This window comes from Symphalangus syndactylus, chromosome 15, assembly GCF_028878055.3.
Source record: "Symphalangus syndactylus isolate Jambi chromosome 15, NHGRI_mSymSyn1-v2.1_pri, whole genome shotgun sequence".
In the NCBI taxonomy this organism is placed as follows: Eukaryota; Metazoa; Chordata; class Mammalia; order Primates; family Hylobatidae; genus Symphalangus; species Symphalangus syndactylus.
The window spans coordinates 64160268-64230888 of NC_072437.2; the positions used below are offsets into that span (position 1 = coordinate 64160268).

At 42.9% G+C, this 70621-nt stretch overlaps 5 protein-coding genes across 5 annotated transcripts; all 5 read right to left on the reverse strand.

Moving 5' to 3' along the window:
- Window positions 1–5832: 5832 nt before the first annotated feature.
- Window positions 5833–8070, reverse strand: LOC134732559 (proline-rich protein 20E-like). Its single transcript, XM_063618493.1, has 2 exons — window positions 8019–8070; window positions 5833–6534 (listed from the first exon to the last, which is right to left on the reverse strand). The coding sequence occupies exons 1-2, from the start codon at window positions 8068–8070 to the stop codon at window positions 5921–5923; spliced, it is 666 nt and encodes a 221-aa protein (XP_063474563.1). The 3' UTR covers window positions 5833–5920.
- Window positions 8071–16842: 8772 nt separating this feature from the next.
- On the reverse strand, window positions 16843–19080 carry LOC129463469 (proline-rich protein 20E-like). The gene is made up of 2 exons (XM_055244024.2): window positions 19029–19080; window positions 16843–17544 (listed from the first exon to the last, which is right to left on the reverse strand). Exons 1-2 carry the CDS (start codon window positions 19078–19080, stop codon window positions 16931–16933), a joined length of 666 nt encoding a protein of 221 aa, XP_055099999.2. The 3' UTR covers window positions 16843–16930.
- An 8042-nt stretch (window positions 19081–27122) lies between these two features.
- Window positions 27123–29277, reverse strand: LOC129463468 (proline-rich protein 20E-like). The gene is made up of 2 exons (XM_055244023.2): window positions 29226–29277; window positions 27123–27736 (listed from the first exon to the last, which is right to left on the reverse strand). Exons 1-2 carry the CDS (start codon window positions 29275–29277, stop codon window positions 27123–27125), a joined length of 666 nt encoding a protein of 221 aa, XP_055099998.1.
- An 8863-nt stretch (window positions 29278–38140) lies between these two features.
- Window positions 38141–40295, reverse strand: LOC134732560 (proline-rich protein 20E-like). The gene is made up of 2 exons (XM_063618494.1): window positions 40244–40295; window positions 38141–38754 (listed from the first exon to the last, which is right to left on the reverse strand). Exons 1-2 carry the CDS (start codon window positions 40293–40295, stop codon window positions 38141–38143), a joined length of 666 nt encoding a protein of 221 aa, XP_063474564.1.
- Window positions 40296–48776: 8481 nt separating this feature from the next.
- LOC129463466 (proline-rich protein 20E-like) lies at window positions 48777–50919 on the reverse strand. The gene is made up of 2 exons (XM_055244021.1): window positions 50868–50919; window positions 48777–49390 (listed from the first exon to the last, which is right to left on the reverse strand). Exons 1-2 carry the CDS (start codon window positions 50917–50919, stop codon window positions 48777–48779), a joined length of 666 nt encoding a protein of 221 aa, XP_055099996.1.
- Between the last annotated feature and the right edge of the window lie 19702 nt (window positions 50920–70621).

A 70621-nucleotide genomic window follows, 5' to 3' on the forward strand; every position in this document is an offset into this window, starting at 1 on the left:
TGGGATTTTACATTCCTTCCTGAAGCGTATTGGGGTTTTAGGTGTTCCACTCTCCCTGCCAACTCTTGGTGTTGTTGATCCTTTTTCTCTAAGCCACTCTAGTGTCTATGGAGTGGGGTCTCATTGAGGTTCTAACTTGCCTTTCCTTGATGACTAATGATGCGCTTAATAGATATTTTAAAATAAGTGTTTTCATTTTAGAATAGCTTCAGACTCACAGAAAAGTTGGAGGAAACACACAAATTTCTCCTCTGCCCTAAATTTACCCTGTTCCTAGAATCTTACAGTGGGGTACATTTGTCCTAATTATTATGGCAATAATAATTGTTGGTACGTTAATCACTCTAATACATCATTATTAACTAAAGTCTATGTTTGGTCCCGATTTCCTTGGTTTCGACCTAACATACCTTTTCTGTCCCAAGACCCCATCCAGGGTACCACATTACAATTAGTCATGGCTTCTCTTGGCTGTGACAGTTTCTCACACTTGCCTTGTTTTTGATGACCTTGACACTTTGAATACGGTTCAGATATACTGTAGGATGTCCTCTCCTGACATTTGTCTGATGTATTCCTGATGATCTGACTGGAATTACATGTTTTTGTAGGGAAGATTGCAGAGGGGAAGTGTCATTCCCATCCCATCCTGTCTAGAGTACACACCATCAACATGGCTTATCACTGCTCCTATTAGTCCTGGTCACCTGGCCGGGGCAGTGTTGATTAGGTTTGTCCTCCATAAAGTGATTTTCCCACCTCTTTCTCTACTGTACTTTTTGGAAGTCACTACCTATAGCCTATACTTTAAAAAAGGAAGGTGATAGTTTACCTCTTTGCCAGGGAATAGCTACCTAAGTTATTTGGAGTTCTCCTGCGTGGAGTGGAGGATTTGCCTATTCTTCCCCATGTGTTTATTTATTTGATCGTTTATTTATATCAGTATGGACTTACGGACATATATTGTACGCTTTGGTTTACAACCCAATACTGCAGGGGATGAATTATTTAATAATCGAGCTACTTATTTTGTTAAATATTTTACTTAAATATTTAATTATTAATTATATAGTTAATTACTTTGGTACTCAAAGTTACCAGCTTTGGCCACCAGGAGCTACTGTAGTTCCCTTCTGTGTCTTTTTGTCAACCTCCCATCACCGTGACTTCTGTTTTCATTTGGTTGTGGACTGCTCCTTTCTCCCTGGCACCACAGGATGCTCCACGCTTATTTGTATATTCTCATCCTTATTGGGGTTTCCAGTGCTCACTGGCCACACCCATAGATTCTTTCGTGAAGTTTCTGTTCAAAATTTTCATCTTTTCTGTTGGGTTGAGTTTTTCTTTTTTTTCTTTTTTTTCATTTTGAGACAATGTTTTGCTCTTATCACCCGGGCTGGAAGGCAGTAGCATGATCTTGGGTCACTGCAATGGAGCAATCTTGGCTTACTGCAACCTCCGCCTCCAGGGTTAAAAGGATCCTCCTGCCTCAGGTTTCTAAGTAGCTGGGAATGCAGGGGCCCACCACCATGCCTGGCAAGTTTTTGTATTTTTATTAAAGACGGGATTTTGCCATGTTGGCCAGGCTGGTCTCAAACTCCTGACCTCAGGCGATCCACCCACCTCGGCTTCCCAAAGTGCTGAGATTACAGACGTGAGCCACAGCGCCCGGCCCTTATTAGGTTGACTATCTATTATTGAGTTGTAAGAGTTCGCTGTGCATTATAGATACATGTCTTTGATTAAGATACGTATTGTGAATATATTTTCCTAGTCTACCGCTTGACTTTTCATTTTGTTAACAGTGTGTTTCAAAGAACAGATGTTACTTGTAATAAGGCCCAGTGTCTCAAGCTGGAATTCCCAGGAAACCAACAGTGAGATGGACATTAGAGTGCAGAAGATGTATAAGGTGTGCCTTTTAGGGATGTGGGAGGGAAGAAAACAGGACCGCACAGTCTCAATGCTGTGCCTCAGCCGACCCCATGGGGTGTTCTTATGGTAAAGTGTGCTACTAGATCTGTTCTGACTTTTGGCGACAGGGCCAGGCTTTAATATCCACACTGAACCATCCCTGGATGGAAGCTTCCTGGTGGATGGGTGTGTCTGTGGGTAAGGACGGGGGAGGGTCTTCAGCCAAGGCACTCCCTTAGAGTCCATCTCCAAGGGCTGAGGGCTGTCCAGTGGCAGTTCTCATAACTGAGATCACAAATCCTTTATTTCTGAAGAAGGATCTGGTGGCAAATCACAGTGCCCATTGCATGAAATGCATCAATGCTTTCTTGTACAATTCATGTTTTTTTATGTGCCATCGAAGGAATCTTTGCCTACTCCAAAGTGATGAGGACTTTTGCCATATTTTCTTCTAGAAGTTTTACAGTTTTTGCTTTTACCCATAGATTAACAAAGCATTTTTGTTAATTTTTGTGTAGATGTTGAAGTAAAGTTTGAGATTTGTATTTTTAATTATGGGTATCCGATTTGGTCCAACCTGATTCCTTAAAAGGAATGCTGCTCGTTTATTTCTCCCTTGAAAGTGGATGACATGTTTTAAATTTTATGGGGAGAATGAAGCTTTAGGGGAAAAAAGCCATAAAAAAGAAGAACAGTGAGTTGAGCCTTTCCCAGCTGTCAAAATGCTACGGCATTGGCCAAGGAATCGTTGTGTTATTGGATGAGAATAGATCAGAAACCTGCATCAGCTGACAACAGCTAACATCTATTGGACACTGCCATGTGCTGAGCATTATTTTCAGTAGTTTTCACATATTCATGCGTTCAGTCCTCCCAACATTAGTGTGTAAGATGACTGTCTAAAGCAAAAATAGTAGGTAATATATGGTGGGTTTTAGAACATATGAAGAGTAACATCTATAACAAGCAAAGCCCCACGGAGAGAGGACTGAAAGCATGTCATGGTAGTCCTTACACTCTACATGAAGTAGTATAATGTTACGCAAACTTCCAAAAGAGAACGCTGCCACAGGCATGGTTTTACTGGTTCGTTCTCCTAAACATTCATCGAAGAAATAACACCAATTCTACGGAAATTCTGGTGGGACAACTATTTTGAAAGAAGAGGTTTGGCTGAGGCCGCATGGTATGAAAAGCGAATGAAAGGAAAAATGTACAACCTAAATGGCTTTGAACGGGTTGGGCATTGTTAGTCTCTACTAAAAATACAAAATTAGCCAGGCGTGGTGGCACAGGACTGTGGTCCCAGCTACTTGGGAGGCTGGGGCATGAGAATCCCTTCAACTTGGGGAGCAGAGGTTTCATTGAGCTGAAGCCACTGCACTCCAGCCCGGGTGAAAGAGTGCGACTCTGTTTCAAAATAAATAAATAAATGAATGAAAAAATAAACCAAGAGAAATTACCAAGAGGTCTTGGTGCCTGCCTGTAGTCCCAGCTACTTAGCGGGCTGATATAGGAGGATCACCTGAGCTCAGGATGTGCAGGCTGCCGTGAGCAGTGATTGCACCACTGCACTCCAGGTGGGTGACTGAATGAGACCGTGTCTTACTCCAAGTACAAATGTTTAAGGAAGCATTTTGGTGGTAGAAATATCCTGGAAGTAGCCTATCAGCAGACCATCACCTGCACAATGTAAAAGCTGTGCATCTTTCTGAGAGGTATAGAGCAAGAAGATAGTGGCACATGTGTGTAGGATGATAGAGAGGGTGATTTCTGGCTTATGGATGCCAGACCCCAAGGGCAAGCCAAGAAGCAGCTCCCCCTGCACAGTGCTCAGTGTGATCCACGCCATGTTTCAATACGAAGTCGCCTGTGCCTAGTTTGGAGAGGCGCGGGCTCCGCAGAGGCGCTGGTCCTGACCACAGGTGCGTTATCTGCCTGGACCCTGTAGTCGCTTCAGCATGACCCCTGGCACATGGCATCCCAGGTGTTCCTGAAATCCAGCCACCAACGATGCTCTTAGTGTATATGTTTGTTTGTACAGACTTGTGTGATCGTGGGGAATGATACAATACGAATGGAGACCAGAGACCGTAGACATTAGTTTTCTACCTTTCCTCCTGGTTTAAGTAAACGCGTTTTATATTCATAATTTGTGAAATTTTAGTGAAAGAACTGTAGTAGAAAATAAGTCTTAACAGAAGGTTTATTTAAAAGGATTGAATGCACAAAAAAATCTTTGATGTAAAACGTTATCTTTATTTGACTTGGACGTTTACAAATGAGTGAAAATCAGCTAATAAAAGCCTACTTAATACAATACAAAATACAAAAATTCATAATACACCTTTTATCAAACTCTGAAAAGATGGGAACTACCTCAACTTAAACATGTACGAGAAACCTACAGCACACATCTTGGTTAATGGCGAAACATTTAAAATATTCCCATTAAAGCCAGGAGGAAGCCCAGGACGCTGCCATCAAATTACTGATTCCTTCTTTAGCATTTCCAGAGTGTCGTGCACTCTCCTTGTTTCAGTTAACCGCCCCCACACCTTTTGTTTCATTCATTAAATGTCCTTGGATCCCCTTTTCCCTCAATCTGTTTGAAATTTTACATTCTATTCCAATTCATCCAGTGGCTCCCAGTGGGCTCCTACATTGCGACTGAAAAATGTGTCAGAGTCTGGAGTTTCATTGCTCTTCTATTCAGCCACTCTAACATCTCCGGGCACTAGACAAGAACTTTAGTAACTTGTAGCTCCTTCTGAATTTTCCCATGCCCCACCTGTCTATGTCAAAGTCTTCTGGAATTTTAATTCTAGGCCATCCATCTTTCTTCCAGAATCATACTTCTCTAGACTTAAGAACACAGTTTCTTGATTTGCTTGCTTACTGACACTTGTTGCCTCCCACTCGTTCCAGGTTGTCTGGCTTGGCTTTTTCCTGGCCGATAACCATGACTTGTACTTTCACTGTACAAAACAGTTCCGTTCCATTCCGATGGCCTCGTACAGAAAGGGGGCTTAGCAGCTTGCATATTATAAGTTGTGTACTCTAAGTTCAGGGGAAGCTCAGGCTTCAGGTCCAGTCTGAGTAGGATTCTGCCTTCTTCTGCATGTTTTCCATGCCATTCCTCCTTTCATGTGGCCTTGCCTTTGAGCTGACACTGTCTGCCTCCTTCTCTCCCCAACAATTTCTTTGATTGCTCGCAGAACACTAGATTGAGAGTGATTTCCCTCTCGAAGTTCTGAGGATATTTCACCGTTGCTTTCCATAGTCATCCACGCTGTCAGTCAGAGTGTAATGTCACGCTAATTCTGCTCTCCTTGTAGGTTTGAGCTCTCAGGCAGCTTTTGGGATGTTCTCTTCACCATACTTCATTCTGTCATTGGGCGTTATTCTCGTATCCTGCTCAGGATTCATCTGTTTCTTCCGTTGGGAGAAACCATTAGCCATAGTTTCCTTGTATCGTGATGTCATACACAAGTTCTGGCTCTCCAAGGAGAGTTCCATTTTAGATGACCTCCAGTCCCCAGGATGACTGTTGTGTGGCACTGTCGGTCTCTCTCTTGCCTAAGCACCTAGTTTATACTGATTTGTTCCTCAGTGCTATCTATGGTGTGATTCAAACCATCAACATAAGTTTGGACTCCAACAACCTTGTTTTTCATTCCAAGTATCTCCAATTGGGTTTTAATAGAAGCAGAATAAAATGAGGGAATCTTCTGGATTATTTTAACAACCACTGAGGAACTCCGTGCATGTGGGGCTTTGACAGAAGGTACAAAGCAGAGACAAGAGGGGCATTGGAAGCCGATGGACTACTGTCAGGATCCTGGGAGGACTGCTGGGAGGTTCCATTCCGACAAGGTAAGGTGAGGGCTCCAGTTGGGATGGGAGGGGAGGAGTGGAGCAGAAATGGGGCTGGAGTTTGGGGCTGGGGGGGAAAGTCCAGGTGGAGGAAAGGGAGGCTGGGAACAACGTGGGTGACAGATAGAGGTCAGTATGCAATGTCGGCGACGAACACTGGGACCCCTTGCACATAGGTGCCGTGGGGGGTTTGAATGACCTGTAAAGCAGCTGAGCCACCCAGATGCCTAAACCCGATGCAGGGATAGACGGTCAAGATGGGCTGCTCGGCGACAGCCTGAGGCCCAGAGGCAGGGGGTGGCTCCTGAATCCCCAGCTCAGGCTGGGCCACGTCGGGGCCAGGGCCTTCCTGCACAGTTCCAGGCACAGGAGCTGTTTCAGAAAGAGAGGAGGCTGCGGTCTCCCAGATTTCCAGTTCCCACTGGTGGCCTGGCTCTCCATGGTGGTCCAGTTGGATGTGCAAGTCCGGTCCCGGCAAGCGTTCTGCGCCCTGTCTCTGGCCAGCGTCCCTGCGGGGCCCGCCCCCTCTGCCACGGCCTCGCCCTGGCCGCCGGCTTCCTCCCCGGCGCCGGCCTCTCTCTGCAGGACGAGCTGGCTCTGTGCCAGCTGGGGGCTGCCATCTGAAGGGTGTCACGTAAGCGGTGGGTTTTGCGGGTTGGGCTGGCTGTGCGGGCTCGTCTGCTTCCACGGAGTCTTCAGGGTCCACACCAGAGCAGCCTGGCTCCGGAGGAGGCCCACCTGAGGCTAAAAGAGAAGCAGAGTGTGAGCAGAGAGAGATAGAAGGAATTGTACCCATCAATCAGTTAGAGGATACTTTTAAAAATAAATACTCAGAGTAAATAGGGATTTTTGAAGTTACAATTATGAGAGAAGAAACACAACTGTCCACGGAAATCTGAGAATGAAGTGGAGAAGATTTCCCAGAAAAGAAAGCAAAAATCTGAAATGACGGAAAGAGGGATAAAATATAAGAAAACTAGAGGTATATTGTCACTGAGACAGATGACCGTAAAATTTCAGAGTGCTGACGACGAAGAGTACATTCTAAAAGATTTTAGAGAGCGGGAGAAAGAGAAATAAAGGAAAGGTGACATGGAAAGGGTTAGGATTCCACATGTCTCAGAAATCAGACCTCTCAAAAGCAGCAGTTAATTCTAGAACCTAACAGAAAATGTCTTCAAAATTTCAAAGGAAATGGATTTCCCACCTAAAATTTCGTATCCAACCAAAGTTTCACTTAAGAATCAGGGAGGGTTGAATAAAGATGTTTCAGACAAGCAAGATCTTAAATAATTTCCTTTCAATGGACGCTTTATTGTTCTGCATCTATCGAACTAGACAAGATTAAAAGATTTAGGACACTCGGTGTATGAAGGGAAATGTTTTGGAGAGCAACATGGCAATAGACGTAAAATTCCAATTCCTCTAGAAAAGAACAAGGTGGAAGTACTGGTTTATTATAGATCAAGATGTAGTAAAAGGACTTGCTCCACTACAGAGAAACAGTAAAACAAGAAAAATAAAAACTAAAAAGAAAAAAAAAAAAAAAAAAAAACCACCAGATTTGGGAAACGGGATACAACTCAAAAGAGGGAAAGGAATTTCCCAGATGATGTGGAAGCTGGGAACTGACTTACAGCAAGCAGCCCAGGTTGAAGCAGGCTATGAGAAGGTGAAACAGAGAATGCTTGATTGAGTTTGAATCTCAACAATCGGGGAGGAATTGGGGAACGAAGTAGTGATAAGTAAGCCCATAATCACCCAAGGTAAGTATTAAGTCCTGGAAAATTCAAGTTATGCAGGAAGAGGAAAATAATCCTCCTAATATTCTCCCCGCTCCTGGGCATTGGGGGAGGGACAGAGGGTGTGTGTCCTGGGGAGTGTGTGGCCTGGCGCTTGGGTGATTGGTGGTGGGGCTGGCAATGTTTAAACTACAGCTAAATATTCCTCTGCTCTAGAGGGAAGACCGTAACTAAACCCTAAATGGGAAAAGAAATAGCAGGAGTGTATGCATGTTATTTAAAGAATGAGAGGGAATGCTAAAAAGTTGGCTACACACATGGAGGTGGTGTTCCCAAAGCCCAAAGGTGTGGGAGATTGAGAAGGAGCAGGAGGTGCTGCATTTCATAACACGCCACATTTGCCTCTTGAAGTTCTGTAAGTCAATACCGAAGGTAAAGTAAACATCCAGAAAAAATGAAAAAGAGAGTGGCAGGCGTTTGACGTACCTTGATTAGTGGCCATGGAGCGAGGTCGCTTCGAACGCCTTGGTTCCTCCATGAGCAATCTGCGGGAGCGGGTGGGGAGAAAAACACATCAGTAGAGTGAAACCACAGCCTGACAAGGCAGGGGGGTGGCCGTGGCCTTTCTAGGAGAATGAGGATTGTGTCCCCAGCTGCACCCTTCCAAGCTCTATCCACCCCTCAGGGACCACCCAGACACACACCTGATCTTCGTACAGCTGGCTCCGGAGATCTGAAAATTAGGAGACTCTTCGACGAAGAGAGGCCCGAGGAGCTGGAGGTGTCCACAGGTTCACCGCTGTAGCTCTGAGCTCGTCCTCCCCAGCCAGGCAGGCAAGGCAGGAGGGAGCGCGCAGCAGGTTCTGGCGGGGAGCCCTGCAGAAAGCCGAATGCTGGAAGCCGAGCCGGGGCCCTCTTATATGGCAGCAAGGCAATCAAGTAAGGGACAGGCGTGGTCAGAGGGGGGCTGGCTGGGGCGGGCCTGGCTGGGCTTGGAAGGTGCACTGGGCCAGTTCCCTGCCTGTCAAATGGGGCCCCGCTTAGATGCCGCCGTTTCTAGACATCAATGGTTGACTGATTAATCTAATCATTGAGGAAAAATATGCATAATCACCTTAAAGTGTCAGCGAAACGGAGGTGTGGTGCCCTGAAAGTGGCAAATAGGAAGATGTGACTAGATTAGATCTGAGCATGTTCAAGGCAAGCATCCAAAGGGGGCATATTTGGGGTGAAATCTCGAATACAAACTTTGAAATTAGTCACGCGGAACCGCGCTGGGAGAGGCAGGGGAGTGAAGAAAGTGTGCTGAGGCCCGGCCTGCAAGGGAGACCAGCACATTCTGGGAATGGAGAGGAGGCCAGGGCCGGGTCCAGAAGTGGTGCGAGGTGGAGGCAGGGGCCGCGCAGGAGCTGGTCTTGTTCCGAGGCAGCAGAAAACCGTGATAAGGGTGTCCTGCAGTGGGTTACCATTTCAAAAACGACAAGCAGGGCTGTGAAGGAGAGCCAACCCAGGGTCCACAGAATAACTCAGGAGAGGCAAGAAGGCTATTGCAGCCCTCGGGGTCGGGCACACGGTCCTATACACTAGGACTGGGGGTGGCAGAGGAGGAGAAATTTCCCTGGTGGGAGAGAAATTTACAAGAGAAAGCGAGACCCAGTGTGGAAAGGCCTTGGAGAAGAGACTGCAGCCTTGGTAGCCCGCCCGTTCATTCAGACAGAGGTGGACCAAGAACCTGCTCTGAATGGGAAGATGCGGAGCTTGGCTTGCGCACATCGGGTTGAAGTCGCCTTTGGGCTGCCGAGGGAAGATGTCAAACGGCCTTTTGTGAAAAGAGTCGAGCTCAGAGCGGTGGCGATGGGGCTGCAGATGCCTGTGAGACACACACCACTGGCGTTTATTGCTGTGGGTGCACACACGGGTAGAGGAAGATAGCAGGAAACACACCAGGACACTGGAGGGGAACCCACAGTGGGTTAGTTGGTTGCTTTGCATACTTGTTTTTTACAGAGACGGGTTCTCGTCCTGTAGCCCAGGCTGGAGTGCAGTGGCGCGATCTCGGCTCACTGCGGCTACTTGGGAGGCTGAGATAGGAGAATTGGTTCAAGTGATTCTCCTGTGTGGGCCTCCGGAGTAGCTGGACTAGAGATTCGCGCCACCACATCGGGATAATTTTTGTATTTTTTGTAGAGATGAGTTTTCGCTATGTGCTTAGGCTTGTCTAGAACTTTTGAACTCAAGCGTTCCTCCCTGTTCAATCCTCCCAAGTAGCTGGGACCACAGGTGCAAGCCACCGTGCCTGACTAATTATTGTCTTTTTCGCTTTTATTTTGTGTGGAGTTTAGGTTTTGCTATGTTGCTCTGGCTAATCTCAAACTCCTGGCCTCAAGCAATCCTCCTGCCTTGGCCTCCTAAATCACTGGGATTACAGGCATAAGCCGTCACGCCCAGCTCCCATACTGTTGTTTAAAAAATTCTGGCCAGGCATGGTGGCTCATGTCTGTAATCCCAAAACTTTGGGAGATGGAGGTGAGAGGATCACTTCAGCACAGGGGTTTGAGATGAGCCCGGGCTACGTGGCAAAATCCCATCTCTCCAAAAAAAAAAAAAAAAAAAATTACCCGTGTGTTGTGGTGCCTGCCTTTGGGTCCCATTCACTAGGAAATCTGAGGTGGGAGGCTTGCTTGAATCTCGGAGATCAAGACTGCAGTGAACCGAGATTGCGTGGCTGCATTCCAAACCGGGACACAGAGTGACACCTTGTCACAAAAAAAAAGTCGGAGGGGGGGGGTATAAATAATACAATTCCATTTAGATTCTCAGTATTTTTTGTTTCTGTTGTTTCTTTTGTTTCTTAAAAAGTCAACTTTATTAAGGTACAATTTATACATGGTAAAACGCATCCATTTGCAGCACACCATTTGGTGAGTTTTGATAAACATGTAGACATGGGTAACCACCTCCACAATTAAAAGAAGAATAATTTCATCACGGGGACTGTTCCCTTGTGTCCTTTGCCGTAAGCCCCCTTCCCCCATCCTCTTCCCAAGGCAACCACTGATCCGCTTTTCATCTCTACAGATTATTTTTCCTGTTCCAGAATTTCACATAAATGGAAGCATACAGGATCCCCTTTTCTCTGCCTGGTCTCTCTTGATTGACATAATGTTGTTGCGGTCCATCTATGTTGCAGAATGCAGGTGTCTTTCATTCATTTTCATTGATGAGCGGTGTCCCATTCCACAAATAATCGACCCTTTGTTTATCCCGTCACTACCAGCCGACAGACAGGTTGATTGAGTTGTTTCCAGTTTGGGGCTATTAGGAATCAAAAGGCTAAGAACACTAGTGTACAAGCCTTTGGATACACATATACTTCCATTTTAGTTGGGTAGATATCTACAAGTGAAATTTCTGGGTGAAATATCAAGAGTTATTTTTAGAGTTTTTCACATTATCAATTTGCTTTCCAAGTTGATTGTGGGATTTTACATTCCTTCCTGAAGCGTATTGGGGTTTTAGGTGTTCCACTCTCCCTGCCAACTCTTGGTGTTGTTGATCCTTTTTCTCTAAGCCACTCTAGTGTCTATGGAGTGGGGTCTCATTGAGGTTCTAACTTGCCTTTCCTTGATGACTAATGATGCGCTTAATAGATATTTTAAAATAAGTGTTTTCATTTTAGAATAGCTTCAGACTCACAGAAAAGTTGGAGGAAACACACAAATTTCTCCTCTGCCCTAAATTTACCCTGTTCCTAGAATCTTACAGTGGGGTACATTTGTCCTAATTATTATGGCAATAATAATTGTTGGTACGTTAATCACTCTAATACATCATTATTAACTAAAGTCTATGTTTGGTCCCGATTTCCTTGGTTTCGACCTAACATACCTTTTCTGTCCCAAGACCCCATCCAGGGTACCACATTACAATTAGTCATGGCTTCTCTTGGCTGTGACAGTTTCTCACACTTGCCTTGTTTTTGATGACCTTGACACTTTGAATACGGTTCAGATATACTGTAGGATGTCCTCTCCTGACATTTGTCTGATGTATTCCTGATGATCTGACTGGAATTACATGTTTTTGTAGGGAAGATTGCAGAGGGGAAGTGTCATTCCCATCCCATCCTGTCTAGAGTACACACCATCAACATGGCTTATCACTGCTCCTATTAGTCCTGGTCACCTGGCCGGGGCAGTGTTGATTAGGTTTGTCCTCCATAAAGTGATTTTCCCACCTCTTTCTCTACTGTACTTTTTGGAAGTCACTACCTATAGCCTATACTTTAAAAAAGGAAGGTGATAGTTTACCTCTTTGCCAGGGAATAGCTACCTAAGTTATTTGGAGTTCTCCTGCGTGGAGTGGAGGATTTGCCTATTCTTCCCCATGTGTTTATTTATTTGATCGTTTATTTATATCAGTATGGACTTACGGACATATATTGTACGCTTTGGTTTACAACCCAATACTGCAGGGGATGAATTATTTAATAATCGAGCTACTTATTTTGTTAAATATTTTACTTAAATATTTAATTATTAATTATATAGTTAATTACTTTGGTACTCAAAGTTACCAGCTTTGGCCACCAGGAGCTACTGTAGTTCCCTTCTGTGTCTTTTTGTCAACCTCCCATCACCGTGACTTCTGTTTTCATTTGGTTGTGGACTGCTCCTTTCTCCCTGGCACCACAGGATGCTCCACGCTTATTTGTATATTCTCATCCTTATTGGGGTTTCCAGTGCTCACTGGCCACACCCATAGATTCTTTCGTGAAGTTTCTGTTCAAAATTTTCATCTTTTCTGTTGGGTTGAGTTTTTCTTTTTTTTCTTTTTTTTCATTTTGAGACAATGTTTTGCTCTTATCACCCGGGCTGGAAGGCAGTAGCATGATCTTGGGTCACTGCAATGGAGCAATCTTGGCTTACTGCAACCTCCGCCTCCAGGGTTAAAAGGATCCTCCTGCCTCAGGTTTCTAAGTAGCTGGGAATGCAGGGGCCCACCACCATGCCTGGCAAGTTTTTGTATTTTTATTAAAGACGGGATTTTGCCATGTTGGCCAGGCTGGTCTCAAACTCCTGACCTCAGGCGATCCACCCACCTCGGCTTCCCAAAGTGCTGAGATTACAGACGTGAGCCACAGCGCCCGGCCCTTATTAGGTTGACTATCTATTATTGAGTTGTAAGAGTTCGCTGTGCATTATAGATACATGTCTTTGATTAAGATACGTATTGTGAATATATTTTCCTAGTCTACCGCTTGACTTTTCATTTTGTTAACAGTGTGTTTCAAAGAACAGATGTTACTTGTAATAAGGCCCAGTGTCTCAAGCTGGAATTCCCAGGAAACCAACAGTGAGATGGACATTAGAGTGCAGAAGATGTATAAGGTGTGCCTTTTAGGGATGTGGGAGGGAAGAAAACAGGACCGCACAGTCTCAATGCTGTGCCTCAGCCGACCCCATGGGGTGTTCTTATGGTAAAGTGTGCTACTAGATCTGTTCTGACTTTTGGCGACAGGGCCAGGCTTTAATATCCACACTGAACCATCCCTGGATGGAAGCTTCCTGGTGGATGGGTGTGTCTGTGGGTAAGGACGGGGGAGGGTCTTCAGCCAAGGCACTCCCTTAGAGTCCATCTCCAAGGGCTGAGGGCTGTCCAGTGGCAGTTCTCATAACTGAGATCACAAATCCTTTATTTCTGAAGAAGGATCTGGTGGCAAATCACAGTGCCCATTGCATGAAATGCATCAATGCTTTCTTGTACAATTCATGTTTTTTTATGTGCCATCGAAGGAATCTTTGCCTACTCCAAAGTGATGAGGACTTTTGCCATATTTTCTTCTAGAAGTTTTACAGTTTTTGCTTTTACCCATAGATTAACAAAGCATTTTTGTTAATTTTTGTGTAGATGTTGAAGTAAAGTTTGAGATTTGTATTTTTAATTATGGGTATCCGATTTGGTCCAACCTGATTCCTTAAAAGGAATGCTGCTCGTTTATTTCTCCCTTGAAAGTGGATGACATGTTTTAAATTTTATGGGGAGAATGAAGCTTTAGGGGAAAAAAGCCATAAAAAAGAAGAACAGTGAGTTGAGCCTTTCCCAGCTGTCAAAATGCTACGGCATTGGCCAAGGAATCGTTGTGTTATTGGATGAGAATAGATCAGAAACCTGCATCAGCTGACAACAGCTAACATCTATTGGACACTGCCATGTGCTGAGCATTATTTTCAGTAGTTTTCACATATTCATGCGTTCAGTCCTCCCAACATTAGTGTGTAAGATGACTGTCTAAAGCAAAAATAGTAGGTAATATATGGTGGGTTTTAGAACATATGAAGAGTAACATCTATAACAAGCAAAGCCCCACGGAGAGAGGACTGAAAGCATGTCATGGTAGTCCTTACACTCTACATGAAGTAGTATAATGTTACGCAAACTTCCAAAAGAGAACGCTGCCACAGGCATGGTTTTACTGGTTCGTTCTCCTAAACATTCATCGAAGAAATAACACCAATTCTACGGAAATTCTGGTGGGACAACTATTTTGAAAGAAGAGGTTTGGCTGAGGCCGCATGGTATGAAAAGCGAATGAAAGGAAAAATGTACAACCTAAATGGCTTTGAACGGGTTGGGCATTGTTAGTCTCTACTAAAAATACAAAATTAGCCAGGCGTGGTGGCACAGGACTGTGGTCCCAGCTACTTGGGAGGCTGGGGCATGAGAATCCCTTCAACTTGGGGAGCAGAGGTTTCATTGAGCTGAAGCCACTGCACTCCAGCCCGGGTGAAAGAGTGCGACTCTGTTTCAAAATAAATAAATAAATGAATGAAAAAATAAACCAAGAGAAATTACCAAGAGGTCTTGGTGCCTGCCTGTAGTCCCAGCTACTTAGCGGGCTGATATAGGAGGATCACCTGAGCTCAGGATGTGCAGGCTGCCGTGAGCAGTGATTGCACCACTGCACTCCAGGTGGGTGACTGAATGAGACCGTGTCTTACTCCAAGTACAAATGTTTAAGGAAGCATTTTGGTGGTAGAAATATCCTGGAAGTAGCCTATCAGCAGACCATCACCTGCACAATGTAAAAGCTGTGCATCTTTCTGAGAGGTATAGAGCAAGAAGATAGTGGCACATGTGTGTAGGATGATAGAGAGGGTGATTTCTGGCTTATGGATGCCAGACCCCAAGGGCAAGCCAAGAAGCAGCTCCCCCTGCACAGTGCTCAGTGTGATCCACGCCATGTTTCAATACGAAGTCGCCTGTGCCTAGTTTGGAGAGGCGCGGGCTCCGCAGAGGCGCTGGTCCTGACCACAGGTGCGTTATCTGCCTGGACCCTGTAGTCGCTTCAGCATGACCCCTGGCACATGGCATCCCAGGTGTTCCTGAAATCCAGCCACCAACGATGCTCTTAGTGTATATGTTTGTTTGTACAGACTTGTGTGATCGTGGGGAATGATACAATACGAATGGAGACCAGAGACCGTAGACATTAGTTTTCTACCTTTCCTCCTGGTTTAAGTAAACGCGTTTTATATTCATAATTTGTGAAATTTTAGTGAAAGAACTGTAGTAGAAAATAAGTCTTAACAGAAGGTTTATTTAAAAGGATTGAATGCACAAAAAAATCTTTGATGTAAAACGTTATCTTTATTTGACTTGGACGTTTACAAATGAGTGAAAATCAGCTAATAAAAGCCTACTTAATACAATACAAAATACAAAAATTCATAATACACCTTTTATCAAACTCTGAAAAGATGGGAACTACCTCAACTTAAACATGTACGAGAAACCTACAGCACACATCTTGGTTAATGGCGAAACATTTAAAATATTCCCATTAAAGCCAGGAGGAAGCCCAGGACGCTGCCATCAAATTACTGATTCCTTCTTTAGCATTTCCAGAGTGTCGTGCACTCTCCTTGTTTCAGTTAACCGCCCCCACACCTTTTGTTTCATTCATTAAATGTCCTTGGATCCCCTTTTCCCTCAATCTGTTTGAAATTTTACATTCTATTCCAATTCATCCAGTGGCTCCCAGTGGGCTCCTACATTGCGACTGAAAAATGTGTCAGAGTCTGGAGTTTCATTGCTCTTCTATTCAGCCACTCTAACATCTCCGGGCACTAGACAAGAACTTTAGTAACTTGTAGCTCCTTCTGAATTTTCCCATGCCCCACCTGTCTATGTCAAAGTCTTCTGGAATTTTAATTCTAGGCCATCCATCTTTCTTCCAGAATCATACTTCTCTAGACTTAAGAACACAGTTTCTTGATTTGCTTGCTTACTGACACTTGTTGCCTCCCACTCGTTCCAGGTTGTCTGGCTTGGCTTTTTCCTGGCCGATAACCATGACTTGTACTTTCACTGTACAAAACAGTTCCGTTCCATTCCGATGGCCTCGTACAGAAAGGGGGCTTAGCAGCTTGCATATTATAAGTTGTGTACTCTAAGTTCAGGGGAAGCTCAGGCTTCAGGTCCAGTCTGAGTAGGATTCTGCCTTCTTCTGCATGTTTTCCATGCCATTCCTCCTTTCATGTGGCCTTGCCTTTGAGCTGACACTGTCTGCCTCCTTCTCTCCCCAACAATTTCTTTGATTGCTCGCAGAACACTAGATTGAGAGTGATTTCCCTCTCGAAGTTCTGAGGATATTTCACCGTTGCTTTCCATAGTCATCCACGCTGTCAGTCAGAGTGTAATGTCACGCTAATTCTGCTCTCCTTGTAGGTTTGAGCTCTCAGGCAGCTTTTGGGATGTTCTCTTCACCATACTTCATTCTGTCATTGGGCGTTATTCTCGTATCCTGCTCAGGATTCATCTGTTTCTTCCGTTGGGAGAAACCATTAGCCATAGTTTCCTTGTATCGTGATGTCATACACAAGTTCTGGCTCTCCAAGGAGAGTTCCATTTTAGATGACCTCCAGTCCCCAGGATGACTGTTGTGTGGCACTGTCGGTCTCTCTCTTGCCTAAGCACCTAGTTTATACTGATTTGTTCCTCAGTGCTATCTATGGTGTGATTCAAACCATCAACATAAGTTTGGACTCCAACAACCTTGTTTTTCATTCCAAGTATCTCCAATTGGGTTTTAATAGAAGCAGAATAAAATGAGGGAATCTTCTGGATTATTTTAACAACCACTGAGGAACTCCGTGCATGTGGGGCTTTGACAGAAGGTACAAAGCAGAGACAAGAGGGGCATTGGAAGCCGATGGACTACTGTCAGGATCCTGGGAGGACTGCTGGGAGGTTCCATTCCGACAAGGTAAGGTGAGGGCTCCAGTTGGGATGGGAGGGGAGGAGTGGAGCAGAAATGGGGCTGGAGTTTGGGGCTGGGGGGGAAAGTCCAGGTGGAGGAAAGGGAGGCTGGGAACAACGTGGGTGACAGATAGAGGTCAGTATGCAATGTCGGCGACGAACACTGGGACCCCTTGCACATAGGTGCCGTGGGGGGTTTGAATGACCTGTAAAGCAGCTGAGCCACCCAGATGCCTAAACCCGATGCAGGGATAGACGGTCAAGATGGGCTGCTCGGCGACAGCCTGAGGCCCAGAGGCAGGGGGTGGCTCCTGAATCCCCAGCTCAGGCTGGGCCACGTCGGGGCCAGGGCCTTCCTGCACAGTTCCAGGCACAGGAGCTGTTTCAGAAAGAGAGGAGGCTGCGGTCTCCCAGATTTCCAGTTCCCACTGGTGGCCTGGCTCTCCATGGTGGTCCAGTTGGATGTGCAAGTCCGGTCCCGGCAAGCGTTCTGCGCCCTGTCTCTGGCCAGCGTCCCTGCGGGGCCCGCCCCCTCTGCCACGGCCTCGCCCTGGCCGCCGGCTTCCTCCCCGGCGCCGGCCTCTCTCTGCAGGACGAGCTGGCTCTGTGCCAGCTGGGGGCTGCCATCTGAAGGGTGTCACGTAAGCGGTGGGTTTTGCGGGTTGGGCTGGCTGTGCGGGCTCGTCTGCTTCCACGGAGTCTTCAGGGTCCACACCAGAGCAGCCTGGCTCCGGAGGAGGCCCACCTGAGGCTAAAAGAGAAGCAGAGTGTGAGCAGAGAGAGATAGAAGGAATTGTACCCATCAATCAGTTAGAGGATACTTTTAAAAATAAATACTCAGAGTAAATAGGGATTTTTGAAGTTACAATTATGAGAGAAGAAACACAACTGTCCACGGAAATCTGAGAATGAAGTGGAGAAGATTTCCCAGAAAAGAAAGCAAAAATCTGAAATGACGGAAAGAGGGATAAAATATAAGAAAACTAGAGGTATATTGTCACTGAGACAGATGACCGTAAAATTTCAGAGTGCTGACGACGAAGAGTACATTCTAAAAGATTTTAGAGAGCGGGAGAAAGAGAAATAAAGGAAAGGTGACATGGAAAGGGTTAGGATTCCACATGTCTCAGAAATCAGACCTCTCAAAAGCAGCAGTTAATTCTAGAACCTAACAGAAAATGTCTTCAAAATTTCAAAGGAAATGGATTTCCCACCTAAAATTTCGTATCCAACCAAAGTTTCACTTAAGAATCAGGGAGGGTTGAATAAAGATGTTTCAGACAAGCAAGATCTTAAATAATTTCCTTTCAATGGACGCTTTATTGTTCTGCATCTATCGAACTAGACAAGATTAAAAGATTTAGGACACTCGGTGTATGAAGGGAAATGTTTTGGAGAGCAACATGGCAATAGACGTAAAATTCCAATTCCTCTAGAAAAGAACAAGGTGGAAGTACTGGTTTATTATAGATCAAGATGTAGTAAAAGGACTTGCTCCACTACAGAGAAACAGTAAAACAAGAAAAATAAAAACTAAAAAGAAAAAAAAAAAAAAAAAAAAACCACCAGATTTGGGAAACGGGATACAACTCAAAAGAGGGAAAGGAATTTCCCAGATGATGTGGAAGCTGGGAACTGACTTACAGCAAGCAGCCCAGGTTGAAGCAGGCTATGAGAAGGTGAAACAGAGAATGCTTGATTGAGTTTGAATCTCAACAATCGGGGAGGAATTGGGGAACGAAGTAGTGATAAGTAAGCCCATAATCACCCAAGGTAAGTATTAAGTCCTGGAAAATTCAAGTTATGCAGGAAGAGGAAAATAATCCTCCTAATATTCTCCCCGCTCCTGGGCATTGGGGGAGGGACAGAGGGTGTGTGTCCTGGGGAGTGTGTGGCCTGGCGCTTGGGTGATTGGTGGTGGGGCTGGCAATGTTTAAACTACAGCTAAATATTCCTCTGCTCTAGAGGGAAGACCGTAACTAAACCCTAAATGGGAAAAGAAATAGCAGGAGTGTATGCATGTTATTTAAAGAATGAGAGGGAATGCTAAAAAGTTGGCTACACACATGGAGGTGGTGTTCCCAAAGCCCAAAGGTGTGGGAGATTGAGAAGGAGCAGGAGGTGCTGCATTTCATAACACGCCACATTTGCCTCTTGAAGTTCTGTAAGTCAATACCGAAGGTAAAGTAAACATCCAGAAAAAATGAAAAAGAGAGTGGCAGGCGTTTGACGTACCTTGATTAGTGGCCATGGAGCGAGGTCGCTTCGAACGCCTTGGTTCCTCCATGAGCAATCTGCGGGAGCGGGTGGGGAGAAAAACACATCAGTAGAGTGAAACCACAGCCTGACAAGGCAGGGGGGTGGCCGTGGCCTTTCTAGGAGAATGAGGATTGTGTCCCCAGCTGCACCCTTCCAAGCTCTATCCACCCCTCAGGGACCACCCAGACACACACCTGATCTTCGTACAGCTGGCTCCGGAGATCTGAAAATTAGGAGACTCTTCGACGAAGAGAGGCCCGAGGAGCTGGAGGTGTCCACAGGTTCACCGCTGTAGCTCTGAGCTCGTCCTCCCCAGCCAGGCAGGCAAGGCAGGAGGGAGCGCGCAGCAGGTTCTGGCGGGGAGCCCTGCAGAAAGCCGAATGCTGGAAGCCGAGCAGGGGCCCTCTTATATGGCAGCAAGGCAATCAAGTAAGGGACAGGCGTGGTCAGAGGGGGGCTGGCTGGGGCGGGCCTGGCTGGGCTTGGAAGGTGCACTGGGCCAGTTCCCTGCCTGTCAAATGGGGCCCCGCTTAGATGCCGCCGTTTCTAGACATCAATGGTTGACTGATTAATCTAATCATTGAGGAAAAATATGCATAATCACCTTAAAGTGTCAGCGAAACGGAGGTGTGGTGCCCTGAAAGTGGCAAATAGGAAGATGTGACTAGATTAGATCTGAGCATGTTCAAGGCAAGCATCCAAAGGGGGCATATTTGGGGTGAAATCTCGAATACAAACTTTGAAATTAGTCACGCGGAACCGCGCTGGGAGAGGCAGGGGAGTGAAGAAAGTGTGCTGAGGCCCGGCCTGCAAGGGAGACCAGCACATTCTGGGAATGGAGAGGAGGCCAGGGCCGGGTCCAGAAGTGGTGCGAGGTGGAGGCAGGGGCCGCGCAGGAGCTGGTCTTGTTCCGAGGCAGCAGAAAACCGTGATAAGGGTGTCCTGCAGTGGGTTACCATTTCAAAAACGACAAGCAGGGCTGTGAAGGAGAGCCAACCCAGGGTCCACAGAATAACTCAGGAGAGGCAAGAAGGCTATTGCAGCCCTCGGGGTCGGGCGCACGGTCCTATACACTAGGACTGGGGGTGGCAGAGGAGGAGAAATTTCCCTGGTGGGAGAGAAATTTACAAGAGAAAGCGAGACCCAGTGTGGAAAGGCCTTGGAGAAGAGACTGCAGCCTTGGTAGCCCGCCCGTTCATTCAGACAGAGGTGGACCAAGAACCTGCTCTGAATGGGAAGATGCGGAGCTTGGCTTGCGCACATCGGGTTGAAGTCGCCTTTGGGCTGCCGAGGGAAGATGTCAAACGGCCTTTTGTGAAAAGAGTCGAGCTCAGAGCGGTGGCGATGGGGCTGCAGATGCCTGTGAGACACACACCACTGGCGTTTATTGCTGTGGGTGCACACACGGGTAGAGGAAGATAGCAGGAAACACACCAGGACACTGGAGGGGAACCCACAGTGGGTTAGTTGGTTGCTTTGCATACTTGTTTTTTACAGAGACGGGTTCTCGTCCTGTAGCCCAGGCTGGAGTGCAGTGGCGCGATCTCGGCTCACTGCGGCTACTTGGGAGGCTGAGATAGGAGAATTGGTTCAAGTGATTCTCCTGTGTGGGCCTCCGGAGTAGCTGGACTAGAGATTCGCGCCACCACATCGGGATAATTTTTGTATTTTTTGTAGAGATGAGTTTTCGCTATGTGCTTAGGCTTGTCTAGAACTTTTGAACTCAAGCGTTCCTCCCTGTTCAATCCTCCCAAGTAGCTGGGACCACAGGTGCAAGCCACCGTGCCTGACTAATTATTGTCTTTTTCGCTTTTATTTTGTGTGGAGTTTAGGTTTTGCTATGTTGCTCTGGCTAATCTCAAACTCCTGGCCTCAAGCAATCCTCCTGCCTTGGCCTCCTAAATCACTGGGATTACAGGCATAAGCCGTCACGCCCAGCTCCCATAGTGTTGTTTAAAAAATTCTGGCCAGGCATGGTGGCTCATGTCTGTAATCCCAAAACTTTGGGAGATGGAGGTGAGAGGATCACTTCAGCACAGGAGTTTGAGATGAGCCCGGGCTACGTGGCAAAATCCCATCTCTCCAAAAAAAAAAAAAAAAAAATTACCCGTGTGTTGTGGTGCCTGCCTTTGGGTCCCATTCACTAGGAAAGCTGAGGTGGGAGGCTTGCTTGAGTCTAGGAGATGAAGACTGCAGTGAACCCAGATTGCGTGGCTGCATTCCAGACTGGGACACAGAGTGACACCTTGTCACAAAAAAAAAAATGTTGGGGGGGTATATATAATACAATTCCAGTTAGATTCTCAGTATTTTTTGTTTTTGTTGTTTCTTTTGTTTCTTAAAAGGTCCACTTTATTAAGGTACAATTTATACATTGTAAAACGCATCCACTTGCAGCACACCATTTGGTGAGTTTTGATAAACATGTAGACATGGGTAACCACCTCCACAATTAAAAAAAGAATAATTTCCTCACGGGGACAGTTCCCTTGTGCCCTTTGCCGTAAGCCCCCTTCCCCCATCCTCTTCCCAAGGCAACCACTGATCCGCTTTTCATCTCTACAGATTATTTTTCCTGTTCCAGAATTTCACATAAATGGAAGCATACAGGATCCCCTTTTCTCTGCCTGGTCTCTCTTGATTGACATAATGTTGTTGCGGTCCATCTATGTTGCAGAATGCAGGCGTCATTCATTCATTTTCATTGATGAGCGGTGTCCCATTCCACAAATAATCGACCCTTTGTTTATCCAGTCACTACCAGCTGACAGACAGGTTGATTGGGTTGTTTCCAGTTTGGGGCTATTAGGAATCAAAAGGCTAAGAATACTAGTGTACAAGTCTTTGGATACACATATCCTTCCATTTTAGTTGGGTAGATATCAACAAGTGAAATTTCTGGGTCAAATATCAAGAGTTATTTTTAGTGTTTTTACACATTATCAATTTGCTTTCCAAGTTGATTGTGGGATTTTACATTCCTTCCTGAAGCGTATTGGGGTTTTAGGTGTTCCACTCTCCCTGCCAACTCTTGGTGTTGTTGATTCTTTTTCTCTAAGCCACTCTAGTGTCTATGGAGTGGGGTCTCATTGAGGTTCTAACTTGCCTTTCCTTGATGACTAATGATGCGCTTAATAGATTTTTTAAAATAAGTGTTTTCATTTTAGAATAGTTTCAGACTTACAGAAAAGTTGGAGGAAACACACAAAGTTCTCATCTGCCCTAAATTTACCCTGTTCCTAGGATCTTACAGTGGGGTACATTTGTCCTAATTATTATGGCAATAATAATTGTTGGTACGTTAATCACTCTAATACATCATTATTAACTAAAGTCTATGTTTGGTCCCGATTTCCTTGGTTTCAACCTAACATACCTTTTCTGTCCCAAGACCCCATCCAGGGTACCACATTACAATTAGTCATGGCTTCTCTTGGCTGTGACAGTTTCTCACACTTGCCTTGTTTTTGATGACCTTGACACTTTGAATACCATTCTGATATACTGTAGGATGTCCTCTCCTGACATTTGTCTGATGTATTCCTGATGATCTGACTGGAATTACATGTTTTTGTAGGGAAGATTGCAGAGGGGAAGTGTCATTCCCATCCCATCCTGACTAGAGTACACACCATCAACATGGCTTATCACTGCTCCTATTAGTCCTGGTCACCTGGCCGGGGCAGTGTTGATTAGGTTTGTCCTCCATAAAGTGATTTTCCCACCTCTTTCTCTACTGTACTTTTTGGAAGTCACTACCTATAGGCTATACTTTAAAAAAGGAAAGTGATAGTTTACCTCTTTGCCAGGGAATAGCAACCTAAATTATTTGGAGTTCTCCTGCGTGGAGTGGAGGATTTGCCTATTCTTCCCCATGTGTTTATTTATTTAATCGTTTATTTATATCAGTATGGACTTACGGACATATATTGTACGCTTTGGTTTACAACCCAATACTGCAGGGGATGAATTATTTAATAATTGAGCTACTTATTTTATTAAATATTTTACTTAAATACTTAATTATTAATTATGTAGTTAATTACTTTGGTACTCAAAGTTACCAGCCTTGGCCACCAGGAGCTACGGTAGTTCCCTTCTGTGTCTTTTTGTCAACCTCCCATCACCGTGACTTCTGTTTTCATTTGGTTGTGGACTGCTCCTTTCTCCCTGGCACCACAGGATGCTCCATGCTTATTTGTATATTCTCATCCTTATTGGGGTTTCATGTGCTCACTAGCCACACCTATAGATTCTTTCGTGAAGTTTCTGTTCAAAATTTTTATCTTTTTTATTGGGTTGGCTTTTTTTTTTTTTTTCTTTTTTTCATTTTGAGACAATGTTTTGCTCTTATCACCCGGGCTGGAGGGCAGTAGCATGATCTTGGGTCACTGCAATGGAGCAATCTTGGCTTACTGCAACCTCCGCCTCCAGGGTTAAAAGGATCCTCCTGCCTCAGGCTTCTGAGTAGCTGGGAATGCAGGGGCCCACCACAATGCCTGGCAAGTTTTTGTATTTTTATTAAAGACTGGATTTTGTCATGTTGGCCAGGCTGGTCTCAAACTCCTGACCTCAGGCGATCCACCCACCTCGGCTTCCCAAAGTGCTGAGATTACAGACGTGAGCCACAGCGCCCGGCCCTTATTGGGTTGACTATCTATTATTGAGTTGTAAGAGTTCGCTGTGCATTATAGATTCATGTCTTTGATTAAGATACATATTGTGAATATGTTTTCCCAGGCTACGGCTTGCCTTTTCATTTTGTTAACAGTGTCTTTCAAAGAACAGATGTTACTTGTAATAAGGCCCAGTGTCTCAAGCTGGAATTCCCAGGAAACCAACAGTGAGATGGACATTAGAGTGCAGAAGATGTATAAGGTGTGCCTTTTAGGGATGTGGGAGGGAAGAAAGCAGGACCGCACAGTCTCAATGCTGTGCCTCAGCCGACCCCATGGGGTGTTCTTATGGTAAAGTGTGCTACTAGAGCTGTTCTGATTTGTGGCGACAGGGCCAGGCTTTAATGTCCCCACTGAATGTCCCTGGATGGAAGCTTCCTGGTGGATGGGTGTGTCTGTGGGTAAGGACGGGGGAGTGTCTACAGCCAAGGCACTCCCTTAGAGTCCATCTCCAAGGGCTGAGGGCTGTCCCGTGGCAGTTCTCATAACTGAGATCACAAATCCTTTATTTCTGAAGAAGGGTCTGGTGGCAAATCACAGTGCCCATTGCATAAATTGCATCAATGCTTTCTTGTACAATTCATGTTTTTTATGTGCCATCCAAGGAATCTTTGCCTACTCCAAAGTGATGAGGACTTTTGCCATATTTTCTTCTAGAAGTTTTACAGTTTTTGCTTTTACCCATAGGTTAACAAAGCATTTTTGTTAATTTTTGTGTAGATGTTGAAGTAAAGTTTGAGATTTGTATTTTTAATTATGGGTATCCGATTTGCTCCAGCATGATTTGTTAAAAGGAATGCTGGTCGTTTATTTCTCCCTTGAAAGTTTTAAATTTTAGGGGGAGAATGAAGGTTTAGGGGAAAAACGCCATAAAAAAGAATAACGGTGAGTTGAGCCTTTCCCAGCTATCAAAATGCTACGGCATTGGCCAAGGAATAGTTGTATTATTGGATGAGAATAGATCAGAAACTTGTATCAGCTAACAATAGATAACATCTATTGGACACTGCCATGTGCTGAGCATTATTTTCAGTAGTTTTCACATATTCATGCGTTCAGTCCTCCCAACATTAGTGTGTAAGATGATTGTCTAAAGCAAAAATAGTAAGTAATATATGGTGGGTTTTAGAACACATGAAAAGTAACATCTATAACAAGCAAAGCCCAAAGGAGAGAGGACTGAAAGCATGTCATGGTAGTCCTTACACTCTACGTGAAGTAGTATAATATTACGCAAAGTTCCAAAAGAGAACGCTGCCACAGGCATGGTTTTACTGGTTCGTTCTCCTAAACATTCATTGAAGAAATAACACCAATTCTACGGAAATTCTGGTGGAACAACTATTTTGAAAGAAGAGGTTTGGCTGAGGCCGCATGGTATGAAAAGCGAATGAAAGGAAAAATGTACAACCTAAATGGCTTTGAACGGGTTGGGCATTGTTAGATACAATACGAATGGAGACCGGAGAGCGTAGACATTAGTTTTCTACCTTTTCTCCTGGTTTAAGTAAACGCATTTTATCTTTATAATTTGTGAAATTTTAGTGAAAGAACTGTGGTAGAAAATAAGTCTTAACAGAAGGTTTATTTAAAAGGATTGAATACACAAAAAAATCTTTGATGTAAAACGTTATCTTTATTTGACTTGGACATTTACAAATGAGTGAAAATCAGCTAATAAAAGCCTACTTAATAAAATACAAGCTACAATACAAAATACAAAAATTCATAATACACCTTTTATCAAACTCTGAAAAGATGGGAACTACCTCAACTTAAACATCTATGAGAAACCTACAGCACACATCTTGGTTAATGGCGAAACATTCAAAATATTCCCATTAAAGCCAGGAGGAAGCCAAGGACGCAGCCATCAAATTACTGATTCCTTCTTTCGCGTTTTCAGGTGTCGTGCACTCTCCTTGTTTCAGTTAACCGCCCCCACACCTTTTGTTTCATTCATCAAATGTCCTTGGATCCCCTTTTCCCTCAATCTGTTTGAAATTTTACATTCTATTCCAATTCATCGAGTGGCTCCCAGTGGGCTCCTACATTGCGACTGAAAAATGTGTCAGAGTCTGGAGTTTCATTGCTCTTCTATTCAGCCACTCTAACATCTCCGGGCAGTAGACAAGAACTTTAGTAACTTCTAGCTCCTTCTGAATTTTCCCATGCCCCACCTGTCTATGTCAAAGTCTTCTGGAATTTTAATTCTAGGCCATCCATCTTTCTTCCAGAATGATACTTCTCTAGACTTAAGAACACAGTTTCCTAATTTGTTGCTTACTGACACTTGTTGCCTCCCACTCGTTCCAGGTTGTCTGGCTTGGCTTTTTCCTGGCCGATAACCATGACTTGTACTTTCACTGTACAAAACAGTTCCGTTCCATTCCGATGGCCTCGTACAGAAAGGGGGCTTAGCAGCTTGCACATTATAAGTTGTGTACTCTAAGTTCAGGGGAAGCTCAGGCTTCAGGTCCAGTCTGAGTAGGATTCTGCCTTCTTCTGCATGTTTTCCATGCCATTCCTCCTTTCATGTGGCCTTGCCTTTGAGCTGACACTGTCTGCCTCCTTCTCTCCCCAACAATTTCTTTGATTGCTCGCAGAACACTAGATTGAGAGTGATTTCCCTCTCGAAGTTCTGAGGATATTTCACCGTTGCTTTCCATAGTCATCCACGCTGTCAGTCAGAGTGTAATGTCACGCTAATTCTGCTCTCCTTGTAGGTTTGAGCTCTCAGGCAGCTTTTGGGATGTTCTCTTCACCATACTTCATTCTGTCATTGGGCGTTATTCTCGTATCCTGCTCGGGATTCATCTGTTTCTTCCGTTGGGAGAAACCATTAGCCATAGTTTCCTTGTATCGTGATGTCATACACAAGTTCTGGCTCTCCAAGGAGAGTTCCATTTTAGATGACCTCCAGTCCCCAGGATGACTGTTGTGTGGCACTGTCGGTCTCTCTCTTGCCTAAGCACCTAGTTTATACTGATTTGTTCCTCTGTCCTATCTACTGTGTGATTGAAACCATCAACATAAGTTTGGACTCCAACAACCTTGTTTTTCATTCCAAGTATCTCCAATTGGGTTTTAATAGAAGCAGAATAAAATGAGGGAATCTTCTGGATTATTTTAACAACCACTGAGGAACTCCGTGCATGTGTGACTTTGACAGAAGGTACAAAGCAGAGACAAGAGGGGCATCGGAAGCCGATGGACTACTGTCAGGATCCTGGGAGGACTGCTGGGAGGTTCCATTCCGACAAGGTAAGGTGAGGGCTCCAGTTGGGATGGGAGGGGAGGAGTGTAGCAGAAATGGGGCTGGAGTTTGGGGCTGGGGGGGAAAGTCCAGGTGGAGGAAAGGGAGGCTGGGAACAACGTGGGTGACAGAGAGAGGTCAGTATGCAATGTCGGCGACGAACACTGGGACCCCTTGCACATAGGTGCCGTGGGGGGTTTGAATGACCTGTAAAGCAGCTGAGCCACCCAGAGGCCTAAACCCGATGCAGGGATAGACGGTCAAGATGGGCTGCTCGGCGACAGCCTGAGGCCCAGAGGCAGGGGGCGGCTCCTGAAGCCCCAGCTCAGGCTGGGCCACGTCGGGGCCAGGGCCTTCCTGCACAGTTCCAGGCACAGGAGCTGTTTCAGAAAGAGAGGAGGCTGCGGTCTCCCAGATTTCCAGTTCCCACTGGTGGCCTGGCTCTCCATGGTGGTCCAGTTGGATGTGCAAGTCCGGTCCCGGCAAGCGTTCTGCGCCCTGTCTCTGGCCAGCGTCCCTGCGGGGCCCGCCCCCTCTGCCACGGCCTCGCCCTGGCCGCCGGCTTCCTCCCCGGCGCCGGCCTCTCTCTGCAGGACGAGCTGGCTCTGTGCCAGCTGGGGGCTGCCATCTGAAGGGTGTCACGTAAGCGGTGGGTTTTGCGGGTTGGGCTGGCTGTGCGGGCTCGTCTGCTTCCACGGAGTCTTCAGGGTCCACACCAGAGCAGCCTGGCTCCGGAGGAGGCCCACCTGAGGCTAAAAGAGAAGCAGAGTGTGAGCAGAGAGAGATAGAAGGAATTGTACCCATCAATCAGTTAGAGGATACTTTTAAAAATAAATACTCAGAGTAAATAGGGATTTTTGAAGTTACAATTATGAGAGAAGAAACAAAACTGTCCACGGAAATTTGAGAATGAAGTGGAGAAGATTTCCCAGAAAAGAAAGCAAAAATCTGAAATGACGGAAAGAGGGATAAAATATAAGAAAACTAGAGGTATATTGTCACTGAGACAGATGACCGTAAAATTTCAGAGTGCTGACGAAGAAGAGTACATTCTAAAAGATTTTAGAGAGCGGGAGAAAGAGAAATAAAGCAAAGGTGACATATAAAGGGTTAGGATTCCACATGTCTCAGAAATCAGACCTCTCAAAAGCAGCAGTTAATTCTAGAACCTAACAGAAAATGTCTTCAAAATTTCAAAGGAAATGGATTTCCCACCTAAAATTTCGTATCCAACCAAAGTTTCACTTAAGAATCAGGGAGGGTTGAATAAAGATGTTTCAGACAAGCAAGATCTTAAATAATTTCCTTTCAATGGACGCTTTATTGTTCTGCATCTATCGAACTAGACAAGATTAAAAGATTTAGGACACTCGGTGTATGAAGGGAAATGTTTTGGAGAGCAACGTGGCAATAGCCGTAAAATTCCAATTCCTCTAGAAAAGAACAAGGTGGAAGTACTGGTTTATTATAGATCAAGATGTAGTAAAAGGACTCGCTCCACTACAGAGAAACAGTAAAACAAGAAAAATAAAAACTAAAAAGAAAAAAACAAAACAAAACAAAAAAAACCACCAGATTTGGGAAACGGGATACAACTCAAAAGAGGGAAAGGAATTTCCCAGATGATGTGGAAGCTGGGAACTGACTTACAGCAAGCAGCCCAGGTTGAAGCAGGCTATGAGAAGGTGAAACAGAGAATGCTTGATTGAGTTTGAATCTCAACAATCGGGGAGGAATTGGGGAACGAAGTAGTGATAAGTAAGCCCATAATCACCCAAGGTAAGTATTAAGTCCTGGAAAATTCAAGTTATGCAGGAAGAGGAAAGTAATCCTCCTAATATTCTCCCCGCTCCTGGGCATTGGGGGAGGGACAGAGGGTGTGTGTCCTGGGGAGTGTGTGGCCTGGCGCTTGGGTGATTGGTGGTGGGGCTGGCAATGTTTAAACTACAGCTAAATATTCCTCTGCTCTAGAGGGAAGACCGTAACTAAACCCTAAATGGGAAAAGAAATAGCAGGAGTGTATGCATGTTATTTAAAGAATGAGAGGGAATGCTAAAAAGTTGGCTACACACATGGAGGTGGTGTTCCCAAAGCCCAAAGGTGTGGGAGATTGAGAAGGAGCAGGAGGTGCTGCATTTCATAACACGCCACATTTGCCTCTTGAAGTTCTGTAAGTCAATACCGAAGGTAAAGTAAACATCCAGAAAAAATGAAAAAGAGAGTGGCAGGCGTTTGACGTACCTTGATTAGTGGCCATGGAGCGAGGTCGCTTCGAACGCCTTGGTTCCTCCATGAGCAATCTGCGGGAGCGGGTGGGGAGAAAAACACATCAGTAGAGTGAAACCACAGCCTGACAAGGCAGGGGGGTGGCCGTGGCCTTTCTAGGAGAATGAGGATTGTGTCCCCAGCTGCACCCTTCCAAGCTCTATCCACCCCTCAGGGACCACCCAGACACACACCTGATCTTCCTACAGCTGGCTCCGGAGATCTGAAAATTAGGAGACTCTTCGACGAAGAGAGGCCCGAGGAGCCCGAGGTGTCCACAGGTTCACCGCTGTAGCTCTGAGCTCGTCCTCCCCAGCCAGGCAGGCAAGGCAGGAGGGAGCGCGCAGCAGGTTCTGGCGGGGAGCCCTGCAGAAAGCCGAATGCTGGAAGCCGAGCAGGGGCCCTCTTATATGGCAGCAAGGCAATCAAGTAAGGGACAGGCGTGGTCAGAGGGGGGCTGGCTGGGGCGGGCCCGGCTGGGCTTGGAAGGTGCACTGGGCCAGTTCCCTGCCTGTCAAATGGGGCCCCGCTTAGATGCCGCCGTTTCTAGACATCAATGGTTGACTGATTAATCTAATCATTGAGGAAAAATATGCATAATCACCTTAAAGTGTCAGCGAAACGGAGGTGTGGTGCCCTGAAAGTGGCAAATAGGAAGATGTGACTAGATTAGATCTGAGCATGTTCAAGGCAAGCATCCAAAGGGGGCATATTTGGGGTGAAATCTCGAATACAAACTTTGAAATTAGTCACGCGGAACCGCGCTGGGAGAGGCAGGGGAGTGAAGAAAGTGTGCTGAGGCCCGGACTGGAAGGGAGACCAGCACATTCTGGGAATGGAGAGGAGGCCAGGGCCGGGTCCAGAAGTGGTGCGAGGTGGAGGCAGGGGCCGCGCAGGAGCTGGTCTTGTTCCGAGGCAGCAGAAAACCGTGATAAGGGTGTCCTGCAGTGGGTTACCATTTCAAAAACGACAAGCAGGGCTGTGAAGGAGAGCCAACCCAGGGTCCACAGAATAACTCAGGAGAGGCAAGAAGGCTATTGCAGCCCTCGGGGTCGGGCGCACGGTCCTATACACTAGGACTGGGGGTGGCAGAGGAGGAGAAATTTCCCTGGTGGGAGAGAAATTTACAAGAGAAAGCGAGACCCAGTGTGGAAAGGCCTTGGAGAAGAGACTGCAGCCTTGGTAGCCCGCCCGTTCATTCAGACAGAGGTGGACCAAGAACCTGCTCTGAATGGGAAGATGCGGAGCTTGGCTTGCGCACATCGGGTTGAAGTCGCCTTTGGGCGGCCGAGGGAAGATGTCAAACGGCCTTTTGTGAAAAGAGTCGAGCTCAGAGCGGTGGCGATGGGGCTGCAGATGCCTGTGAGACACACACCACTGGCGTTTATTGCTGTGGGTGCACACACGGGTAGAGGAAGATAGCAGGAAACACACCAGGACACTGGAGGGGAACCCACAGTGGGTTAGTTGGTTGCTTTGCATACTTGTTTTTTAGAGAGACGGGTTCTCGTCCTGTAGCCCAGGCTGGAGTGCAGTGGCGCGATCTCGGCTCACTGCGGCTACTTGGGAGGCTGAGATAGGAGAATTGGTTCAAGTGATTCTCCTGTGTGGGCCTCCGGAGTAGCTGGACTAGAGATTCGCGCCACCACATCAGGATAATTTTTGTATTTTTTGTAGAGATGAGTTTTCGCTATGTGCTTAGGCTTGTCTAGAACTTTTGAACTCAAGCGTTCCTCCCTGTTCAATCCTCCCAAGTAGCTGGGACCACAGGTGCAAGCCACCGTGCCTGACTAATTATTGTCTTTTTCGCTTTTATTTTGTGTGGAGTTTAGGTTTTGCTATGTTGCTCTGGCTAATCTCAAACTCCTGGCCTCAAGCAATCCTCCTGCCTTGGCCTCCTAAATCACTGGGATTACAGGCATAAGCCGTCACGCCCAGCTCCCATAGTGTTGTTTAAAAAATTCTGGCCAGGCATGGTGGCTCATGTCTGTAATCCCAAAACTTTGGGAGATGGAGGTGAGAGGATCACTTCAGCACAGGAGTTTGAGATGAGCCCGGGCTACGTGGCAAAATCATCTCTCCAAAAAAAAAAAAAAAAAAAATTACCCGTGTGTTGTGGTGCCTGCCTTTGGGTCCCATTCACTAGGAAAGCTGAGGTGGGAGGCTTGCTTGAGTCTCGGAGATGAAGACTGCAGTGAACCGAGATTGCGTGGCTGCATTCCAGACCGGGACACAGAGTGACACCTTGTCACAAAAAAAAAGTCGGAGGGGGGGGAGTATAAATAATACAATTCCAGTTAGATTCTCAGTATTTTTTGTTTCTGTTGTTTCTTTTGTTTCTTAAAAAGTCAACTTTATTAAGGTACAATTTATACATGGTAAAACGCATCCATTTGCAGCACACCATTTGGTGAGTTTTGATAAACATGTAGACATGGGTAACCACCTCCACAATTAAAAGAAGAATAATTTCATCACGGGGACTGTTCCCTTGTGTCCTTTGCCGTAAGCCCCCTTCCCCCATCCTCTTCCCAAGGCAACCACTGATCCGCTTTTCATCTCTACAGATTATTTTTCCTGTTCCAGAATTTCACATAAATGGAAGCATACAGGATCCCCTTTTCTCTGCCTGGTCTCTCTTGATTGACATAATGTTGTTGCGGTCCATCTATGTTGCAGAATGCAGGTGTCTTTCATTCATTTTCATTGATGAGCGGTGTCCCATTCCACAAATAATCGACCCTTTGTTTATCCCGTCACTACCAGCCGACAGACAGGTTGATTGGGTTGTTTCCAGTTTGGGGCTATTAGGAATCAAAAGGCTAAGAACACTAGTGTACAAGCCTTTGGATACACATATACTTCCATTTTAGTTGGGTAGATATCTACAAGTGAAATTTCTGGGTGAAATATCAAGAGTTATTTTTAGAGTTTTTCACATTATCAATTTGCTTTCCAAGTTGATTGTGGGATTTTACATTCCTTCCTGAAGCGTATTGGGGTTTTAGGTGTTCCACTCTCCCTGCCAACTCTTGGTGTTGTTGATCCTTTTTCTCTAAGCCACTCTAGTGTCTATGGAGTGGGGTCTCATTGAGGTTCTAACTTGCCTTTCCTTGATGACTAATGATGCGCTTAATAGATATTTTAAAATAAGTGTTTTCATTTTAGAATAGCTTCAGACTCACAGAAAAGTTGGAGGAAACACACAAAGTTCTCCTCTGCCCTAAATTTACCCTGTTCCTAGAATCTTACAGTGGGGTACATTTGTCCTAATTATTATGGCAATAATAATTGTTGGTACGTTAATCACTCTAATACATCATTATTAACTAAAGTCTATGTTTGGTCCCGATTTCCTTGGTTTCGACCTAACATACCTTTTCTGTCCCAAGACCCCATCCAGGGTACCACATTACAATTAGTCATGGCTTCTCTTGGCTGTGACAGTTTCTCACACTTGCCTTGTTTTTGATGACCTTGACACTTTGAATACGGGTCAGATATACTGTAGGATGTCCTCTCCTGACATTTGTCTGATGTATTCCTGATGATCTGACTGGAATTACATGTTTTTGTAGGGAAGATTGCAGAGGGGAAGTGTCATTCCCATCCCATCCTGTCTAGAGTACACACCATCAACATGGCTTATCACTGCTCCTATTAGTCCTGGTCACCTGGCCGGGGCAGTGTTGATTAGGTTTGTCCTCCATAAAGTGATTTTCCCACCTCTTTCTCTACTGTACTTTTTGGAAGTCACTACCTATAGCCTATACTTTAAAAAAGGAAGGTGATAGTTTACCTCTTTGCCAGGGAATAGCTACCTAAGTTATTTGGAGTTCTCCTGCGTGGAGTGGAGGATTTGCCTATTCTTCCCCATGTGTTTATTTATTTGATCGTTTATTTATATCAGTATGGACTTACGGACATATATTGTACGCTTTGGTTTACAACCCAATACTGCAGGGGCTGAATTATTTAATAATTGAGCTACTTATTTTGTTAAATATTTTACTTAAATATTTAATTATTAATTATATAGTTAATTACTTTGGTACTCAAAGTTACCAGCTTTGGCCACCAGGAGCTACTGTAGTTCCCTTCTGTGTCTTTTTGTCAACCTCCCATCACCGTGACTTCTGTTTTCATTTGGTTGTGGACTGCTCCTTTCTCCCTGGCACCACAGGATGCTCCACGCTTATCTGTATATTCTCATCCTTATTGGGGTTTCGTGTGCTCACTGGCCACACCCATAGATTCTTTCGTGAAGTTTCTGTTCAAAATTTTCATCTTTTCTGTTGGGTTGAGTTTTTTTTTTTTTTTTTTTTCTTTTTTTCATTTTGAGACAATGTTTTGCTCTTATCACCCGGGCTGGAGGGCAGTAGCATGATCTTGGGTCACTGCAATGGAGCAATCTTGGCTTACTGCAACCTCCGCCTCCAGGGTTAAAAGGATCCTCCTGCCTCAGGCTTCTGAGTAGCTGGGAATGCAGGGGCCCACCACCATGCCTGGCAAGTTTTTGTATTTTTATTAAAGACGGGATTTTGCCATGTTGGCCAGGCTGGTCTCAAACTCCTGACCTCAGGCGATCCACCCACCTCGGCTTCCCAAAGTGCTGAGATTACAGACGTGAGCCACTGCGTCCGGCCCTTATTAGGTTGACTATCTATTATTGAGTTGTAAGAGTTCGCTGTGCATTATAGATACATGTCTTTGATTAAGATACGTATTGTGAATATATTTTCCTAGTCTACCGCTTGACTTTTCATTTTGTTAACAGTGTGTTTCAAAGAACAGATGTTACTTGTAATAAGGCCCAGTGTCTCAAGCTGGAATTCCCAGGAAACCAACAGTGAGATGGACATTAGAGTGCAGAAGATGTATAAGGTGTGCCTTTTAGGGATGTGGGAGGGAAGAAAACAGGACCGCACAGTCTCAATGCTGTGCCTCAGCGGACCCCATGGGGTGTTCTTATGGTAAAGTGTGCTACTAGAGCTGTTCTGACTTGTGGCGACAGGGCCAGGCTTTAATATCCACACTGAACCATCCCTGGATGGAAGCTTCCTGGTGGATGGGTGTGTCTGTGGGTAAGGACGGGGGAGGGTCTTCAGCCAAGGCACTCCCTTAGAGTCCATCTCCAAGGGCTGAGGGCTGTCCAGTGGCAGTTCTCATAACTGAGATCACAAATCCTTTATTTCTGAAGAAGGATCTGGTGGCAAATCACAGTGCCCATTGCATGAAATGCATCAATGCTTTCTTGTACAATTCATGTTTTTTATGTGCCATCGAAGGAATCTTTGCCTACTCCAAAGTGATGAGGACTTTTGCCATATTTTCTTCTAGAAGTTTTACAGTTTTTGCTTTTACCCATAGGTTAACAAAGCATTTTTGTTAATTTTTGTGTAGATGTTGAAGTAAAGTTTGAGATTTGTATTTTTAATTATGGGTATCCGATTTGGTCCAACCTGATACCTTAAAAGGAATGCTGCTCGTTTATTTCTCCCTTGAAAGTGGATGACATGTTTTAAATTTTATGGGGAGAATGAAGCTTTAGGGGAAAAAAGCCATAAAAAAGAAGAACAGTGAGTTGAGCCTTTCCCAGCTGTCAAAATGCTACGGCATTGGCCAAGGAATCGTTGTGTTATTGGATGAGAATAGATCAGAAACCTGCATCAGCTGACAACAGCTAACATCTATTGGACACTGCCGTGTGCTGAGCATTATTTTCAGTAGTTTTCACATATTCATGCGTTCAGTCCTCCCAACATTAGTGTGTAAGATGACTGTCTAAAGCAAAAATAGTAGGTAATATACGGTGGGTTTTAGAACATATGAAGAGTAACATCTATAACAAGCAAAGCCCCACGGAGAGAGGACTGAAAGCATGTCATGGTAGTCCTTACACTCTACATGAAGTAGTATAATGTTACGCAAACTTCCAAAAGAGAACGCTGCCACAGGCATGGTTTTACTGGTTCGTTCTCCTAAACATTCATCGAAGAAATAACACCAATTCTACGGAAATTCTGGTGGGACAACTATTTTGAAAGAAGAGGTTTGGCTGAGGCCGCATGGCATGAAAAGCGAATGAAAGGAAAAATGTACAACCTAAATGGCTTTGAACGGGTTGGGCATTGTTAGTCTCTACTAAAAATACAAAATTAGCCAGGCGTGGTGGCACAGGACTGTGGTCCCAGCTACTTGGGAGGCTGGGGCATGAGAATCCCTTCAACCCGGGGAGCAGAGGTTTCAGTGAGCTGAAGCCACTGCACTCCAGCCCGGGTGAAAGAGTGCGACTCTGTTTCAAAATAAATAAATAAATGAATGAAAAAATAAACCAAGAGAAATTACCAAGAGGTCTTGGTGCCTGCCTGTAGTCCCAGCTACTTAGCGGGCTGATATGGGAGGATCACCTGAGCTCAGGATGTGCAGGCTGCCGTGAGCAGTGATTGCACCACTGCACTCCAGGTGGGTGACTGAATGAGACCGTGTCTTACTCCAAGTACAAATGTTTAAGGAAGCATTTTGGTGGTAGAAATATCCTGGAAGTAGCCTATCAGCAGACCATCACCCGCACAATGTAAAAGCTGTGCATCTTTCTGAGAGGTATAGAGCAAGAAGATAGTGGCACATGTGTGTAGGATGATAGAGAGGGTGATTTCCGGCTTATGGATGCCAGACCCCAAGGGCAAGCCAAGAAGCAGCTCCCCCTGCACAGTGCTCATTGTGATCCACGCCATGTTTCAATACGAAGTCGCCTGTGCCTAGTTTGGAGAGGCGCGGGCTCCGCAGAGGCGCTGGTCCTGACCACAGGCGCGTTATCTGCCTGGACCCTGTAGTCGCTTCAGCATGACCCCTGGCACATGGCATGCCAGGTGTTCCTGAAATCCAGCCACCAACGATGCTCTTAGTGTATATGTTTGTTTGTACAGACTTGTGTGATCGTGGGGAATGATACAATACGAATGGAGACCAGAGACCGTAGACATTAGTTTTCTACCTTTCCTCCTGGTTTAAGTAAACGCGTTTTATATTCATAATTTGTGAAATTTTAGTGAAAGAACTGTAGTAGAAAATAAGTCTTAACAGAAGGTTTATTTAAAAGGATTGAATGCACAAAAAAATCTTTGATGTAAAACGTTATCTTTATTTGACTTGGACGTTTACAAATGAGTGAAAATCAGCTAATAAAAGCCTACTTAATACAATACAAAATACAAAAATTCATGATACACCTTTTATCAAACTCTGAAAAGGTGGGAACTACCTCAACTTAAACATGTACGAGAAACCTACAGCACACATCTTGGTTAATGGCGAAACATTTAAAATATTCCCATTAAAGCCAGGAGGAAGCCCAGGACGCTGCCATCAAATTACTGATTCCTTCTTTAGCATTTTCAGAGTGTCGTGCACTCTCCTTGTTTCAGTTAACCGCCCCCACACCTTTTGTTTCATTCATCAAATGTCCTTGGATCCCCTTTTCCCTCAATCTGTTTGAAATTTTACATTCTATTCCAATTCATCCAGTGGCTCCCAGTGGGCTCCTACATTGCGACTGAAAAATGTGTCAGAGTCTGGAGTTTCATTGCTCTTCTATTCAGCCACTCTAACATCTCCGGGCACTAGACAAGAACTTTAGTACCTTCTAGCTCCTTCTGAATTTTCCCATGCCCCACATGTCTATGTCAAAGTCTTCTGGAATTTTAATTCTAGGCCATCCATCTTTCTTCCAGAATGATACTTCTCTAGACTTAAGAACACAGTTTCCTGATTTGCTTGCTTACTGACACTTGTTGCCTCCCACTCGTTCCAGGTTGTCTGGCTTGGCTTTTTCCTGGCCGATAACCATGACTTGTACTTTCACTGTACAAAACAGTTCCGTTCCATTCCGATGGCCTCGTACAGAAAGGGGGCTTAGCAGCTTGCACATTATAAGTTGTGTACTCTAAGTTCAGGGGAAGCTCAGGCTTCAGGTCCAGTCTGAGTAGGATTCTGCCTTCTTCTGCATGTTTTCCATGCCATTCCTCCTTTCATGTGGCCTTGCCTTTGAGCTGACACTGTCTGCCTCCTTCTCTCCCCAACAATTTCTTTGATTGCTCGCAGAACACTAGATTGAGAGTGATTTCCCTCTCGAAGTTCTGAGGATATTTCACCGTTGCTTTCCATAGTCATCCACGCTGTCAGTCAGAGTGTAATGTCACGCTAATTCTGCTCTCCTTGTAGGTTTGAGCTCTCAGGCAGCTTTTGGGATGTTCTCTTCACCATACTTCATTCTGTCATTGGGCGTTATTCTCGTATCCTGCTCAGGATTCATCTGTTTCTTCCGTTGGGAGAAACCATTAGCCATAGTTTCCTTGTATCGTGATGTCGTACACAAGTTCTGGCTCTCCAAGGAGAGTTCCATTTTAGATGACCTCCAGTCCCCAGGATGACTGTTGTGTGGCACTGTCGGTCTCTCTCTTGCCTAAGCACCTAGTTTATACTGATTTGTTCCTCAGTGCTATCTATGGTGTGATTCAAACCATCAACATAAGTTTGGACTCCAACAGCCTTGTTTTTCATTCCAAGTATCTCCAATTGGGTTTTAATAGAAGCAGAATAAAATGAGGGAATCTTCTGGATTATTTTAACAACCACTGAGGAACTCCGTGCATGTGTGACTTTGACAGAAGGTACAAAGCAGAGACAAGAGGGGCATCGGAAGCCGATGGACTACTGTCAGGATCCTGGGAGGACTGCTGGGAGGTTCCATTCCGACAAGGTAAGGTGAGGGCTCCAGTTGGGATGGGAGGGGAGGAGTGTAGCAGAAATGGGGCTGGAGTTTGGGGCTGGGGGGGAAAGTCCAGGTGGAGGAAAGGGAGGCTGGGAACAACGTGGGTGACAGATAGAGGTCAGTATGCAATGTCGGCGACGAACACTGGGACCCCTTGCACATAGGTGCCGTGGGGGGTTTGAATGACCTGTAAAGCAGCTGAGCCACCCAGAGGCCTAAACCCGATGCAGGGATAGACGGTCAAGATGGGCTGCTCGGCGACAGCCTGAGGCCCAGAGGCAGGGGGTGGCTCCTGAAGCCCCAGCTCAGGCTGGGCCACGTCGGGGCCAGGGCCTTCCTGCACAGTTCCAGGCACAGGAGCTGTTTCAGAAAGAGAGGAGGCTGCGGTCTCCCAGATTTCCAGTTCCCACTGGTGGCCTGGCTCTCCATGGTGGTCCAGTTGGATGTGCAAGTCCGGTCCCGGCAAGCGTTCTGCGCCCTGTCTCTGGCCAGCGTCCCTGCGGGGCCCGCCCCCTCTGCCACGGCCTCGCCCTGGCCGCCGGCTTCCTCCCCGGCGCCGGCCTCTCTCTGCAGGACGAGCTGGCTCTGTGCCAGCTGGGGGCTGCCATCTGAAGGGTGTCACGTAAGCGGTGGGTTTTGCGGGTTGGGCTGGCTGTGCGGGCTCGTCTGCTTCCACGGAGTCTTCAGGGTCCACAACAGAGCAGCCTGGCTCCGGAGGAGGCCCACCTGAGGCTAAAAGAGAAGCAGAGTGTGAGCAGAGAGAGATAGAAGGAATTGTACCCATCAATCAGTTAGAGGATACTTTTAAAAATAAATACTCAGAGTAAATAGGGATTTTTGAAGTTACAATTATGAGAGAAGAAACAAAACTGTCCACGGAAATTTGAGAATGAAGTGGAGAAGATTTCCCAGAAAAGAAAGCAAAAATCTGAAATGACGGAAAGAGGGATAAAATATAAGAAAACTAGAGGTATATTGTCACTGAGACAGATGACCGTAAAATTTCAGAGTGCTGACGACGAAGAGTACATTCTAAAAGATTTTAGAGAGCGGGAGAAAGAGAAATAAAGGAAAGGTGACATGGAAAGGGTTAGGATTCCACATGTCTCAAAAATCAGACCTCTCAAAAGCAGCAGTTAATTCTAGAACCTAACAGAAAATGTCTTCAAAATTTCAAAGGAAATGGATTTCCCACCTAAAATTTCGTATCCAACCAAAGTTTCACTTAAGAATCAGGGAGGGTTGAATAAAGATGTTTCAGACAAGCAAGATCTTAAATAATTTCCTTTCAATGGACGCTTTATTGTTCTGCATCTATCGAACTAGACAAGATTAAAAGATTTAGGACACTCGGTGTATGAAGGGAAATGTTTTGGAGAGCAACGTGGCAATAGCCGTAAAATTCCAATTCCTCTAGAAAAGAACAAGGTGGAAGTACTGGTTTATTATAGATCAAGATGTAGTAAAAGGACTCGCTCCACTACAGAGAAACAGTAAAACAAGAAAAATAAAAACTAAAAAGAAAAAAACAAAACAAAACAAAAAAAACCACCAGATTTGGGAAACGGGATACAACTCAAAAGAGGGAAAGGAATTTCCCAGATGATGTGGAAGCTGGGAACTGACTTACAGCAAGCAGCCCAGGTTGAAGCAGGCTATGAGAAGGTGAAACAGAGAATGCTTGATTGAGTTTGAATCTCAACAATCGGGGAGGAATTGGGGAACGAAGTAGTGATAAGTAAGCCCATAATCACCCAAGGTAAGTATTAAGTCCTGGAAAATTCAAGTTATGCAGGAAGAGGAAAGTAATCCTCCTAATATTCTCCCCGCTCCTGGGCATTGGGGGAGGGACAGAGGGTGTGTGTCCTGGGGAGTGTGTGGCCTGGCGCTTGGGTGATTGGTGGTGGGGCTGGCAATGTTTAAACTACAGCTAAATATTCCTCTGCTCTAGAGGGAAGACCGTAACTAAACCCTAAATGGGAAAAGAAATAGCAGGAGTGTATGCATGTTATTTAAAGAATGAGAGGGAATGCTAAAAAGTTGGCTACACACATGGAGGTGGTGTTCCCAAAGCCCAAAGGTGTGGGAGATTGAGAAGGAGCAGGAGGTGCTGCATTTCATAACACGCCACATTTGCCTCTTGAAGTTCTGTAAGTCAATACCGAAGGTAAAGTAAACATCCAGAAAAAATGAAAAAGAGAGTGGCAGGCGTTTGACGTACCTTGATTAGTGGCCATGGAGCGAGGTCGCTTCGAACGCCTTGGTTCCTCCATGAGCAATCTGCGGGAGCGGGTGGGGAGAAAAACACATCAGTAGAGTGAAACCACAGCCTGACAAGGCAGGGGGGTGGCCGTGGCCTTTCTAGGAGAATGAGGATTGTGTCCCCAGCTGCACCCTTCCAAGCTCTATCCACCCCTCAGGGACCACCCAGACACACACCTGATCTTCCTACAGCTGGCTCCGGAGATCTGAAAATTAGGAGACTCTTCGACGAAGAGAGGCCCGAGGAGCCCGAGGTGTCCACAGGTTCACCGCTGTAGCTCTGAGCTCGTCCTCCCCAGCCAGGCAGGCAAGGCAGGAGGGAGCGCGCAGCAGGTTCTGGCGGGGAGCCCTGCAGAAAGCCGAATGCTGGAAGCCGAGCAGGGGCCCTCTTATATGGCAGCAAGGCAATCAAGTAAGGGACAGGCGTGGTCAGAGGGGGGCTGGCTGGGGCGGGCCCGGCTGGGCTTGGAAGGTGCACTGGGCCAGTTCCCTGCCTGTCAAATGGGGCCCCGCTTAGATGCCGCCGTTTCTAGACATCAGTGGTTGACTGATTAATCTAATCATTGAGGAAAAATATGCATAATCACCTTAAAGTGTCAGCGAAACGGAGGTGTGGTGCCCTGAAAGTGGCAAATAGGAAGATGTGACTAGATTAGATCTGAGCATGTTCAAGGCAAGCATCCAAAGGGGGCATATTTGGGGTGAAATCTCGAATACAAACTTTGAAATTAGTCACGCGGAACCGCGCTGGGAGAGGCAGGGGAGTGAAGAAAGTGTGCTGAGGCCCGGACTGGAAGGGAGACCAGCACATTCTGGGAATGGAGAGGAGGCCAGGGCCGGGTCCAGAAGTGGTGCGAGGTGGAGGCAGGGGCCGCGCAGGAGCTGGTCTTGTTCCGAGGCAGCAGAAAACCGTGATAAGGGTGTCCTGCAGTGGGTTACCATTTCAAAAACGACAAGCAGGGCTGTGAAGGAGAGCCAACCCAGGGTCCACAGAATAACTCAGGAGAGGCAAGAAGGCTATTGCAGCCCTCGGGGTCGGGCGCACGGTCCTATACACTAGGACTGGGGGTGGCAGAGGAGGAGAAATTTCCCTGGTGGGAGAGAAATTTACAAGAGAAAGCGAGACCCAGTGTGGAAAGGCCTTGGAGAAGAGACTGCAGCCTTGGTAGCCCGCCCGTTCATTCAGACAGAGGTGGACCAAGAACCTGCTCTGAATGGGAAGATGCGGAGCTTGGCTTGCGCACATCGGGTTGAAGTCGCCTTTGGGCGGCCGAGGGAAGATGTCAAACGGCCTTTTGTGAAAAGAGTCGAGCTCAGAGCGGTGGCGATGGGGCTGCAGATGCCTGTGAGACACACACCACTGGCGTTTATTGCTGTGGGTGCACACACGGGTAGAGGAAGATAGCAGGAAACACACCAGGACACTGGAGGGGAACCCACAGTGGGTTAGTTGGTTGCTTTGCATACTTGTTTTTTAGAGAGACGGGTTCTCGTCCTGTAGCCCAGGCTGGAGTGCAGTGGCGCGATCTCGGCTCACTGCGGCTACTTGGGAGGCTGAGATAGGAGAATTGGTTCAAGTGATTCTCCTGTGTGGGCCTCCGGAGTAGCTGGACTAGAGATTCGCGCCACCACATCAGGATAATTTTTGTATTTTTTGTAGAGATGAGTTTTCGCTATGTGCTTAGGCTTGTCTAGAACTTTTGAACTCAAGCGTTCCTCCCTGTTCAATCCTCCCAAGTAGCTGGGACCACAGGTGCAAGCCACCGTGCCTGACTAATTATTGTCTTTTTCGCTTTTATTTTGTGTGGAGTTTAGGTTTTGCTATGTTGCTCTGGCTAATCTCAAACTCCTGGCCTCAAGCAATCCTCCTGCCTTGGCCTCCTAAATCACTGGGATTACAGGCATAAGCCGTCACGCCCAGCTCCCATAGTGTTGTTTAAAAAATTCTGGCCAGGCATGGTGGCTCATGTCTGTAATCCCAAAACTTTGGGAGATGGAGGTGAGAGGATCACTTCAGCACAGGAGTTTGAGATGAGCCCGGGCTACGTGGCAAAATCATCTCTCCAAAAAAAAAAAAAAAAAAAATTACCCGTGTGTTGTGGTGCCTGCCTTTGGGTCCCATTCACTAGGAAAGCTGAGGTGGGAGGCTTGCTTGAGTCTCGGAGATGAAGACTGCAGTGAACCGAGATTGCGTGGCTGCATTCCAGACCGGGACACAGAGTGACACCTTGTCACAAAAAAAAAGTCGGAGGGGGGGGAGTATAAATAATACAATTCCAGTTAGATTCTCAGTATTTTTTGTTTCTGTTGTTTCTTTTGTTTCTTAAAAAGTCAACTTTATTAAGGTACAATTTATACATGGTAAAACGCATCCATTTGCAGCACACCATTTGGTGAGTTTTGATAAACATGTAGACATGGGTAACCACCTCCACAATTAAAAGAAGAATAATTTCATCACGGGGACTGTTCCCTTGTGTCCTTTGCCGTAAGCCCCCTTCCCCCATCCTCTTCCCAAGGCAACCACTGATCCGCTTTTCATCTCTACAGATTATTTTTCCTGTTCCAGAATTTCACATAAATGGAAGCATACAGGATCCCCTTTTCTCTGCCTGGTCTCTCTTGATTGACATAATGTTGTTGCGGTCCATCTATGTTGCAGAATGCAGGTGTCTTTCATTCATTTTCATTGATGAGCGGTGTCCCATTCCACAAATAATCGACCCTTTGTTTATCCCGTCACTACCAGCCGACAGACAGGTTGATTGGGTTGTTTCCAGTTTGGGGCTATTAGGAATCAAAAGGCTAAGAACACTAGTGTACAAGCCTTTGGATACACATATACTTCCATTTTAGTTGGGTAGATATCTACAAGTGAAATTTCTGGGTGAAATATCAAGAGTTATTTTTAGAGTTTTTCACATTATCAATTTGCTTTCCAAGTTGATTGTGGGATTTTACATTCCTTCCTGAAGCGTATTGGGGTTTTAGGTGTTCCACTCTCCCTGCCAACTCTTGGTGTTGTTGATCCTTTTTCTCTAAGCCACTCTAGTGTCTATGGAGTGGGGTCTCATTGAGGTTCTAACTTGCCTTTCCTTGATGACTAATGATGCGCTTAATAGATATTTTAAAATAAGTGTTTTCATTTTAGAATAGCTTCAGACTCACAGAAAAGTTGGAGGAAACACACAAAGTTCTCCTCTGCCCTAAATTTACCCTGTTCCTAGAATCTTACAGTGGGGTACATTTGTCCTAATTATTATGGCAATAATAATTGTTGGTACGTTAATCACTCTAATACATCATTATTAACTAAAGTCTATGTTTGGTCCCGATTTCCTTGGTTTCGACCTAACATACCTTTTCTGTCCCAAGACCCCATCCAGGGTACCACATTACAATTAGTCATGGCTTCTCTTGGCTGTGACAGTTTCTCACACTTGCCTTGTTTTTGATGACCTTGACACTTTGAATACGGGTCAGATATACTGTAGGATGTCCTCTCCTGACATTTGTCTGATGTATTCCTGATGATCTGACTGGAATTACATGTTTTTGTAGGGAAGATTGCAGAGGGGAAGTGTCATTCCCATCCCATCCTGTCTAGAGTACACACCATCAACATGGCTTATCACTGCTCCTATTAGTCCTGGTCACCTGGCCGGGGCAGTGTTGATTAGGTTTGTCCTCCATAAAGTGATTTTCCCACCTCTTTCTCTACTGTACTTTTTGGAAGTCACTACCTATAGCCTATACTTTAAAAAAGGAAGGTGATAGTTTACCTCTTTGCCAGGGAATAGCTACCTAAGTTATTTGGAGTTCTCCTGCGTGGAGTGGAGGATTTGCCTATTCTTCCCCATGTGTTTATTTATTTGATCGTTTATTTATATCAGTATGGACTTACGGACATATATTGTACGCTTTGGTTTACAACCCAATACTGCAGGGGCTGAATTATTTAATAATTGAGCTACTTATTTTGTTAAATATTTTACTTAAATATTTAATTATTAATTATATAGTTAATTACTTTGGTACTCAAAGTTACCAGCTTTGGCCACCAGGAGCTACTGTAGTTCCCTTCTGTGTCTTTTTGTCAACCTCCCATCACCGTGACTTCTGTTTTCATTTGGTTGTGGACTGCTCCTTTCTCCCTGGCACCACAGGATGCTCCACGCTTATCTGTATATTCTCATCCTTATTGGGGTTTCGTGTGCTCACTGGCCACACCCATAGATTCTTTCGTGAAGTTTCTGTTCAAAATTTTCATCTTTTCTGTTGGGTTGAGTTTTTTTTTTTTTTTTTTTTCTTTTTTTCATTTTGAGACAATGTTTTGCTCTTATCACCCGGGCTGGAGGGCAGTAGCATGATCTTGGGTCACTGCAATGGAGCAATCTTGGCTTACTGCAACCTCCGCCTCCAGGGTTAAAAGGATCCTCCTGCCTCAGGCTTCTGAGTAGCTGGGAATGCAGGGGCCCACCACCATGCCTGGCAAGTTTTTGTATTTTTATTAAAGACGGGATTTTGCCATGTTGGCCAGGCTGGTCTCAAACTCCTGACCTCAGGCGATCCACCCACCTCGGCTTCCCAAAGTGCTGAGATTACAGACGTGAGCCACTGCGTCCGGCCCTTATTAGGTTGACTATCTATTATTGAGTTGTAAGAGTTCGCTGTGCATTATAGATACATGTCTTTGATTAAGATACGTATTGTGAATATATTTTCCTAGTCTACCGCTTGACTTTTCATTTTGTTAACAGTGTGTTTCAAAGAACAGATGTTACTTGTAATAAGGCCCAGTGTCTCAAGCTGGAATTCCCAGGAAACCAACAGTGAGATGGACATTAGAGTGCAGAAGATGTATAAGGTGTGCCTTTTAGGGATGTGGGAGGGAAGAAAACAGGACCGCACAGTCTCAATGCTGTGCCTCAGCGGACCCCATGGGGTGTTCTTATGGTAAAGTGTGCTACTAGAGCTGTTCTGACTTGTGGCGACAGGGCCAGGCTTTAATATCCACACTGAACCATCCCTGGATGGAAGCTTCCTGGTGGATGGGTGTGTCTGTGGGTAAGGACGGGGGAGGGTCTTCAGCCAAGGCACTCCCTTAGAGTCCATCTCCAAGGGCTGAGGGCTGTCCAGTGGCAGTTCTCATAACTGAGATCACAAATCCTTTATTTCTGAAGAAGGATCTGGTGGCAAATCACAGTGCCCATTGCATGAAATGCATCAATGCTTTCTTGTACAATTCATGTTTTTTTATGTGCCATCGAAGGAATCTTTGCCTACTCCAAAGTGATGAGGACTTTTGCCATATTTTCTTCTAGAAGTTTTACAGTTTTTGCTTTTACCCATAGATTAACAAAGCATTTTTGTTAATTTTTGTGTAGATGTTGAAGTAAAGTTTGAGATTTGTATTTTTAATTATGGGTATCCGATTTGGTCCAGCATGATTTGTTAAAAGGAATGCTGCTCGTTTATTTCTCCCTTGAAGGTGGATGACATGTTTTAAATTTTATGGGGAGAATTAAGCTTTAGGGGAAAAACGCCACAAAAAAGAATAACAGTGAGTCGAGCCTTTCCCAGCTGTCAAAATGCTATGGCATTGGCCAAGGAATAGTTGTATTATTGGATGAGAATAGATCAGAAACTTGTATCAGCTAACAACAGCGAACATCTATTGGACACTGCCATTTGCTGAGCATTATTTTCAGTAGTTTTCACATATTCATGCGTTCAGTCCACCCAACATTAGTGTGTAAGATGATTGTCTAAAGCAAAAATAGTAGGTAATATATAGTGGGTTTTAGAACATATGAAAAGTAACATCTATAACAAGCAAAGCCCCACAGAGAGAGGACTGAAAGCATGTCATGGTAGTCCTTACACTCTACATGAAGTAGTATAATATTATGCAAACTTCCAAAAGAGAACGCTGCCACAGGCATGATTTTACTGGTTCGTTCTCCTAAACATTCATTGAAGAAATAACACCAATTCTACGGAATTTCTGGTGGGACAACTATTTTGAAAGAAGAGGTTTGGCTGAGGCCGCATGGTATGAAAAGGGAATGAAAGGAAAAATTTACAACCTAAATGGCTTTGAACGGGTTGGGCATTGTTCGTCTCTACTAAAAACACAAAATTAGCCAGGTGTGGTGGCACAGGACTGTGGTCCCATCTTCTTGGGAGGGTGAGGCATGAGAATCCCTTCAACCCGGGGAGCAGAGGTTTCAGTGAGCTGAAGCCACTGCACTCCAGCCTGGGTGAAAGAGTGAGACTCTGTTTCAAAATAAATAAATAAATAAATGAATGAATAAACAAACCAAGAGAAATTACCAAGAGGTCTTGGTGCCTGCCTGTAGTCCCAGCTACTTAGCGGGCTGATATGGGAGGATCACCTGAGCTCAGGATGTGCAGGCTGCCGTGAGCAGTGATTGCACCACTGCACTCCAGGTGGGTGACTGAATGAGACCGTGTCTTACTCCAAGTACAAATGTTTAAGGAAGCATTCTGGTGGTAGAAATATCCTGGAAGTAGCCTATCAGCAGACCATCACCTGCACAATGTAAAAGCTGTGCATCTTTCTGAGAGGTATAGAGCAAGAAGATAGTGGCACATGTGTGTAGGATGATAGAGAGGGTGATTTCTGGCTTATGGATGCCAGACCCCAAGGGCAAGCCAAGAAGCAGCTCCCCCTGCACAGTGCTCATTGTGATCCACGCCATGTTTCAATACGAAGTCGCCTGTGCCTAGTTTGGACATTTACAAATGAGTGGAAATCAGCTAATGAAAGCCTACTTAATAAAATACAAAATACAAAAATTCGTATTACAACTTTTATGAAACTCTGAAAAGATGGGTACTACCTCAACTTAAACATGTATGAGAAACCTATAGCACACATCTTGGTTAATGGCGAAACATTTAAAATATTCCCATTAAAGCCAGGAGGAAGCCAAGGACGCTGCCATCAAATTACTGATTCCTTCTTTAGCATTTTCAGAGTGTCGTGCACTCTCCTTGTTTCAGTTAACCCCCCCACACCTTTTGTTTGATTCATCAAATGTCCTTTGATCCCCTTTTCCCTCAATCTGTTTGAAATTTTACATTCTATTCCAATTCATCGAGTGGCTCCCAATGGGTACCTACATTGCGACTGAAAAATGTGTCAGAGTCTGGAGTTTCATTGCTCTTCTATTCAGCGACTCTATCATCTCCAGGCACTAGACAAGAACTTTAGTAACTTCTAGCTCCTTCTGAATTTTCCCATGCCCCACATGTCTATGTCAAAGTCTTCTGGAATTTTAATTCTAGGCCATCCATCTTTCTTCCAGAATCATACTTCTCTAGACTTAAGAATACAGTTTCCTAATTTCCTTGCTTACTGACACTTGTTGCATCCCACTCGTTCCAGGTTGTCTGGCTTGGCTTTTTCCTGGATGAAAGACATGACTTGTACTTTCACTGGAGAAAACAGTTCCGTTCCATTCCAATGGCCTCGCACAGAAAGGGGGCTTAGCAGCTTGCACATTATAAGTTGTGTACTCTAAGTTCAGGGGAAGCTCAGGCTTCAGGTCCAGACTGAGTAGGAGTCTGCCTTCTTCTGCATGTTTTGCATGCCATTCCTCCTTTCATGTGGCCTTGCCTTTGAGCTGACACTGTCTGCCTCCTTCTCTCCCCAACAATTTCTTTGATTGCTCGCAGAACACTAGATTGAGAGTGATTTCCCTCTCGAAGTTCTGAGGATATTTCACCGTTGCTTTCCATAGTCATCCACGCTGTCAGTCAGAGTCTAATGTCACGCTAATTCTGCTCTCCTTGTAGGTTTCAGCTCTCAGGCAGCTTTTGGGATGTTCTCTTCACCGTCCTTCATTCTCTCATTGGGCGTTATTCTCGTATCCTGCTCAGGATTCATCTATTTCTTCCGTTGGGAGAAACCATTAGCCATGGTTTCCTTGTATCGTGATGTCATACACAAGTTCTGGCTCTCCAAGGAGAGTTCCATTTTAGATGACCTCCAGTCCCCAGGATGACTGTTGTGTGGCACTGTCGGTCTCTCTCTTGCCTAAGCACCTAGTTTATACTGATTTGTTCCTGTGTCCTATCTACTGTGTGATTGAAACCATCAACATAAGTTTGGACTCCAACAACCTTGTTTTTCATTCCAAGTATCTCAAATTGGGTTTTAATAGAAGCACAATGAAATGAGGGGATCTTCTGGATTATTTTAACAACCACTACGAAACTCCGTACATGTGTGACTTTGACTGAAAGTACAAAGCAGAGACAAGAGGGGCATCGGAAGAGGATGGACTATTGTCAGGATCCTGGGAGGACTGCTTGGAGGTTCCACTCCGACAAGGTAAGGTGAGGGCTCCAGTTGGGATGGGAGGGGAGGAGTGGAGCAGAAATGGGGCTGGAGTTTGGGGCTCGGGGGGAAAGTCCAGGCGGAGGAAAGGGAGGCTGGGAACAACGTGGGTGACAGATAGAGGTCAGTATGCAATGTCGGCGACGAACACTGGGACCCCTTGCACATAGGTGCCGTGGGGGGTTTGAATGACCTGTAAAGCAGCTGAGCCACCCAGAGGCCTAAACCCGATGCAGGGATAGACGGTCAAGATGGGCTGCTCGGCGACAGCCTGAGGCCCAGAGGCAGGGGGTGGCTCCTGAAGCCCCAGCTCAGGCTGGGCCACGTCGGGGCCAGGGCCTTCCTGCACAGTTCCAGGCACAGGAGCTGTTTCAGAAAGAGAGGAGGCTGCGGTCTCCCAGATTTCCAGTTCCCACTGGTGGCCTGGCTCTCCATGGTGGTCCAGTTGGATGTGCAAGTCCGGTCCCGGCAAGCGTTCTGCGCCCTGTCTCTGGCCAGCGTCCCTGCGGGGCCCGCCCCTTCTGCCACGGTCTCGCCCTGGCTGCCGGCTTCCTCCCCGGCGCCGGCCTCTCTCTGCAGGACGAGCTGGCTCTGTGCCAGCTGGGGGCTGCCATCTGAAGGGTGTCACGTAAGCGGTGGGTTTTGCGGGTTGGGCTGGCTGTGCGGGCCCATCTGCTTCCACGGAGTCTTCAGGGTCCACAACAGAGCAGCCTGGCTCGGGAGGAGGCCCACCTGAGGCTAAAAGAGAAGCAGAGTGTGAGCAGAGAGAGATAGAAGGAATTGTACCCATCAATCAGTTAGAGGATACTTTTAAAAATAAATACTCAGAGTAAATAGGGATTTTTGAAGTTACAATTATGAGAGGAGAAACAAAACTCTCCACAGAAATTTGAGAATGAAGTGAAGAAGATTTCCCAGAAAAGAAAGCAAAAATCTGAAATGACGGAAAGAAGGATAAAATATAAGAAAACTAGAGGTATGTTGTCACTGAGACAGACCACCGTAAAATTTCAGAGTGCTGACGACGAAGAGTACATTCTAAAAGATTTCAGAGCGCGGGAGACAGAGAAATAAAGGAAAGGTGTCATGGAAAGGGTTAGGATTCCACATGCCTCAAACATCGGACCTCTCAAAAGCAGTAGTTAATTCTAGAACATAAGAGAAAATGTCTTCAAAATTTCAAGAGAAATGGATTTCCCACCTAAAATTTCGTATCCAACCAAAGTTTCACTTAAGAATCAGGGAGGGTTGAATAAAGATGTTTCATACAAGCAAGATCTTAAATAATTTCCTTTCAATGGACGCTTTGTTGTTCTGCATCTGTCGAACTAGACAAGATTAAAAGATTTAGGACACTAGGTATATGAAAGGAAATGTTTTGGACAGCAACATGGCAATAGCCGTAGAGTTCCAATTCCTCCAGAAAAGAACAAGGTGGAAGTACTGGTTTATTATAGATCAAGATGTAGTAAAAGGACTTGCTCCACTACAGAGAAACAGTAAAACAAGAAAAATAAAAACTAAAAAGAAAAAAAAAAACAAACACCAGATTTGGGAAACGGGATACAATTCAAAAGAGGGAAAGGAATTTCCCAGATGATGTGGAAGGTGGGAACTGACTTATAGCAAGCAGCCCAGGTTGAAGCAGGCTATGAGAAGGTGAAACAGAGAATGGTTGATTGAGTTTGAATCTCAATAATTGGGGGGGAATTGGGGAACGAAGTAGTGATAAGTAAGCCCATAATCACCCAAGGTAAGTATTAAGTCCTGGAAAATTCTAGTTATGCAGGAAGAGGAAAGTAATCCTCCTAATATTCTCCCCGCTCCTGGGCATTGGCGGAGGGACAGAGGGTGTGTGTCCTGGGGAGTGTGTGGCCTGGCGCTTGGGTGACTGGTGGTGGGGCTGGCAATGTTTAAACTACAGCTAAATATTCCTCTGCTCTAGAGGGAAGACCGTAACTAAACCCTAAATGGGAAAAGAAATAGCAGGAGTGTATGCATGTTATTTAAAGAATGAGAGGGAATGCTAAAAAGTTGGCTACACAGATGGAGGTGGTGTTCCCAAAGCCCAAAGGTGTGGGAGATTGAGAAGGAGCAGGAGGTGCTGCACTTCATAACATGCCACATTTGCCTCTTGAAGTTCTGTAAGTCAATACCGAAGGTAAAGTAAAAATCCAGAAAAAATGAAAAAGTGAGTGGCAGGCGTTTGACGTACCTTGTTTAGTGGCCATGGAGCGAGGTCGCTTCGAACGCCTTGGTTCCTCCATGAGCAATCTGCGGGAGCGGGTTGGGAGAAAAACACATCAGTAGAGTGAAACCACAGCCTGACAAGGCAGGGGGGTGGCCGTGGCCTTTCTAGGAGAATGAGGATTGTGTCCCCAGCTGCACCCTTCCAAGCTCTATCCACCCCTCAGGGACCACGCAGACACACACCTGATCTTCCTACAGCTGGCTCCGGAGATCTGAAAATTAGGAGACTCTGCGACGATGAGAGGCCCGAGGAGCTGGAGGTGTCCACAGGTTCACCGCTGTAGCTCTGAGCTCGTCCTCCCCAGCCAGGCAGGCAGGAGGGAGCGCGCAGCAGGTTCTGGCGGGGAGCCCTGCAGAAAGCTGAATGCTGGAAGCCGAGGAGGGTCCCTCTTATATGGCAGCAAGGCAATCAAGTAAGGGACAGGCGTGGTCAGATGGGGGCTGGCTGGGGCGGGCCTGGCTGGGCTTGGAAGGTGCACTGGGCCAGTTCCCTGCCTGTCAAATGGGGCCCCGCTGTGATGCCGCCGTTTCTAGACATCAGTGGTTGACTGATTAATCTAATCATTGAGGAAAAATATGCATAATCACCTTAAAGTGTCAGCGAAAGGGAGGTGTGGTGCCCTGAAAGTGGCACATAGGAAGATGTGACTAGATTAGATCTGAGCATGTTCAAGGCAAGCATCCAAAGGGGGCATATTTGGGGTGAAATCTCAAATAAAAAGTTTGAAATTAGTCACGCGGAACCGCGCTGGGAGAGGCAGGGGAGTGAAAAAAGTGTGCTGAGGCCCGGACTGGAAGGGAGCCCAGCACATTCTGGGAACGGAGAGGAGGCCAGGGCCAGGCCCAGAAGTGGTGCGAGGTGGAGGCGGGGGTCGCGCAGGAGCTGGTCTTGTTCCGAGGCAGCAGAAAACCGTGATAACGGTGTCCTGCAGTGGGTTACCATTTCAAAAACGACCAGCAGGACTCGGAGAGGCTGAGGCAGGAGAATGGCATGAACCCGGGAGGCGGAGCTTGCAGTGAGCCGAGATTGCGCCACTGCACTCCAGCCTGGGCGACAGAGCGAGACTCCGTCTCAAAAAAAAAAAAAAAAAAAAAAAAACGACCAGCAGGGCTGTGAAGGAGAGCCAACCCAGGGTCCACAGAATAACTCAGGAGAGGCAAGAAGGCTATTGCAGCCCTCGGGGTTGGGCGCAGGGTCCTATACACTAGGACTGGGGGTGTCAAAGGAGGAGAAATTTCCCTGGTGGGAGAGAAATTTACAAGAGAAAGCGAGATCCAGTGTGGAAAGGCCTTGGAGAAGAGACTGCAGCCTTCGTAGCCCGCCCGTTCATTCAGACAGAGGTGGACCAAGAACCTGCTCTGAATGGGAAGATGCGGAGCTTGGCTTGCGCACATCGGGTTGAAGTAGCCTTTGGGCTGCCGAGGGAGGATGTCAAACGGCCTTTTGTGAAAAGAGTCGAGCTCAGAGCGGTGGCGATGGGGCTGGAGATGCGTGTGAGACACACACCACTGGCGTTTATTGCTGTGGGTGCACACACGGGTAGAGGAAGATAGCAGGAAACACACCAGGACACTGGAGGGGAACCCACAGTGGGTTAGTTGGTTGCTTTGCATACTTGCTTTTTAGAGAGACGGGTTCTCGCTTTGTAGCCCAGGCTGGAGTGCAGTGGCGCGATCTCGGCTCACTGCTGCTACTTGGGAGGCTGAGATAGGAGAATTGGTTCAAGTGATTCTCCTGTCTCGGCCTCTGGAGTAGCTGGACTACAGATTCGTGCCACCACATCGGGATAATTTTTGTATTTTTTGTAGAGATGAGTTTTCACTATGTGCCTAGGCTTGTCTAGAACTCTTGAACTCAAGCGTTCCTTCCCGCTCAATCCTCCCAAGTAGCTGGGACCACAGGTGCAAGCCACCATGCCCGACTAATGATTGTTGTTTTCGCTTTTAGTTTTTGTGGAGTTTAGGTTTTGCTATGTTGCTCTGGCTAATCTCAAACTCCTGGCCTCAAGCAATCCTCCCGCCTGGGCCTCCTAAATCACTGGGATTACAGGCATAAGCCGTCACACCCTGCTCCCAGTGTTGTTTAAAAACTTCTGGCCAGGCATGGTGGCTTATGTGTGTAATCCCAGAACTTTGGAAACGGAGGTGAGTGGATCAGGTCAGCACAGGAGTTTGAGACCAGCCCAGGCTACCTGGCAAAATCCCATCTCTCCAAAAAAAAAAATTACCCGTGTGTTGTGGTGCCTGCCTTTGGGTCCCATTCACTAGGAAAGCTGAGGTGGGAGGCTTGCTTGAGTCTCGGAGATCAAGACTGCAGTGAACCCAGATTGCGTGGCTGCATTCCAGACTGGGACACAGAGTGACACCTTGTCACAAAAAAAAAGTCGGGTGGGGGGTATAAATAATACAATTCCAGTTAGATTCTCAGTATTTTTTTTGTTGTTGTTTCTTTTGTTTGTTAAAATGTCAACTTTATTAAGGTACAATTTATACATGGTAAAACGCATCCATTTGCAGCACACCATTTGGTGAGTTTTGATAAACATGTAGACATGGGTAACCACCTCCTCCACAATTAAAATAAGAATAATTTCCTCAGGGGGACAGTTCCCTTGTGTCCTTTGCCGTAAGCCCCCTTCCCCCATCCTCTTCTCAAGGCAACCACTGATCCACTTTTCATCTCTACAGATTATTTTTCCTGTTTCAGAATTTCACATAAATGGAAGCATACAGGATCCCCTTTTCTCTGCCTTGTCTCTCTTGATTGACATAATGTTGTTGCAGTCCATCTATGTTGCAGAATGCAGGCGTCATTCATTCATTTTCATTGATGAGCGGTGTCCCATTCCACAAATAAACGACCCTTTGTTTATCCAGTCACTACCAGCCGACAGACAGGTTGATTGGGTTGTTTCCAGTTTGGGGCTATTAGGAATCAAAAGGCTAAGAACACTAGTGTACAAGTCTTTGGATACACATATGCTTCCATTTTAGTTGGGTAGATATCTACAAGTGAAATTTCTGGGTGAAATATCAAGAGTTATATTTAGAGTTTTACACATTATCAATTTTCTTTCCAAGTTCATTGTGGGATTTTACATTCCTTCCTGAATTGTATTAGGGTTTTAGGTGTTCCACTCTCCCTGCCAACTCTTGGTGTTGTTGATCCTTTTTCTCTAAGCCACTCTAGTGTCTATGGAGTGGGGTCTCATTGAGGTTCTAACTTGCCTTTCCTTGATGACTAATGATGCGCTTACTAGATTTTTTGAAATAAGTGTTTTCGTTTTAGAATATTTTCAGACTCACAGAAAAGTTGGAGGAAACACACAAAGTTCTCATCTGCCCTAAATTTACCCTGTTCCTAGAATCTTACAATGTGGTACATTTGTCATAATTATTATGGCAATAATAATTGTTGATACATTAATCAATGTAATACAACATTATTAACTGAAGTCTATGTTTGGTCCTGATTTCCTTGGTTTTGACCTAACATACCTTTTCTGTCCCAAGACCCCACCCAGGATACCACATTGCAATTAGTCATGGCTTCTCTTGGCTGTGACAGTTTCTTACACTTGCCTTATTTTTGATGACCTTGAGGCTTTGAATACTGGTCAGATATACTGTAGGATGTCCTCTCCTGAAATTCGTCTGATGTATTCCTTATGATCTGACTTTAATTATATGCTCTTGTAAGGAAGATTGCAGAGGGATATTTCCATTCCCATCCCATCCTGTCTAGAGTACACACCATCAGCATGGCTTATCACTGCTGCTATTAGTCTTGGTCACCTGGCCGGGCAGTGTTGATTTGGTTTCTCCACCATAAAGTGATTTTCCCACCTCTTTCTCTACTGTGCTTTTTGGAAGTCACTACCTATAGCCTATAGTTTAAAAAAGGGACCTCATACTTTACCTCTTTGCAGCGGCATAGCTACCTAAATTATTTGACATTCTCCTGTGTGGGGGACTTGCCTATTCTTCCCCATGTGTTTATTTATTGAATTATTTATTTATATCAGTGTGGACTTATGGACATCTATTGTATACTTTGGTTTATAATCCAATAGTTCAGGGGATGAAATATTTAATAATTGAACTAATTATTTTGTTAAATATTTTACTTAAATATTTAATTATTAATTATTTAATTACTTTGTTACTCACAGTTTCCAGCTTTGGCCACCGGTTGCTCCTTTAGTTGGCTTCTGCGTCTTTTTGTCAACCTCCCATCACCATGGCTTTTGGTTTGGTTTGGTTTTGGGCAGCTCCTTTCTCCCTGGCAACACAGGATGCTCCATGCTTATTTGCATATTCTCATCCTTATTGGGGTTTCATGTGCTCACTGACCACAGCCATAGATTCTTTTGTGAAGTTTCTGTTCAAAACTTTTATCTTTCTTATTGGGTTGACTTTTTTTTTTTCTTTTTGAGACAAAGTTTTGCTCTTGTCTCCCAGGCTGGAGTGCAACAGCATGATCTTGGGTCACTGCAGTGGCGCAATCTTGGCTTACTGCAACCTCCGCCTCCTGGGTTCAAAGGATTCTCCTGCCTCAGTCTCCTGAGTAGCTGGGAATACAGGGGCCCACCACCATGCCTGGCTAATTTTTGTATTTTTATTAGAGACAGGATTTTGTCATGTTGGTCAGGCTGGTCTCAAACTCCTGACCTCAGGTGATCCGCCCACCTTGGCCTCCCAAAGTGCTGAGATTACAGACGTGAGCCACTGCGCCTGGCCCTTATTGGGTTGACTATCTATTATTGAGTTGTAAGAGTTTTTTGTGTTATAGATACAGGTCTTTGATTAATATATGTATTTTGAATATATTTTCCCAGTCTATGGCTTTCCTTTTCATTTTCTTAACAGTGTCTTTCAAAGAACAGATTTTAATTTTGATAAAGCCCAGTTTCTCAAGCTGGAATTCCTAGGAAACCAGCACTGAGATGGAAATTAGAGTGCAGAAAGTGTATGAGGTGTGCCTTTTAGGGATGTGGGAGGGAAAAAAAAACAGGACCGCACAGTCTCAGTGCTGTGCCTCAGTGGACCCCATGGGGTGTTCTTATGGTAAAGTGAGCTACTAGAGCTGTTCTGAGTTGTGGCAACAGGGCCAGGCTTTAATATCCCCACTGAAAGTCCCTGGAGGCAAGCTTCCTGGTGAATGGGTGTGCCTGTGGGTAAGGATGGGGGAGTGTCTTCAGCCAAGGCTGTCCCTTAACTTCCATCTGCAAGGGCTGAGGGCTGTCTAGTGGTGGCAGTCCTCACAGCTGAGATCACAAGTCCTTTGTTTCTGAAGAAGGGTCTGGTGGCAAATCACAGTGCCCATTGCATAAAATGCATCAATGCTTTCTTGTGCAATTCACGTTTTTTGTGTCCCATCTAAGGAATCTTTGCCTACTCCAAAGCATGAAGAGTTTTGCAATATTTTCTTCTAGAAGTTTTACAGTTTTTACTTTTACCTGTAGGTTAACAAACCATTTTTGTTAATTTTTGTGTAGATTGTGAAGTAAAGGTAGAGATGCATATTTTTAATTATGGGTATCTAATTTGCTCCAACATCATTTGTTAAAATGAATGTTGCTTTTTTTTCTTTTTTCAAAGTGGGGAAATGTTTTAGATTTTATATGGAGAATTAAGTTTTAGAGGAAAAAAGCCATAAAAAAGAAGAATAGTGAGTTGAGCCTTTCCCAGCTATCAAAATCGTATGGTATTGTCAAAGGAATAGGTGAATTTGTTGATGAGAATAGATCAGAAACTTTTAGCAGCTAACAATAGCTAACATCTATTGGACACTGCCATGTGCCAGGCGTTGTTCCCAGTACTTTTCACGTATTCATGCATTCAATCCTGCCAACATTAATGTGTAAGATAATTGATTGTCTAAAGGAAAAATAGTAATATATGGTGGGTTTTAGAATATATGAAAAATAAAATCTATAACAACCAAAGCCCCAATGGAGAGGAACTGAAAGCATATCATTGTAGTCCTTACATTCTACATGAAGTAGTATAATATTATGCAAACTTCCAAAAGAGAAAGCTGCCACAGGCATGGCTTTACTGGTTAATTCTACCAAACATTCATTGAAGAAATAATTCCAATTCTACAGAAGTTCTGTTGGGACAACAATTTTTGAAGAAGGAGTTTGGCTGAGGCTGCATTGTATGGAAAGATGAATTAGAGGAAAATGGCACAGCCTAAATGGGTTTAAACTGGTTGGGCATTATTAGGATGGCTTGATAAATTTGAATATGCATTCCATACTGGAAAACAATATTTTTTAAAGAAATGTGTTAAACATCCTGAGTGTGAAAATTGAATTGCACTTTATATAGAAAAACTCCTTAAGGTTTTAATTTAAATAAATTCAAGCAATCTACTAAGGTGATGGCATGGAAAAATATGAAGACAGGTAGAAGGGGGAAAGTTAAAACGCAATTTTTTTATTTGGGAAGATAAGGAGTTTAATTGTTAATATTTTGTTAGAAGCCATTTATAAGGAAATCTAGTTAGAAATTTATGGTAGAATAGTATCATCTAATACAGTTAAGAAATTAATATAGTTTCTTCACATCCAATTGGTTTGCTTCTAATGTTGAACTTAATTATTGATTGAATTTACCCATCCTCTTTCTCAAAACAGTTTTCTTGTATAGATTCCCAAAATTGATCTTTAGTAATGATTTCTGGTATTAGTAACTCCAAAATATATTTTCTCAAATTGATCTTCTAATTGCATATATAGTAAAGTTTTATTATCTGTTTAAAACTTCTCAATATCTCTCTTTTGCCCTAAATATTTAATATATAGCCCAAACTTACAAATATTTATAATCTTATCTTCATGAGACTTCCAAGCCACATTTCTAGTTAAACTTACCCCAGCACCCAATACTTTACACCCAGCTATTTCAAGTTTCAGAAACATACCATATTCTCTGGCAACATCTGAAGTTGTGCATATAGTTTCTCTTTTCTGAAATCCCCATCCACACGCAAGTAAATTTGACCTTAACTCATCTATCAAGAGACTTAGAGTCTTCCCTGGTTTCCAGGCTACATTAGTAGTCATTCTACTAATATGTTCCCACACTACTACCAACTTACTTTTACTATGGTACATATAATAATCTATTACAAATGTTTGCTTATACAAGTTTTTGCAAGTAGGTAGTAAATCTTCTAAGTTTGGAAATTCATTATCGTTTTTATATATTTGTCTTCCTAACTCAATGGCCAGATCATGGAAGATGTTTGGTAAATGTTCACCTAATTAATAAATGACTAATTTAGTAAGATAAAAATAATACGAATAATGATATGAATGATAACAAAGAAAACATGACCAGGTAGCTATAGGTTTTAGTGTAGTATTTATGAGTATTTAAGTGTTTATACTAGTATCTTTTAACATTCAATACACTTTTATTCTTCTGGATCAGCACATTTGTAAAGATTCATAACTTGCTAAAATCTAAGCATCAAAAGTTAAGAATATAAAAAAGTTATTTTGCAGTTTAGAAGTCTATAAAAACACCAGTAAACAGATATCATAAATCACTAATAGACACAAAGTTTCTCAGAGCACAACATAACCATGCTGAAAAGTGCTGTAGATATAAGTTGTAGCAAACCTTTCAAAGAAAACTCTATTAATCTTAATTTTTACTGTTGCGTTTATCAGAATTAATGCATGGAAGATTATATATGTGAGCTATTTATATTATAATGAAATTGTGTAAAATCTGTGGTATGCACAAATCAAACATTTATATATGCTTCCTTTCTTGCTATGCTTATTTTGTTATATTTGTGACTTGTAATTTATTTTCATATGTCATATTTATGAACAGGAAATTGTAATCTATATAAACTATATTCACAGAAGATACTGTATTATAACGACTTTTTCAGTATTTTCTGATGTATTTTCTCATTCTCTAATATATTATAAACATACGCTCTAAATCGTTGTATATATTACTACATTTTCAATAGACAAAATCTACTTATGTACTTCTAAATGAACTTGGAATTTGGTCAGGTCAGGCCACAGAACATGTTAAACATATTCAGTAATTTTGTGAATTTATGCCTACTTAATAAAATCAGAAAGTAGTGTCACCTTTTGAATTAGGAAAAGTAATTATAGAAAAATATTTCTCAAGTTTAAAAGGGGCATTTCCCTGCCATCCCCACTCCCCGAGTAATGTGAAGATAATGAGAATCTGACATAAATCAAATTATCTACGTCTTGGAACTGTAAAGTTTATCTCTATTCTATTTTTTGTCCTTTGACTTTCTATAGAACTTTCTTTCACAGCTGTCCAGGAGGACAATACTACCCTTCATGTTCTAATGAAAATTCAGTCTCAAAGGCATTCATTTCTTAGCTTCGTTTTAAAGTTGTGAACTGGTTGTATTATCCACACATTTTTATGTATGATATTATTTTGCCATTTCTCTTTTCTTCCAACTTTTCTAATTTTTCAAATGCTATAAACTGGGAAATTTATCTTTTTGAACTACCTTATTAGGTTGTTTGATTTATTTCTAAAGCCTTGGCTTTTTCTGCAATTCTTTGAGTAAACACTTGTGACGTCTGATCTTTTATTCCATTCTACATCTTCTGTATTCTTCTACCTTTCTTTATTCATTTAATCCTAGACTTCAAAAGGCTTTTTTTTCTTGTTGGATTGCAAACTTAATTATGTAATAAAATTCAGTAGGAAATCAGTCAGCAAACAATTCTGATATACAAGTAACTTCTCAAAACATGTTCATGTATTCTCTTTTGTAACATAAAGACTGTAGTTTCTACTGAAATATTTAACTTTTTATTATATACATACATACATTTATCTAATATATTAAACTTTACCACTTTTATCACAAGAGGCTGCATATATTAATAATGCTTTTCTTTTATTTTTTTCTTTGAGACAAAGTCTCACTCTGTTGCACAGTGGCATGGCCTCAGCTCACTACAACCTCCGCCTGCTGGGTTCAAGCGATTCTCCTGCCTCAGCCTCTCTAGTAGCTGAGATTACAGGTGCCTGCCACCATGCCAGGCTAATTTTTTGTATTTTTAGTAGAGACAGAGTTTTACCATATTGGCCAGGCTGGTCTTGAATTTCTGACTTCGTTCTGCTCTCCTCAGCCTCCTGAAGTGCTGGGATCACAGGAGTGAGCCTCCGTGCCTGGCCTAATAATGCTTTTCAAAGTATTTTCAGGTAGGAGTTTAGTTAGTGTGTGCAATAAAATCACGAGCAATTTCATTTGGGGCTTAATATTCTGAACTTCAATTCAGTCATCAGAAATTCTGAGGCAAGTGAAGCGTGTAAAGATGAAAATGCTTTTAATTGTTTATAAATGTTATTTTTGAACATTACTATGGTTACTGAATCTAAACCACTTTAAACCAACTTTAGCTATAATTATGTGATGTATTTGGTCATTTTATCTAAAATTTGCAGTCTGAAATAGGTGACTAAATATTATATAAATATATATAAATATAACAACAGCTATTGCCAGGAACCTTTTAAATAAGGAAGATTTTTGCTGATTAGGAGTAAATCTTTAAACTTTATGCCACTATTAGTTTCAAATGCAAAGCAATTTTATGTGTTTTATTTCTTATCCATTATTTCCCCCTTTATACTTCAATTCTCTGTTCTTATCAAAATACAGTTTAATTTATGAAAGCAATTTGAGTACACTTATTGAAATAATATTGCAACATTTGAATAAAACAAATATTCCCACATGGCCCCTAAGCCTATATTTTATTCTTATTCCTGTATCTATTTGTTCAAGAATTAGTGGCATATTGTCAAATAACATTTGTACTTTTATGCCTGGAGTTTTCAATTTAGACATTGTTTGTTGAGTTCCAACTATGGAAAACAAGAAATTATTTCTTTTGCTAGTTTTCAACCTACATTTCCACTTCTATCTTCATTCAAAAAGAGTATCTTTTTTTTGAATTACTATTTAGTGTTCTCATTGTTATTACTATTAAATGTAGTTAAAAGCTAGATTGGTATAATTGCATTTCTGTTTCTTTAATTATGTCACTGATTTTTATTTGAATTTGTTCTCAAGGGCTTGCTGATTCTTGTACCCCTGTTCATACTTCAAAAACTCTAAATGTGGTTCTGAGCTTGACTTCTTTCAGAATTCAGGATAGGGAGAAAGTCAAGAACTGAATTGTTTGCTTTAAAGAGACTCAAGTCAGTGCGTATTGGTCTTTTTAGCAGGTCATTTAATCATTTTATCCAGATAAAATGCCTCCAATTTGCTTATAATTATGAGAATTCTGAGATGTTAGCAGGGGAAGGAAGAAGCGGCCGGTGTTACTAACTATTCAGTATGGAAACTTTCAACTAATCCCTTGTTTTTATTGACATCTTATCCTTCCAATCCGCTCCTCCTTGAGCTCTTCCTTGTATTTCTAGTCTGAACCTTTAATAGCCCACCCCCATCTCAATGATAATCATTTACTCTTTGCCTTGGGGAGGCTTCAGGGGTATTAAATTACCCATCCATCTGAACTAGAAGTAGGATTTGGGATTCCATCATTGTCTCTAAATGATTTCTACCCAGCCCTCTTCAGCTGCACTTCACACTCAAACTTTTGGGGAAACAGTACCTAAAAATCCAAAGGTTTTATGGACATATCTACAGTAATAATAGTCTTACTGAGAATGATATTCAAGACCCTTCATCTTGGCCTTATAGGCAAGTTGGTTTTAAATTTCTTTATTTTTTTGAGTCAGTTACCAAACATTATTGATTTCCATCTTCTGAAATCATATTTAAATTTCTAATTGGCTCTCAGATTTATTATTGTCTGATGAAAATTTTAACTCATTAAAAAATTCTTGATGCTACATTAGTAAGATTGTGAAAAGAAACATTAGTAAATGCACTCAGTAAATTTGCCATTTTTATCAGAGGACTCCAACTATTCCTTTTCATGCTTTAGGGTGAAACTGAACACACACACACTCTGATAAATACATTTTTATATAGCTAAATATATATGTATATCACATATGTGTATGTATCTCTCATATACCCATATAGAATATATGATGTTCTCTAAATCTATATAATCTTGCCTCTATCTAGAGAAGAATAGGATTGAAAAAGAAAATACTGTTACAGTACCAAAAAATAATAATGTAAATTTATTAATTATTTTTAACTTTCACTTTTCAGATATCACTTCTGTTTCAGTTCGTTATGGTCCAGTAGAAGATGTCCTTATGACCATTTATGTTGGTTTTTTAGGGATTCCATAACAAATTGCCACAAATGAGGTGTCTTAAAACAAGGAAAATGTATTCTGTCGATAGGGAAGGAAATTCCCATTCAATACGTGGTGCTGGGATAACTGGCTAGCCATATGCAGAAGGATGAAACTGCCTATCACCATATACAAGGAAACCTGCCTATCACCATGAACAAAAACTAATTCAAGATAGGTTAAAGACTTAAATGTAAGTCCTCAGACTATAAAAATCAATAGAAGAAAGCCTTCAACCTTTTGTGTTCCTTGATTTGCAGCCGAATAACTGGAATCTCTGCCTCCTCTCTCCCTTGGTCTTCTTCCCAGTGTGTGTACATGCCTGGCTTTCTAATGTTGACACCAGCATTGGATATAGGGACCACACTATCCAGTGTGACCTCATCTTAATCAATTATATTTGCAAAGACCCATTTACACATAAGATCACATTGCAATTTTGAGGTTGGCGTGAATCTTGAGTGGACACTATTCAACCTAGTACACTATCATTTTCTGATTCTACTGACTTTAAGATTGTTTAGGGTCCTCTTTCTCTTCCTGAAATTCATTCTACAATAGGTGATTTTACTGCATGTTATATATATATTTTTAATAACTGACCTACCAGATTTAGATCAATCATAAAATAAGCACAACTGCTTTTTTAGTTGATGCTAAATTACCAGAATAGAAAATGGTATATTCTTAAGGTTTTGGTAGATTCCACTTGCTTGTATGTCCTTCTTTTGTTTTTGTTTTTATTTTAAAAATATGATCAAATGAGTTCTAAATCTAAAGCTCATAATATGTCAGAGGTTTGCATTTTTTCCGGATTTTGAATCATCAAAATCAGAAAAAAAGCGTGTCTATTCTTATTTAGTTGTAAGTATCCCAGTCATTTACGTAACACCTTGATAATAGATACTTTAAACTGCAACGTTTTTGACCTTTCCATCTGAATTAACTAGAAAATGCTAAAAGCTTACTAGAAAGTGAAATAAAACAACTAGCTCATATCTTCTTTTTAATTCAAGCAAATGACAAAATATAGCTCTGTGGTAGAATGTAATGATCTCAGCATATGTTCATCTGCCTTGTATGTATAATCATTTTCTTTTGTACCATGTCTTAGAGAAATTATTATTATTATTTGAATATTAAGAAATCATGGATATAATTACGAACAGGGAAGTATTAGTTTGCATATTAAGCTATGATTTTTATATGGAAATATGTATATGTTTTTATAATATTAAATATGTATTAAATTTACAATATTAATAAATATATATATGTTTTTATAATATTAAATATGTATTAAATTTACAATATTGTAAATAAATTCCTGATTTTTATGATCACCTTATTTAAACCGGGGTTAATTATGGGTACATGGATTTGAGCAAATCTGAGGAAAATAAACATATTAGTGGTGGAAAAGATGAAGATTTATGATCCAAACTTCTCAAAATGTCTGTTATTTTAGCAAGTCCATAACTAGCACAAAAATCATGGGCTCCCTACTAGACCTACTAAACACAATAGGTGGGCTTATTGCAATAGGAGTGTCTAAATGAAACCTGATGATCTTCAATACCTTCCCTGGGGGAATAGCAATTGAGGGATGTCATGAGCAAGTAACTGAGATATGAGGAAAAAGTAGAATAACATATGTAAGCTATTTATTTTTCCTTTTAAATAAATAAAAATATATAAATTTATTATATAATATAATAAACAGCATGTGTAGCAAATAGAATTGGGAGGAGTAGAGATTCTAAAATCCCATATGGTTGATAGTATCATCATGTTCTTGCATTTCTAAACAACTCAATTATAAAAGAAAATGTGGCCATATACACCACGGAATACTATGCAGCCATAAAAAGGACGAGTTCATGTTTTTTGCAGGGACATGGATGAAGCTGAAAACCATCATTCTCAGCAAACTAACACAAGAACAGAAAACCAAACACCACATGTTCTCACTCATAAGTGGGAGTCGAACAATGAGAACACATGGACACAGGGATGGGAACATCACACACTGGGGCTTGTGGGGGGCTAGTGGGCTAGGGGAGGGAGAGCATTAGAAGAAATACCTAATGTAGATGATGGGTTAATAGGTGCAGCAAAACATAATGGCACGTGTATACCTATGTAACAAACCTGCACGTTCTGCACATGTATCCCAGAACTTAAAGCATAATTATAAAAAAAAGTAAAAAAAAAAAAATTCCCTCACCCCTACTCCACCCATCCCGCAATCCTTCCAACTTTTGTACCATTGGCGAGAAGTGTTCCTGATGCAACATTCAGTTTCCTGCTTTGAAGGAATCCTCTATCCTGTGAATATCCCTCCACAGATAGTAAGTTCTTAATGCAGGGGATGGAAGGGCACACACAGAGGTGGGAGGTGGAGGACATGATGGATAAGGTGGATGGGGTAACGAAGATGGTATGGAAGACTATATGGTATTTCATATATACTTGATAAATCTATGTATTTTGTGTCTGAATTAAGATCCCAAGCATTTTAACAAGTTCTTAATTTCATGCAGGTCAAAGATAAAATGAGCAATACTATCTAATGTTGAGACTTGTACATTTTCTTTATGTGTTTTTAGAAGTATTAGACATGATTGTATTAATTGACTGACAACCCAATATCTACCCTGGCTCATCCTCACCTTTCTGCTTTCCTTCTTTCCTCCTTCTTCTTCTTCCTCTTTTTTTTTTTTTTGTTGTTGTTGTCGTCCTTCCACTGATGTCCCTTTAATGACTACAGGCTAAGCAGTGTCTAGGGACTAGGGGTAAAATATTGAGCAAAACAGATACTATTCTGCTTCACATTGTGTTTACGATCTAGAAACAATGTTGCACTTGGGGACACCTTAGTTTTTAGCAATTACCACTGTCTGAATAGAAAAATTATGAAGTAATAAACAATTTTGGGAAACACATGTACTTGGTTCAAAATGTTGTAGAATCCCCCAATTTAGGTTAATGTTCCTGATACATAGTAAACCAAAAACTGACACCTCAGCACCTAGGAGCAGAGAGAGTTTTATTGAATTTGGCCAAAACAAGAGGGCAGGAGAGAGAAATCTCTCAAATTCTACCTGTCTTTGAACATATTTGGTGGCTTTTATGAGTAAGGTAGGTATGTGAGGGGTGAGATGCCCTTATAATCAAAGCTGTTTGCGTCCCTTGGCCTGATCCGACTTCTAGATGCCATCAAGGAGGTCTGCATGGTCTCAGGTTCATTGTTCTTTGAAAGACAAACAAGTTTATTAATCCTGTGGGCCGCACTTGGAGGTTGGGATGTGAAGTTAATCAATTACTAGTGACTACTCCCTACTGAAACTACTACATGCAAGCAAGCACGCATGGAGAAAGAAAAGAACGAAGAGAAAGAAAGTAAGTAAAACAAAGTCTTGTGATTTTTACGAAATATAGTCATCGTTACAAAAACACAGAAGAGATAAAATAAATGAACAAATAAATAGAATTACAGACACTTTTATTGAGATATATTTGCTTGAATAGGCATTAGCTATTAGATATATTTACTCAGGTAAATGTATTTAAATGATTGTAACTGTTTAACAAGATTTTAAAATGCAACTAACTAGCATTGTTTCTGATAAGAATGTGAAAATGTTATACTATAAAAATACGTTTGATGTTAATGCTAGCAATATTCACTACACTGATTTACGTTATGAGATCTTGGAGAAGCATAAAGTTATAGTAAAATGAATATGAAAGGCAAGCCAAAGGCAATAATTGCCTTATAAAGGCCTTTCATTAAATATAAAAAAGCTGAGTTGGCCAATACAGTGATTCAGAAAGCAAAAGCCAAATTTTTAAAAAAGGAAGTATTTCTTAAGACATTTTTTTTTTTCTTGTTTCTCTGGGACTCAGCTTTGAAAGATAGGAGAAACTCCATAATGAAGACAAACTCTCAACTCCATGAGAAAAGAGTAAAACTTTAATTGATGTGTTAAGAGATTTATTGCATTTCTTCTTAAATTATAGTCAGAAGATTCTAATTTTAAAATTGACTTCTTTTTCAGGAAACATGACAGATGATATTTTGTTCACTATCTCATTAAAAGCACTGTATCAATGTTGTTTGTATGTGTTCATTATGTAATTTATAATGAAGATAATTAATCTTATAAATAATTGGAGGAAAACTAAAGTCAATATCAAAAAAAAAGCAAATTCTCCAAAGTAACATAACCCAGTTGTGAAATAAATAATAATATACTCAAGTTGATAAAACAGATGTGTAATTTAAACTCTTTATTATTCTCTACAGTAAAGACCAGATTATAATCAAGTATACAACATTTAAAAATTTACCAGATATAATTTTTTGATTATTTCAGTTTTTCAAATGGAGTTTGGTGTCTAAAAGATTAGTTAATTTTATTTTATCTCCATACATACATGAATGCCCCTTAAAGGTCTTTTGAAATATTGGCCAAAAACAACAATAACAAAAAAAATGTATAAGCATAATTTCAGGTTGATCAAGCTTTTAAATAGAACTGAAAATTCAGTGCTTGTATTGTAATATTATGGTATTACTCAGTTTTGTTTAATTAACAAAGAAGTCTCAAATCTCAGTGATTTAAACAAAACATTTATTTTCAGATTATATTACTCATGAGCAATTGAAGTTCAGCTATTTAATTTGCTCCACACTTCTTTTTCTGAAATTGATGTTGAAGTTTGAGCCCTTATTTGGAACTTGTTGCCCTTGAGGACACGTGAAAAGGGCAAGAAGGGGCAAAAACATGAGATTCCTTTAAAAGTCTCAGCTTAGAACTAGCACCTTGTCACTTCTGCTCACATTGGTTCCAGAAAGCCACATGACAATGCCAGAAAATGAGGTAAGGAAGGATGCTCTGCCTATGTGTGGCATTGGGAGGGGATGCTTGATCTTCTAACAGGGAAGAGAATGAATTAGTTGCTGAGAAAAATAATATAATGCATTATTGAAGTATTTTTAATTTCCTGCTTCCATTCCAGTATATTTTTGAAAACATTTATGATCTTTTAATTATCCTAATAACTTCCTTTCTCCACTAGCATTAATAGTGCTTTTAAAATATATATGCTTGGGAAACACTTGTAACTTGAATTAAAAGGGAAAGTAATTATGAATAAGATATAGGGTCTATCTCTGCCTAATTCAGTTATTGCTATTACTCTTTCCACTTGTCCTTTGATAATGAATACAAAGAAAAAAAGTAAAGGAAGAGAAAAACAACCAGCTTGATGTCCTAGGAAACGCTGATCATTTTCTAAAACAATATAAGCCTGTATATTCACAACTGATGGACACAATAGTGTTCTCGCTATGTGAGCAGAAAGGATGAAATTTGTAGGGTCACAATTTATAAAAGCTCTGCGTCCTGTTGACAGAGTCTAGAGGGAAATTCAAATACGAAATTGGGGGTTCTTAGTAGTCCCAGGGTGGAAAATTTCTATAATTGGGACTCGCACTGGGAATATAAAGAACATTAAAATGCCATTAACTTCAACTATTCACACTCTGATAACACATTGAATCTAATTATTATGACATTATAGAAATATGTATAGTATCCAAATGTTCTTTAAGCTGTTTACGAAAGTGAATATAAAAGTGCATTTGGTACCAGAGAGCATGTTAACTTTATTGTAGAAAAAAAAAGCCACCTTACTCCATGTAGAGAAAATTCAGTATAATGTATTTGATCTATATTCACTATTCTCACGAATATCCTGGCCAACTGAATTTATTGAAAGTGAATGACTTTCAAATGGACTGATTTCAGAGGACTAAAAACTGGAATGGAAGCATGAGAAGAAATTGAGAGTAATATACCTCAATTACTTATTGCTTGTTTTATTTTCTTCAATTATCATTTGTCGCTGTGTTTTTTCTCTTTATAAGTTGCCTTTTGACTGGCATTGCTTTGATATCCTGAACAGACAGCTGCTGCCAAGTTTACCAAAAGTGAAATGTTGCAAACTGCCAGTTGAGTTTTTAATATTTTGTTTTCTGTTAGTGCTGTTAAAATCACGAAATTATTTTCTGACAAATCACACCAGTGGGCTATAGTTTTTTTGTCCTGCAAAACAATCTGCCTGAGGAAAGATCTCCCTGTCCTGATAACTTGAAACAGGTAGGCATTTAAAGATAAATATCCTCAGTTTATGCTTAAAGCTAGATGTAAAGCAAAAAAAGGAAAAATTAATTACATAAAACCGATTTAACTGGAAAGGATTGAAGTCTGTGTGTGTGTGTGTTTGTATGTGTGTGTGTTTGTGTGTGTGTATGTGTGTGTGTATGTGTGTGTGTATGTGTGTGTGTATGTGTGTTTGTATGTGTGTGTGTTTGTGTGTGTGTATGTGTGTGTGTATGTGTGTGTGTATGTGTGTGTGTATTTGTGTGTGTGTGTCTGTGTCTCCCTTGCTCCCAAACATTTCAGTCTTTTTACGAAGAGTCCAATCATCATTGAGTGAAAAGAATATCTTCCAACAAATGTTCAGGCAAAGTTCTATTTCCTGTTGTGTACATGTAAAAGAGAGATTGGTTTAGAAGCAAACAAAAAAGTGGACCTGTGTTATTTACTAATATCATTAGAACAGAAGCCAATGAAATCTCCCCAATTTATAATCAGACTCACAATTTAAAATTGCTCATTTATATCTCATATCCAGAAACTGACAAAACTTTACTGTCTCCATAAAGTGTATATGTAAAGCAACTTAAAAAAAAACTTGTTTGCCAATCAAAACAATTTTTTTTTTTTATTTGAGACAGAATCTCGCTGTGTCGCCCAGGCTGGGGTGCAGTGGCACGATCTTGGCTCACTGCAAGCTCTGCCTCCCAGGTACATACCATTCTCCTGCCTCAGCCTCCCGAGTAGCTGGGACTACAGGTGCCCGCCACCACGCCCGGCTAATTTTTTTGTATTTTTAGTAGACACAGGGTTTCACCGTGTTAGCCAGGATGGTCTGGATCTCCTGACCTCGTGATCTGCCCGCCTCGGCCTCCTAAACTGCTGGGATTACTGGCATGAGCCACTGCGCCTGGCCTCAAAACAATTTTTTTACACCATTTGGATAGATCATTGGAATGAAAGTTTAGTTATAAGTCAACATAAATATAAAATGTATTTTGCTTACTATGTAAATAGAATGTACAGTTCTATAAGCAAGATAAAATTCTAAATTGTCCAGGGTATTACATACATAAATAGACTTTCTAACATACGTGACAATTCTATATTTTGGGGGACATATATATATATGCACATAATATTTATATTTATGTGTATATAATATATATAATTGTTCAATCCTGGAGATATTTTTTTAAACCTGAGGAAAATAATAGTCTTTTATATTTGCATAGCTATTCACTATTTCTGTTACTTCTTCTGCATTTTAGAAGAAGCACATTTCCAAGTATCATTTACCTTCAGCCTGTCGTGTTTCCTAGAGACCAGTTTTACTGGCAATATTTTCTAATTGTTTTCTGTCATTTGAGAATCTCTTTCTTTCACACTAATTCCTAAACAATATCTTTAAAGATATTAAACTTGGATTTGAGAGTTCTTTTCTTTCAGAGTTTTATGTATATTTTCCAAATGTCTTTGCCTTATGTGATTTATGTTGCGAAATTCGGTGTCATTTGAATCATTTTCCCCTTGTTGACACTGTTTTGCTCTATGTTTTACTCTATATGCTTTCAAATTATTTTCTTTATCTTTGGCATTCAGCCATTTTATAATGATTTGTCTCGTCACGATTTTCTTTTAGATTATCCTATCGGAGGTTATATGAGTTTTTTCTGTAAATCTTTAAATTTATGAGTTATGCCAAATCTAAGAATTATTTCTTCAAGTATTTTTCTCTGTCCAAATTTTATTCTCCTCTCCATTTGATGTTTCAGTGACATATGTTGTGCCCTTGGATATCAGAAACTCAAGTCCCTGGAGTTCTAACTTATTTTTCTTTTAAAATATTATCTGTTCTTCAGATTGGGTAATTTCCATTGTTTTGTCTTTAACTGAGTTGTCTTCTACGGTTTCCATTCTACTATTATGCCCATTTAGTTTATTTTTTAATTTTAAATTGTCTCCTTTTCCATGTATAATTTCCATATGGTACACTTTTAATTTATGTTATTTGTTGAAAACCTTTTTTTCTATTCATTCCAAATGTGCTTATCTTAATTTCATGGATGACAGTTATAATAATATTCATTTTATAATATTTATCTGATAACCCATTATCTGTATAATATTAAGGTTTAATTTCTGTTGATTTCTTTTTCTCTTGAGATTTTGTTACATTTTCTTATTCTTTATATGGCAGGTTATTTAGGAGTATATTCTGGACATTATAAGCAATG

What these genes read in the sequence shown, in the direction of transcription:
- LOC134732559 (XM_063618493.1), bottom strand. Translation starts at nt 8,070, where the DNA reads ATGGAGGAACCAAGGCGTTCGAAGCGACCTCGCTCCATGGCCACTAAT. An exon ending in CTCCATGGCCACTAATCAAG is followed by an intron (nt 6,535 to 8,018) that starts GTACGTCAAACG and finishes CTTCTCTTTTAG; the next exon opens with CCTCAGGTGGGCCTCCTCCG.
- LOC129463468 (XM_055244023.2), bottom strand. Translation starts at nt 29,277, where the DNA reads ATGGAGGAACCAAGGCGTTCGAAGCGACCTCGCTCCATGGCCACTAAT. An exon ending in CTCCATGGCCACTAATCAAG is followed by an intron (nt 27,737 to 29,225) that starts GTACGTCAAACG and finishes CTTCTCTTTTAG; the next exon opens with CCTCAGGTGGGCCTCCTCCG.
- LOC134732560 (XM_063618494.1), bottom strand. Translation starts at nt 40,295, where the DNA reads ATGGAGGAACCAAGGCGTTCGAAGCGACCTCGCTCCATGGCCACTAAT. An exon ending in CTCCATGGCCACTAATCAAG is followed by an intron (nt 38,755 to 40,243) that starts GTACGTCAAACG and finishes CTTCTCTTTTAG; the next exon opens with CCTCAGGTGGGCCTCCTCCG.
- LOC129463466 (XM_055244021.1), bottom strand. Translation starts at nt 50,919, where the DNA reads ATGGAGGAACCAAGGCGTTCGAAGCGACCTCGCTCCATGGCCACTAAA. An exon ending in CTCCATGGCCACTAAACAAG is followed by an intron (nt 49,391 to 50,867) that starts GTACGTCAAACG and finishes CTTCTCTTTTAG; the next exon opens with CCTCAGGTGGGCCTCCTCCC.
- LOC129463469 (XM_055244024.2), bottom strand. Translation starts at nt 19,080, where the DNA reads ATGGAGGAACCAAGGCGTTCGAAGCGACCTCGCTCCATGGCCACTAAT. An exon ending in CTCCATGGCCACTAATCAAG is followed by an intron (nt 17,545 to 19,028) that starts GTACGTCAAACG and finishes CTTCTCTTTTAG; the next exon opens with CCTCAGGTGGGCCTCCTCCG.